This window comes from Tenrec ecaudatus, chromosome 2 (genome assembly GCF_050624435.1).
Source record: "Tenrec ecaudatus isolate mTenEca1 chromosome 2, mTenEca1.hap1, whole genome shotgun sequence".
NCBI lineage: Eukaryota > Metazoa > Chordata > Mammalia > Afrosoricida > Tenrecidae > Tenrec > Tenrec ecaudatus.
The window spans coordinates 11522774-11594862 of NC_134531.1; positions in this window are offsets into that span (position 1 = coordinate 11522774).

Consider the following 72089-nt stretch of genomic DNA (forward strand, 5'->3'; position numbering starts at 1 on the left):
ACCTTGCTTTGAAACATTGTGCAATGACCATATTTGTTACGGAAGGAAGAGAGGGAGGAAAAGAAGAACTGATTCCCTGCAACTTTTGTGTGTGACCTGTAAGAGTCCATGGCCATCTTGAAGTCTGGTCTCTTTCATTAAAGGATGAGAAAACTTGACCTAGATAAGTCAAATTACATGTCAAGAGATATAGTTAGTGAATGGTTGCATTGAAATGATATCCTTGGTATCTTAACTCCCTAGTCAATGCTTCGCACACCAACACAGGGTATTAGACGACTTTTTTTATTGTCTAATCCCGCAGGTGTAAAGGGTATTGCCTTATCAACACTTACACAATAGACTTCTTTCCACTGTGGAAATGCTTACTAAGTGGCTAAATCCCCTAGCGATTGCTTTGCTCTGAGGATAGAAAACGACCTCTTTACTTCCCCAGACTTCATGATCTTTTTTAAAAGGAAGAATCAATGTAAACCCTCTTCACAAAGAAAATGTCATCCAATTATATTTCATCATTTTAAATCCAATGGTTCTAGCAAACAAAGCAAAAGTAATGAAAATTCTGCCAAAATGTTAACCCCGTGCTTGCTTCACCTGCTATTCATGGGAATGCAAAATACTTTTTTAATAACAGTTACTACATCTCATTAGATCTGTATATCCAGATAAACAGGCAAGCTGGAAAGGTTACATCTTTATGATCATAAGAACATTTTGTTTTAAAGTAACATGAAAATGCTTCACAGAAAATTGAAAAGTGGAATTAAAAAGACAATGGAGTTTTTGTCATGAACAAATTGAAGTTTCCTAGTTTATTATGGCCTAATTTACTAACATTTAAAATCAGGTCAGCATACAATCTCAGAGTTAGACATGTTTAATTCTCATGATTTATTTTCAGAAAATTAATATCTGATTGGCCAAACTTTGCAAAAATAAATACATAAAATAAACCTATAAGACAGAGGCATTCCAAATACCATATATTTGTCAGCTCTAAATTTTACCCTGGTGATGCTGTGTGTTAAGTGTTGACCTGCAAACTGAGAGGTGAGCAGTTCCAATCCACCAATCATTCCATGGGAGAACCATAAGGCTGTGTGCTCCATGAGAGAGTTACAGCCTTGGAAACCCTAGACAGGGTTGATAGGAGTTGGAATACAATTAATAGGCATGAAGCATTTTAGTTGTTGATTATATAAGTTTATCTGGAATGCATCTTAAAATATGTATTCCATTATTAATTATTTAATTAGAATGAAAACAGCGTATGATATGTCCAGTTCTTTTAAGTCTCCTTGGCATTACCTGTCTCTCTAGCTCCTCTATTATACCATAATAACAGTGAGAGCGGGCAATCTGTAGTTTCTTAGAATACTCCCGATGCTTGCAACAATACTTAAGAATAATAAATATTCCATAAGCATATGTTAAGTAAATTAGTAAATAAATTAATGATTATGGAGAAGTATAAAGAGCCCCTTGTTAATAAGTGATATGTACAATTATACCCAATACAATCTTAAAAACCAATCTAACCAGGGCAACCTGAGAGACAGTTTTGAGGATATTTCCCTAACGCCACTTGTATCAGCTGTCTTTCAGTTTGCTGTACTATGGGAAATGTTGTGTTGCTAAATCTGGTAACTATACATGGGTATTTCAATATCAGCAGGGTCATACCTGTTGAACAGGTTAAGGTGGGACTTTTAGACTGAGACAGATTCAGAAAAAAAAAGACTTGGCACTGTACCCCTAAAATTAACCAATGAAACCTATGGATCACAACAAAACATAAATTGACTTACTTTCTTTGATGATGCCATTAGGAAACATCAATTGCTGAGAGGAAGACTTTCTGCTTGGTGAAGCCATGGGGGCCATCAAAAACAAAAGAGACCATTAGTGAAATATATTGGCATGATAATAAAAAGATAGACTCTAACATGCTGGTGATTCAGATGATATAGAACAAGACAATGCATAAGGTCAATATGAACCAATCCATCTCTAGCTATATATCATCTATCTATCTATCTATCTATCTATCTATCTATCTATCTATCTATCTATCTATCTATCTATCTGCCTGTCTATTTATCTGTCATCTAATCTATCTATCCAATGCTACTGCTATCCTCAAAACACTACAAATTTTCCTATTGGTTTCAGAATAAAAGAAGACTCAATCAGATTGTAGTTACCTAGTTGACCCTATATTCCTGTGTCCAATACTGCACCATCACACACTCTGATCCCTATTTTTTTTGAAACACAGACATGTTTTATTTAATGAATTATTGTTGCCTTTGTAGTTTCAAATAATGTGAATTGCATCATATTTGTGGGGTCAATAAGTGATGTAGAATGAGAATCGGTCCCAAATCATATCTCCTGGTCATTTAGGAGAAAGTAGAGCAAACGTGGACTTTGATTTCCCATTTACCTGGAGCATATTTGACACAGTAAAGTGCTTAGGACTTAAGAACCTGCCCCGCACTCCCCTTCCCGTTCTAACTTCAGTTTTCATTTACTATCTTTCTGACCTTGAAGCTTATTTTTATCAGTTATAAGGTAGTGATCATGTTACTTGGCTGGCCTATTTCATCGAGATGTTTAAAGGTCAATGTGACCATATTTGAGAACAACTTTAGAGATTTTAATATAAAATATAAATTACATAACTACATGAAAGCAAAGAGAAATAATATTGTAAAAAGTCAGTCTCTGGGTCAGATGAATTGTAATGGGACATGCATTGTAGTCACAGATACAATATTTTAAAGTGTTTATTGTTTTCTACTACAGAAGGCACACATAATTAGCATGTGAAAGATGTGTAGTGTGAGTGAGGCTGATATTGGAAATCTGGATAAGATAAAGATATTAATCAGGAGTAAATTTTGACTGGTGTATCCTAGCATTCATTTTCAAGATATACCGAAAGGAAGAAACTTGGACTAACAATATCTCAGATCCTATTTATGAACAATGGATTAATATACATGTCTTATCTTTTTATTATACTTAATTTTATTAGGGGCTTATACAACTCTTATCACAATCCATACATATACATACATCAATTGTATAAAAGCACTTCTGTACATTCTTTGCCCTAATCATTTTCAAAGCATTTGCTCTCCACTTAAGCCCTTTGCATCAGGTCCTCTTTTTTCCCCTCCCTCCCAGCTCCCCCTTCCCTCATGAGCCCTTGATAATTTATAAATTATTATTTTGTCATATCTTGCACTGTCAGGAGTCTCCCTTCACCCCCTTTTCTGTTGTCCGTCCCCCAGGGAGGAGGTCATATGTAGATCATTTTTATGTATAGTATCAAAAACTGAAAAGATAAAATATAACAAAACCAGGTGAAGGATAACATTTATATTGTGGTACTTTTGTGTTAAATAAAAGGGAATCAGAGCATATATTTATACTTGACTTTTATTCATAAAAGCTGTAGAAGAATATGTTAAAATGTCATAAAAGTAGTTACCTGCCTGTGCTGGATGTGGTAGAGAAGATGCCATATAAACACATAAATGATGTAGATTACTCCAAATAGCATTTAAATGAGCCACATTTGAAATTTGTGAATATCATGTCTATTCAAATAACAAAATCTTTTAAATTAAATCTTCAAGCAGACTGCATTTGGATTTGATTCAGTCTGTATATGCTTTTACAGTAAAACCTTAAGTTATCCTGCAGTATCCAGTGATTTCCCAAGTGTGTTAGTCTGGGTAGACTAGAGAAACAAAATTCATAGACACTCATAGTTTATAAGACAGAGTTTTATATGAAGGGTAAGTGTACATTAAGAAAGCATCCCAACCCAGTCCAGTCCAATAAGTCCGACATTAACCCATATGTCCGACACCAATCTACAAAGTCCTCGTCCATCTCACAAAGCCCACACAATGATGCCGGCTGCAGGAGAAAAGCCAAATCAGTGGCAGTGTAAGCATCTCAGCGTGGGCAGAGGTCTTCATGTGACTTCTCCAGCACCCAGGGCTCCATGTGGCTTCTTCTCAGGGATGTCTTGCAGGAAGTGAGCCTTGCCAGGTGAAACAGAGAACTAGCTAAGGCAGCTGCATACTTGTCCGACCATCAGAGAGCAAGAGACAAAGGTGAGGCTCACCAAGCCATTTATCTCTCCACCATTCCATTAATCTGGCTTCAATTCATCCAAGTGTTTATCAGACAGGTTGGTGCAATAAACCTACACATCACACTGAGCTATCGCCCACGAATGCTAGATGCCATCAACACATTTACATATCAAATCTGATTAAAAAAAATAAAACTTCACCTCTTTTAAGTTTGACCTACTAATGGCTTTCTTTATACTTACCATAAAGAGCTGTCATATCTGCCTACCTACACTCTAAGTCATTGTCGTCTCTTTGTTGGTTTTTTTTAATTAAGAGATAATTTTATTGGGGGTTCTTACAGCTCTTATAACAATCCATATATCAATTGTATCAAGCATATTTGCACATATTTTGCCATCATTTATCATTTTCTAAACAATTACTTTCTATTTGAACCCCTTGGTATCAGCTCCTCTTGCTCCACCCACTTCACCTCCCTCATGACCTGTTGATAAATAACTGAAAACCATAAACCAGACCATTTTCTATAGTGTTTGTTTCTACTCATCCTATCCTATATGTTTCAATGTAGAACTGCACATCCCAGTATTTTCAAAACTGGGACTTTTTGTAACGAGTCTTCCAGGTTGTCTTGCTGGAATAACAGACATTTTGTTATTGTTGACGTTAGAAGTAAAATGCTTAACCATCTGCATCACACAAAGACTGTTTTGACATGAAACCCCCAAAACCCACTGCCAAAGAGCCAATGCTGACTCATAGTGACCAGATCCAGAGCAGGGTAGATCTCCTCGGTAGCATTTCCAAAGTTGTAACTAAATAAAAGCATTTGCCCCAGCTTTCTCCTGTGGAGGGCAGTGCACTTCCTAGCCCACCACATCACCAGGATTTCTCCCTTCTGACACCGGAGTCCTGGATATTGAGTGTGATGGTCTATCAGACTAACAGAGGGAAGCAACTGCAGAGTTTATATCTTAGAAGATAGAATTTAACATCTTTTAAAAGCTCCCTGAAGTGCTGTGTGATAATTACCTTTTAGGACTTGAAATGGTACTTTCCCCTGAGAAACAAACAAACAAACAAAAAATTAAAGCAAAACAAAAACATTTCCTCAATTTGACATACCATCAGGTCAAAAGATACTTCAATTTAAAGCATAATTCAATTTAAAACACCTAATACTTAATCTTGCAGATTCCCCTTTAAGTTTATAGCCATCATGTGTGCATTAGGAAATCCCTCGGCTAAGGGAGCTGACTTGGAAATCTACACGAGTGCTGAATGAGCTGCTACTGATTTTTCCATCTAAATACACAACTATAATGATGACAATGAAAATAGCTTATTGCTCAGAACTGAATGTCTTTCCAATAACCACCTTTAACTGAGATTTGGCCTGTCCATTATTACTTTAAATACAAATTCTGTCCAGTGGAAAAAAGTAGCTAATTTGGGAGAAACTAGTATATTTTATTAAGATACAAATAAAAATTCATTTATTCTGCCTTCCATGAGACCTTGGTATCAAAGAATCACATTTAAAATTTAAATTTTGAAAAAAGGATGCTTTAAGTTGCTCTAATAATAGGACACTCATTTTTAAATAACCTATTCAGAAAAGTATCCTGCAACTAGACTACAGTAACAAAACCTTTAAAAAATCTCTATAAATCTTCATAGTCTTAGAAAACTTGAGTACCCAAAGAGCTTTTGTATATGTGGGGTATGTTTATTAATATACATCACATTATAAATAAAATATGAGAGACTAAAATATATAAACTTTTAAAAATGATTAATGCATTTCATAGTAACATATGTGATTGACAAAAGGCATTTGTGAGGAACAAGCCTTTGAGCTTGTAAAATTCTATCATGGAATCTCTAGCTTTGTCTCTGAAACTAAGACCATATTTTCTAACTGTGTTCTCTCCTCTGTTATAAATTGTTACATTCCCATAATTAGTCATTATCGATGTACCTTTATTTCATGTTTAATGAATTCAAAATGGAAGGTATTGGTAGAATTCTTGAATTTTAGTGGTTGATGCATAAATTTGAATAATAGTTGTATTGACTGAATTTCCTTGTATGTAGCTAGATATTACCCAGATAGAATACACAGAAATCAAATTGACTACATCTGTGGGAAGTGACAATGAGAAAACTCAATATCAGCAGACAAATGGAGGCCAGAGGCAGATTGTGGGATATACCTTAAATTGCTCATATATAAATTCAAGTTAAAAGTGAAGAAAAATTAAAACAATTGAACAAAAGCTAAACTACAACTTTGTGCATTTTAAGAACATTTAAATAACAAATTTTATTCACTGACCACTAACAACAGAAAATCTGATGAGCTGTGAGAGGCATCAAGAACATCATACATAGAAAATCAAAAGGTCATTAAAAATGCAGGGAAGAAAAAAGATCAACGTAGTTGTCACAGGAGGCTCTAAAGCTTGCTCTACTCTAGATATTAAGTAACTAAAACAAATGGAAGAAAATTAAAGCTAAAAATCTGAACTAAAAGCAAAAACTGAAGAACAGAAGATTTCAAATGGCAGCCCAATAAGACGAAGTAAAAGATTATACTGAAATAATCAATATGTAGCATTTTCACTTAAAAATTCCAAGATAATCTCATTTCAGATGTTGCCCTTCCTTGATAGGGAAGGTTTACATCATTGATATTGTCAAGAAAATGTCTTTCCAATACCCACCTTTAACTGATATTTTACCTGTCAGTTATTAAATAAAAGCCTGTGCGATCACGAGGTATCAAAGAGATTAGGTATCAAGCATCATCAGAACAAAAAATCTTATATTGAATGAGGGATGGAGTGCGGAGTGGAGACACAAAGCCCATCTGTAGGCCACTAGACAACCCCTTACAAGAGGATCTCGTGGGGGGGGAGAAGAACCAGTCAGGGTGTGATGTAGCAACGATGAAACATACAACTTTCCTCTAGTTCCTAAATGCTTTCTCGCCCCCCACCACTACCACTATCACGATCCCAATTCTACCTTGCAAGTCTGGCTAGACCAGAGGATGTACACTGGTACAGATAGGAATTGGAAACACAGGGAATTTAGGGCAGATGATGCCTTCAGGACAATTGGTGTGAGTGGCAATACTGGGAGGGTAGAGGGAGGGTGGGTTGGAAAGGGGGAACCAATTACAAGGATCTACATGTGACCTCCTTCCTGTGGGATGGACAACAGAAACGTGGGTGAAGGGAGATGTCAGACAGGGCAAGATATGACAAAATAATTATTTATAAATTATCAAGGGTTCATAAGGGAGGGGGTAGAGGGAGGAAGGGCAAAATGAGGAGTTGATGCTAGGTGTTTAGGTGGAGAGCAAATGTTTTGAGAAGGATGAGGGAAAATGTACAAATGTGCTTTATACAATTGATGTATGTATGGATTGTGATAAGACTTGTATGAGCCCCTAATAAAAGTTTTAAAAAATAGAAAAAGAGAATTAACATTTATGTCTTTAAAAAAACAAATTCTGTCCCATAAAAAAAGTAGCTAATTTGCCTCGCAATCCAAGCAATTTCCTAAATGCTTCTCTTCACAACCAACACCATGGTGCATACACAGTAGATGCAATTTGCATATCTTTTCCCATTTTGTTACATATAACACTGAAAAGATGTGCACCAAAGACACCCAAGTGTCGCTGTGCCTTCAGAATGGTAAAGAGAATACAGAGGATCCTCTGTGCTTTCTACAGTGGGTGTTACAGCTTACTGGGGGGCACTGGAATGGTCCACGGGGACTGCAAGATCAGAGGCTTAAACTTTATCCTGATGAAGGTACACAAAGTTTTCAGTTGCTAGCAGAGTCATGAATGTCACTGTCAAGTTGACAGTAGGGTAATTAAGTCTTGGAGCCTATTCTCTAACAAAAAAACGTTGCCAATGAGTTCATCACAATTCATAGCAACCCTTTAACCAAAATAGAAATAGAAGCTGTTAAAATACTAAGACAAAGAGGAAGATTTGATTCATGCCTCACTCTATTCCTTTATGTGCCATCATGATATTTTGGGGCAGAATTTAAAGCATACTACATTGCAAATTCCATATAAAAATATATTTAATGTACACATTTTATCAGCATTGGCGATTGGTTTTTGTGATTTTGCACAATATGATTAATGTAATTGGTATCACTGCACTGCATCTATAAAAGGTTGAATTAGCAAAGGTGGTATTTTATATATATTTCCAAATATTAAAAAGGCAAGAAATACTTTTTTTAATGAAAGTCATGAAATCATTTACCATACAGAGTTTGATTTCCAGACTACTACTTCCATAATTCTTGTTGATCCAAGTAAAACTAAATCTTTGACAATTTCAATTTTGAGCATATGGTAGCCCCAGGCATCTTTTGGGTTTCTTGGCTTGTAGCTACATCTTCACAGAGCATCTGCCCCCTGTGTGATGTTGTCTCCTTCTTCATTCTCTCCTTACTCTGATCTACTTCAATCTACTCAGATCAAACCTCACCAACTTAACTTATTCATGAATCAAGATGCAACTTAACTATAACATCTTCAAAAAAGGGTCCATGCATAGATACGGAGAATATAATATAATTTCATTATATCTTTTAGATGATATAATATAGTCCAAAGCAGGTAATGTGCTAGATTTATGAGTCTTTCACATTCTAATTCTATCTCCATATAATACATCACTTGATTCTTTTTTTCACTCAATATTTTTTGTAAGTGCATAGAGCTGCTTTTGTTTATCCCGAGTTAAGCTAAACAAAATAAATGTTTACAAGTAACCACAGGGTAATGGTCAAAATGATTAATAATCTATACCCCAAGGCAATAAATGTATTTAACTTTGATTTTTTTGTTTATTTTTAATACGTATTTATGTTATTCACTGATCACTGGTTCCGTTTGAGAAGATTCTTTAAATAATTGTTTAATTTTATCCCACAGCAAGGTAATTATAGATAATATAAGGTATGCGTTTCCCCAAATAGGAATAGATGTAGAGGAGAGATTAAAAATGTTTGTACGGTTTGATTTTGGAGTGAAAAAGAAGACAAAAAAGAAGAAAGAAATAAACAAACCATTGGTCCACATTAGGGTTAACAGAGACAAAGCAGGTGGGAAGAGTAAGAAATTGTGAGATAGGGATGCACCAGGTGACATTTTCCTTTCAATGACCCAAGCATATTTAAATTGAGAACACATTTCTTCGAAGGCATAGCACCAAGGACAAACAGCAATAGAGGTTATTTTAAGCTAATGGTCTTAAATCATTTATCACTTTACTGAACTGCTGTCTTGGGGGTTCATTTGGAGCAGACTTTTCCTGCATGTGTGTTGGGGAGGACCCCCGTGGATGAATTTAATAGAAGAGCATCTCAGTGGGAGGAAAATGACTTTATTCCCTGTCCGGCCAATCAGAACTCCTCTAACATTCTTCCCCAGGGGAGTGAGTGTGGCATATGCTAACCAGGAAGCAAAATAAGGTGGCTCTGAATGCTGGCACTTCTCTTCGAAGAGGTCATTATTCATAGACGCTACAAAAGTCAAAGTAATTAATAATCACAAATTATGATTCATTTGGATATGAGTAAATAACCAGACCAAGGGGTGAGAATTTGGATATGTTTACTAAGTGATCTTCAGCCAATATCCAGTCTGTGTTTGCCTGGGAATGTTTCTGGGCATATGTGTTTTCTGCGTCCTGTGATTCTCAGGAGACACCCAATGTCACAATAATTATATTTTTATTCCTTTGTCCTCGAAGTAGACTACTAGGATCTATAATTACCAAAAAGGTACTTAGACAACAACCCTCTCATAAAGTCTATTTAGTAAAGCTATAAACTGGCTATAAACTAGAAAAATCTTCTCTTCCAATCATTACTTTTAAAATTACTTTTAGAAATACTGTGCCTTTATCAAATGAAATGGATAGGAAATCAGAATTGAAAAATAAATCCAATGAACAACAACACAATAACATAACAGGGAGGCACATACATACCATGGATGTCCTAAAATTTAGCAAAGGTAGAATTTTCACTTTATTTCATAAAGTCTAGTTTCATTCTACCTAACATAAAAAGCCACAAACAGCATCAAGAAACAGAATTATTATGGAATCTTTCTATGTAAAAGTAATCATTTCAAGTGTGTATTTGTATGAGTAATAAAACTGCATTTTAAACCATAAAAACAATGTCCTCCCCTTATTGATGTGCAAATATCATCCATAGAACAATGTCTTATACTAACTTTTACCTTCAGTACAAGAATCTAGAAGTGTTCAGATGAAGGGCAATGCTCATTCAAATGCCAGTAAAATCTAGAGAATCCCCTAAATACTGAGGAACTCTGCCTTTGCCATTGACACAAGATAATTACAACACTTCCTATTACCCAAGGTCAGGTTTCATGACTCTTGAACAAAATGTAAAAAAGGGTCAATATGAACAATCGAACTGTATAAGTTATAGGCATTATTGATTTATGCAAATAGGTTGATTAAAATAACTTTTAATTTTCTAAGTTCATTGGTATACATGTATTTATATTTCCTCTACCACACATCAGGTATGGTATGAAACAAAGGTGGAGATTTCATGATGGAATTTTGGAAAACCAACACTTTCTTCATTGAGAATACATTTTGCAGCAACATAAATGCTGACTATAAAAATCAAGAGCCTCTCCAGAGTGAATGTACAGGAGTCAATTGATGGCAGCTAATGGGAAAGTTGATGGAGAAGCTCAATATCAGCAGTCATAACAAAGCCAGAAGTCAAGAATGAAATAGACCTTCAATTTCTCATATTCAAGTTCAAGCAGAAGCTGAAGAAAATCAAATCAAGTCATCAATAGTCAAAATGCAACCTTGAATTTACCTTATATGAATATGGCATTTAGGGGCCAATGTTGAGTAGGTTACCACTCAAAACAGCCCTCCAAAGCACCAAAGAAACATCCCCATGTAACAGGAGAGCTTCACAATTGCTGATCTGTTTGAGCCCATTATTGCAATTGCCATGTCAATCCATCTCTTCATCTTCTCTGTCAGTCCATTTTCGTCTTGTTCTCTAACTTTGTATTTTACTAAAAATCATGCCCTTTATTAGTGACTGGTCTCCAGTCATAACATACCCAAAGTAAGAGACAAGGAAGTCACCCTTGCCAGCCTTGCTATTAAGGAGCATTCTGGCTATCCTTCTTCCAAGACAAATGTGTTTGTTCTTCTGGAAGTACGCTCACCATCCCTCACCACTACCATAATTGAAATGCATTGCTCTTCTTCCATATTTCTTATTCAATGTCCAACTTTCATATGTATATGAGTTGGTTGAATATACTATGGTTTGAGTTAGTCAAACCTTCAAAGTGGCATCTTTTCCCATCAACACTTTAAAGATGTCTTCTGCAGCAGATGTGTCAAATACATCTTCTAATGTCTTGACTGCTGCTTCCAAGAGCATTGGTTATTGCTTCCTAGCAAAATAAAGTCAGCTTCAATCTTTTCTCTGTTTCTCATGGTCCTTTGTGAGGATTATAAATTTCTTTACGCTGAGTTGTAATCCTCACTAGAGGCTGCAAACCTGGGTCTTCAGTGAGTGCTTCAAGTCCTCCTCATTTTCAGCAAGCAAGTTTTTGTCATCTGCAGAGCTGAGGTTGGTAACCTTTTGTCTAATTTTGAGGCCCCATCTCCATCATATGGCTCAGTCTCTCAGACATTGGTGAAGGCACACAACTCTGATGCACTCACCTTTTGTGATTTCAAACCACACAATATTCACTGTTCTGTTTGAATATCTGCCTCTTGGTCTACGTACAAGTTGCTCATGAACCCAACAAAGTGTTCTGTAATTGCCATTCCTCTCATTATTATGCAGTTTATTATGATTCATACAGTCAAATGCCTTTTCACGGTCAATAAAAATCTAGTAAATATCTTTCTGTGGTCACTGCCCTCAGTCAAGATTCATATGATATCAGTCATGATATATATCAAACTACATCCTAGTCTGAAACTAGTTTGAATTTTTGGCAGTCCTTACTGTTGCAATAATTGTTCAAATATCTTCAGCAGAATTTCACTTGCATGCTGCAGTCAAACAGGGATGTTGGTGACCCTTCATTGTCTTCCCTGTTGCCATAGTCTGGTCTCAGCAGCCTCCACCATTCAAACAGACATCGTGAACTTGCTCTTTCAATGTCCTTGGGTTTTCTCTCCCCCGTTATTGCTTCAATGATAGCGCATCGACACAGCCAGGGAGGGTATAACAAAAACTAACCAATCCTCTCTGCTAGTGTTACATAATTTGCATAGGCCCATCCAATCTTTTGGTTGGAGTTACAGACAATTGGGCACAAGTAAGAGCCATGTTCAGAAATTTTTCTCCACCACCTATGTGATATTAATGTTACTGGTGTATAATTTCTACATTCTGTTGGGTCTTCTTTCTTTGTAGTCATCTGGATATCTTTCAGTCTATTGCCAAGGTAGCTAGCTGTCTCTCAAATTTCTTGGCATAAACAATTGTTTACTAAAGTGGGTAATATTAACCCTAGGGGACACTGGCAGATATCTACTTTTTGTCCTGGGTTATGGCTTGCAATACAAAGATCTTTAATTGCCAGGGGAGTGCTGAGTACATTTTTTTCTGACAAGGAGGCATTTAGTCATATAAGTTTGATAATCCATGGCATACCAGTTTTCATCAGCTTGTTGAAACATTTCAATTGACATTCTGCTAATTCCTGGAGCCTTGTTTTCTGCAAATGTCTTCACGGCCATTTGGACTTCTTTCAATAACACTGACTCTTCATCATAGGTTATCTCTTGAGATGTTTGAATGTTGTACGTTCTCTTTGGTACAATGACTCTGTAAATTTCTTTCAGCTAATTTGGATGCTTCCTGCATCTTTCAATTTTTGCCCATAGAATTTGAGTAATAGTTAATTTACATGGCCCTCATAGGGCTAATTCTTATGTGGTATAATTCTGTACTTCATACACTTCTAGCTATAGTACAATTTTGGAGGGCAAGTATAGTAATACTATATTAATGGTTAAGGTGGTATTAACACCTGACTTTAGTAGAAGATGTGAACGAAACCACATCCTTTGTTTCCCTGGGGGATCTTTTATTCTACATAAAACACACATGATTGGAATGGGAGACACACCCTTTGTTTTCCTGGGATACATACTGTTGTAACATATAGTTCAAACACACACCCTCTCACCTGGAAAATCATAACTCTATCTCCAGACTGAGCTTTTGTAGAAGCAAGAGGGTGTGCTCTGCCTTTTGGACATGTGTGACTTCTCACTCTGAACCCTGCATTTGAGTTGCCTCTGCATAACCTTCAGATTTTAAACTGAATAGCACCCACCACCACATGAGCCTTCTTCTCAGTTTCATGAGTTTCAGTGGGCTTTGCTGTGAGTTTATGAAACCACGGACATGATGGGATTTGTTCAAGGGAGGAGGGGATTTGGGGGTGGGAATGGATCAGAATGGCATCTTGGAAGAGTTAGACATTGTTGTCGTTAGGTTCAATCAAGGTGGCTCTTACCCATAGTGACACTATGCACAACAGAACGAAATCCTGCATGGTCCTGCGCCATACTTATAACTAACTGTTCTTAGGGCTGAGCCCATTGATGCAGACACTGTGTCAACCTATTGTGACATCTTTAATCAACTCTTCGGGACTAATCTGGAAATAATGCTTCATAGGACACTATTACCACAGCATTTTTCAATATTGCAGCTCAAAGAAGGGCTTTTTGTTCGATTATTTATGCTTGAGACATGCTGAAGTCATTCTTCCCTTTTTTATGGTTCTAACTCCATGTTAGAGTTAGCTGTATTTAACTATATATATAGACATTTAACTCAAATACTTTCATTTGTCATCTCAAGAAGCATTTTGAAATTGTCTATTTAACTCTTTTGCTTAACCCTTTCTTCCATTTGCTTTAGCTGCTCTATGTCCAATGACAGTTTGAGAGTCTCTTATGACATGCAGTTTGATCTTTCTTTTGTAATGAAAGATTAACCCATTCTGGATTTCATATATAGGAAAACATACAAATAAACCAGCAAATACAACAAGAACAACATAAGTGAGAGAAAAACTTCAATCAAAAAGAAAGCAGGAAATATTTAAAAATTGAACAAATATAAAAAGGGTTAGAATGGAGATTGTAGGCTTAGTAATGATCTTTTACTATCTTCCACCACCTACTTGTCAGAGTATCATACAGTGGAAGCTGGTGTGTTGGGGGAAAAAGGAAGGAACAGTAGTTTGGAACTATGGAATTCCTGATAGAAATGAAGCTGCAGACAGTATAATAGAATTTTACAAACCAATGACTTGTTCCTAGAAAATACATTTTTTCAACAACACAAAAAGCAACTACACATGGAATTCTCCAGATGCAATACACAGAAATACATCTGTGGGCAGAGACTCTTGGAAAGCTCAGTATCAGCAGCTCCACCCAGACCCGGGACCAGACTGAGGACTTTGGGTCAGGCATTAATCTCTCATATGTAAGTTTTGGCTGAAGTTGTTTTTCAGTAAATGAAACCTATAGATAAAGGAAACATAACAAGAGTTTGGGGGAGGTGTGATCTAAATGGGTGTGATTGATAAGAAGGTGACATCAAGAAGCTCAGGAAGGAAAAGTATGTTGGGAGACTGATGATGGAAGCAATTATGCAAATAGGTTTGACCCGAGTGAACTATGGAATGATATGACATATGCATTAATTCCCAAGTTACAGCGAATTTTAAAATATGACTAGATCCATTAATGAACTCTGGGCTCACATTGAATCCTAGCTCCAAATTAAGAAAAAATGAGTCATTACACCATGACCTGGCTCAATACTCACCTTCATGAAATGATCACTGAAGATAGGATGCTACAGCAAAGCATAGTGAAGACAGTAGATTGTGTCCAGCTGTGCTAGCTTGGGTTGACTATAAAGAGAAATCCAAAGAAACTCACATGAGTATAAGAAAGAGGTTTATATACAAGAGCAATTGAATATTGAGAAAACATACCAGCCAAGTTCACATCAAGTCCATAAGTCCAACATCAACCCATATGTGCGACACGAACCTATAAAGTCCTCTTCAGACGCACAAAATACATGCAATGGCATACATGCAATGACACTGAATGCAGGGAGATCACAGACCAGTGAGTTGGAAGTCTTATAGATCCAGTGGCATTGTAAGCATCTCAGTGCTGACAGGGCTTTCCAGAGGTCTGGCTCCATCAGCCTAACTCAGTTTGTCTTCTCCAAAGGCATATCTCGCAGGGAGAGAGTAAAGAGAGAGAAGTGTCTCTGCCTCCAAGAAGGAAAATACCAGGAATTCCTAGGAGAAGACCATGCCCACACAGAGGTCTCATTGGCTATGATCTGATTGACAGACTAGATTCCACCCATAACTCTTAATCCTCTCAAGTTCCAAATTGACACCAGATTATGTAACTTCCACACTGGCTATCAATTGGGGTTTTAAAGGTTTGTATTCAACTAAGCAGGCATCTAAGCAAGGAGTCAACTAAATCCACACAGAAAAAACACACCAATTTGTGTGATCCAGATATGTCAATTACAAAATTTGAATATGGTGAAGAGAAAAGTAGCAGAGCTAAAATTATGAACATGAAATTTGTAGAAGGCTGTGGAGGACAAGGGGAGCCCAAAACTCACCTGCAGAGTATAGTCAGATAGAGCTGCTGACAGATCCACTCTAGCCAAAGGCAAACGTTCTGAACACTCTTACTATCAGGCAGAGCCCGTTGAAACCTTGATTTTCCTGGCTTGAAGGCGACACTTTGCCAGTTGACCTCAGCGTAGACATGACCTGATTTTTCTCTAGGTGCAAGAATCTCTTAGATATTCCATGACCGAAATTTCTTCCCTGGCTTCTTGAATGTTGATGGGGGTCTGCTCCCTCTCACTTATTATTTGTATTTTTGCCTTTCTACTATTATAATGTTATTCTTATCACCTTAGTATGATTTGTTTTTCATTGACTTCTGTTGTATTTCCCAAATATTAAGCACAGGAGGAATGGAGGTATAATGATGATAACATACAAGGTGTTACAGGGAATGCAGGGGTAAGGGGGTGGGTGATAGGGAGGGGAAGGGGACTGGGGGAGTAAACAATGGGCGAGAGGGGAGGGAGCACTAGAACGGATCGTGATGGCACAACTCATTTTAAAGGCGATTTAACCTTGGGAGTGAGATGCACTAAGACAGAGGTGGTACAGATTTTATAATTCCCCTTGAAGTGTGTGAAAGATTGAAGTACTCTATTGTATGATAAGTAAATTGTGCCATTAAAATTTTGAAAAATACAGGAGAGTAAGAAAAGATTACAGTGGATATCAGAAGAGACTGTTAAAGTTGCCTTTAATCATAGAGGATCTAAAGAAACTATTTTTTTAAATATTATGAAGACAAATTCCAAAGAGCAGCAAGAGAAGACAAAGCCAAATATTGGAATGAAATGTGCAAGGACCTGGCATTAGAAACCCAACAGGGAAGAATAGGCCCAGCATATCTGAAACTGAAAGAACTCACGTCAGTTGCAACCTTGAAAGTTCATATGGACGAAATAGTGAACGACTCAGGAAGCATCGCCAAAAGAAGATGGAAAAAAATACACAGTCACTGAACTAAAGGGAACTAGTTGACCCCCAACCCTTCCTGGAGGCAGCCTATGAGCAAGAGCAAATAGTGCTGAAGGAAGCAGTTTAGTTTCACGGAGAGCATTAGACACAAACAAGGTTCCAGAATTGATGGAATACGAATCATAATGTTTCAACAAGTGGATGAAGCACTGGAGGCACTCACTTATCTATACCAGCTACTTGGCCAAAGGGTTGGAAGACAGCTACTTGGCCAAAGGATGAGAAGATATCCATATTAGTACCTGTTCTAAAGAATGGTGACTCAACAGAATGTGAAACTTATAGAACAATTGACTCATTATTGCATGTAATTAAATTTTGTCAAAAATTCTCCAACAACTATTGCAGCAGTACAGTGACAGGGAGCTTCCTGAGGTTCAGGTCAGATTCAGAAGGGGTCTTGGAACAATGTATTTCATGGCAGATAGATCTTGGCTGAAAGCAAAGAATTCCAGGAAGATGCTTAGTGTGGAGAAAATACACTTCAATTAAGCATCAATACCCTATGACCAAATATGCATAGCCTTTTTATCATACAGAATGCAATGGAAAGTGGATTGTACTTGGGCTAAAATCTAACACTTTATCTTTGGGCCTTCTTTTTGACCCATTTTAAATTTGTTCTAGTTTTTAATACTTCCTGATCTCTTTTTGATTGAGGATTTTCTCTGGTTTCTGTTCTTTTTGTTGTTGTATTTACTTGTTATTACTATGTTCTCCTGTATATAAAATCCAGGATGGGTAAATCTGCAGAAAGAGAACTGGATTAGTTAGTGGCTTATTGGGAGTGTGACAGGAAATATTGGAAGGAACTGGGAGCTAAGAACAATGATTACATGAAGTATGAAAATGTTCCAAAACTGAATGTAGTTATGATCACACCGTTTGTTTCATGTGAGTGAACTATTGAAGTGCATTTTTAAAAAGACATGAACAAAAGAAAAGATAAAAGTAGACGTCAGAAGAAACTCTGAAACTTGCTGTTCCTCATAGAGCAGCTAAGAAAAAAATGGAAGAAAGATGAAATCAATGAGTTGAAAATTTCATAGGTCAGATCAAGAAGACTAAGTGAAATATTATAATGAAAGGCAAAAGGACATAGAATTGGAAAACCAAAATGGAAAGACACACTTAGCACATCGCAACTGAAAGAACTTGCAAACAAGTCATGCCTCACATTACAATGTTCAAAGATTCTATAGGCAAAAGATTGAATGATGCAAGGAGTATCAAGAGAAGATGGGAAGAATCTCTAGAGTCAAAGTACTAAGAAGAACCAGTGGACATTCCACCAGTTCAAGAAGTAGAATAGGAGCAAGAACCAATGGTGCTGGAGGAAGAAGTGCAAATGCTACTGAAAGCACTAGGCAAAAACAAGACTCCGGGAATTGGTAGACCGCCAACTGAAATGATTCAAGAAGCTGAATAAGCATCGGGAGTACTCACTCATCACTGCTAAGACCTTTGGAAGACAGATAGTTGTCTAATTGCCTGGGAGAGATCTGTATTTGCACCCATTCCAAAGAGGGTAACCTCCAGAATGCTCACTTGATAGAACACTGTCATTGAGAACATGTGCAAGTAAATTATTTTAATACATCACCCGAGAAGAGTTACATCAGTGCATTGAAATGGAACTGCCAAAAGTTCAGTGTGGATTCAGAAGAGGACATGGGAGAAGGGATATCGTTGCTGATATTACATGGGCCATGGCTCAAAACACAGACATTCAACGGTGTAGTTCATAACAAACTATGGCTAACCTTGGGAAGACTGGGAATCCCAGAACACTACAATGTGCCATATGGAATCTGTCTGCACATTAATAGACAGTTCTGTAAACTGATCCGGTGAATACTGCACAGGTTAGGATTTTGAAAGGTATGATCCAGAGTTGTATCCTCACATTAAACTTATTCAATACTTATTGTTGTGCTAAGATAATAATCAGAGAGGCTAGACCATATGAAGAATAATATGGCACCAGGATAGGAGGAAGACTCATTAACAGCTTGGAATATGCAGATGAATAAAACTTTGCTTGTATTTGAGGAGGAATTGCATTTGCTGATGAAGATCAAGGATTCCAGACTTCAATATGGATTACAACTCAATGTAAGGGAAAAACAAATTCCTCATCCAGACCAACAGGAAACAAACACCCTGTTAGAAAAGATTGAAGTTGTCAAGTATTTCACCCTGTTTGGATCCATAATCAATACTCATGGAAGTAGATTTCTAGCATTCAAAGGACACATTGCACTAGGTAAATTTGTGGCACAAAATCTCTTTAAAGTGTTGAAAAGCAAGAATGTTACTTTGAGGACTAAGGTGTGTCTGAACCAAGTCATGGTATTTTCAATTGCTTTATATGCACATGAAAGTTGCTAACAAGACCAAAGTAAAATTGTTGGATTTGAACTGAGGTAGTAAGTTTATTGTGCCAATGAAGGGGTGAGAGATAAATGGTTCAGTGAGCCTTACCTTTCTTATCTCTTGCTCTTTGATCATCAGAGCAGTCTTAATTTGCAAGCTACATTACCTGTGGGTCATCTAACCCGTGGACTGTATCATTGTAATTTGAGGTTCCTTCAAGGCCTGCTTTGCCACACCACTGGAATTTACATCTCTTGAGCTGGGGACTGTTGAACCCTGTCATCTGGGTGACTGTTGGTGACCTGCCTTGATGTTTACTGCCTGTGCCCTGATAGCCTGAATTGCTCTACAGAGGACTACCCAGCGGCCCTCAAGCCTTGAAGGACTGCCATTGTCTCACAACTGTCTCACAGGAGTGAGTTGCACTGAGCCATTTGTACTGCTTTGTAATTTAATTAACTGTTTATTTCTTATGTTATACATCTATCTATCTATATATAATTATTAACATTCTGGTTTTGTTTCTCTAGAGAACCCTGTTTAACACAAGAACTATGGTTTGGTGAAGAATATTGAAAATTTCATGGACTACCAAAATAACAAATAGATCTTGTTTTGGAAGACATATAGTCAGAATGCTCCTTCAAGGCCAAGGTGAGAGACTCTGTTTAACATACTCTGAACATGTTGTGAGGAGAAACCCATCCCTGGAGAAGGCTGTCCTGCTTGGTAAGTGGAGGAGCAGTGGAAAAGAGCATGGCCCTCCAAGAGATGGATGGACACAGTGGTGACAACAGTGGGCTCAAACACGGCACAATTGTGAAGTCTGGATGCTATGAGTTGAGTTGAAATTGACTAGAGAGCACCTAACAACAACAACAACAACCACAACCCACATACAGCTTTTGTAAGTATTTGTGTGTATCTGCCCCTATCAGTGGAATCAGGATGGTACGTAAGTAAGCATGAAACATATCAGCAAAATCTTCAACCAAAGGATTTAATTGGATTTCCAAATGAAAGAAAATAGACCAATCCCTGGAGAAGGACATCATGTTAGGTAAAGTAGAGGGACAGCAAATGAGAGGAAACCCCTCAATGAGATGGATTGATATGGTGGGTGCAACAATTTGCTTACGCATAGAAACAATTGGGAGGATGGTTCAGGACCAGAAAGTGTTTCTTTCTCTTTGCCACAGGGTTGCCACGGGTGGAACTGGCTCTGTGGCACCTAACAGCAACCACCCCAAATAAAAGAGCAAGCCAATAAAAATGGGACTGACTTTCCACATGCACTACACATTTGTGTCACATACATCTCCCATTAAAATAAAGCCAAAAGCAAGTTTCCTAAGCCCACCCGTAGAACGCTGTACTTTCCTCTGACGGGACTGCTGTTCAGCAGAAAACCATTCAAAGACACAGTCCTACAGAGGCTCGTGAAGGCAGGCTTCAAATACAGCACTGTGCTTGTGATTCTTTTGCAGAGTTTCAATCTTACCTTAGCTGTGCTTGGAAATTAATTCTGTGATCCGCATTCCTCAAGCGCTGGACCGTATGTCCCCACACAGTACCCCGAGCTTGTCATCCGCATGTGTACAGTCTTTCCCAGAAAAGGATCTTAGCCCCAGGAGGAGAAGGAGGAATAATTTCACAGACCTCCCTGTACAGGGGTGACATAGAACACCCTCCTCCACAATTCATTTGGAGTTGAGGTCTGTAAAGCTCCTGGAGGGAGAAAACAAGATGTGGTGGTGATCAGAAAATGTTCACCCCATCTATCCTCCCTAAAGCACAGCCCACTGCAATGGCAACAGCAAACATGCAGTTCAGGGTTTGGGACTTGAGCTCATACATGCTCCCCAAATAATGGTCTATGGCACACGGAGGTAATGGATACTACATGGATCATGAAGCAGAGTAGAACTGGGGAAAGGAAAGTGAGGCAAAGAGTGTATGATCTACAATCACATTAAAATCACTTTTCATATCTTATAACCTACACCTGAGAATACGAGATGAAACCTTTTCTCTGTTTTTAGCATGAATGGGGGGTCTGTTCTTCAATGTAAACATGAGTGATCCGTCTCCCCTCAAGGATATTGTCTTCCAACTTTCATGAAAATTGTGCTTAATTTACTGCCTTTAAAGATGACACTCTCTAAGTAGAAACTTTGAAATGACTGAGTTTTCATGGACTTCCTTAAAATGCATCAGGTTGGATTTGTTTCTAGATAGGTTTCTGTATTTCTCCATTCTCCTTCCTATTTATTCCTGAGTCTTTTTGATTCTGATCTTTCAAGAACTTAACCTGATACCACCTAATACCTACGAACTACAGTTGATAAATCCAACAGAAAAATAAGCATTTCTTTTTCTTCTGTATACTGCTCCTTAGCCCATAACAGTTGGTATTGTCCTCTGCCTTTGCAAAGCAGAATTTCACAAATACCTCCCTTCCTATATCAACTTGCCCTTTATTTTTTGCTATTATTCATGATCCATACATTTATATAATAATTATTCACTTAAAATACTGTTTCTTACTGAGGGAGCTTTCTTGGTGCACTGGTTACCTGATGGCTGTTAACCGTGATGGCAGCCATTCAAAAACACCAGCCCCTCCTCAGCAGAAAGACAAGACTTTCTTCTGCAATGAGTTGCAGTCTCAGAAGCCCACAGGGGCATTCCCATACAGGAATCTTGACTTAGAATTGACTCGATGGCAGTGAGGTTTGTTTGTATGTTTTATTCCTTAATGCTTTTCTCTAGACAAGATCATAAATCAGAAAAACAAATGTTTATTAATATACAAGTTCTATCCAAATGCAAATCCAAAATGAAAATTTGTATTTCCTTTGATAATTTTTCTTTGGTGACCTCCAACTATAGAGATTAAGACTGAGTGCCTTTTGCATTTATTTGTTCTCAGCAGAAGCTTAATCACACAGATTTCAAACACCAGAGTGTTGACATAGTTTTTCTCTATGTAAATTATTTCTTTAGCAGTGATGTAATCTCTGTGTGCTAGGACTTGTATCATTCTTCCTTGGTACTCATTGAAGTGCCAAGAATACTACTCAGTAGGTATTAAAAATGTTGATAATTTTGATTTTCTACTGTCATAAAATGAAAATAAGAAAGATTATCTCATCTCTTCAAATATTTGATTTCTAGACCTGAATTAGATCACACATATAAATTATTCATCTGGAAACTCCTCGAAGTGGAAGAATATATGCTGTTAGCACAGGTTCCTTCAAATACCCATCATGATCGCTTCTGGGTTAGAAGCGAGGTCAATGAAGCCAGCAATTTAACTATTTTGTTAATGCCTGCAATCCCAGTGCTTCGTGTGTGATAGAAGCCCGGGGTAAATAAGCATTGCAAGAAAAAAACGAGTTGAGTAAGACAATTTCTGGGATATCAAATGGTTATTAGTATGTACCAACTGAGCCAGACTACGAGTCTCCGATTTGGCAGACATTTCAGGGCTCATTGTCACCTGTGACCAGTCAATAGGCTGAAAGAGCAGTCTCTTTGGGGAAGTGGTCTGTCTCCATTCTGTGAAAGGAAGTTCTCGTGAAGTTTGCTCTTTTTCTCAAGTCTGAACTCTTCATTTCCTGACCTTTGGCTCTGGGGATTTAAGATTGCAGAAGTCTGTCCTGCCACTTGATCTGAATTTTGGCTTGATCCATTTGCATAGCCACATGAACCAAGTTGATGGGACAATCTGAACTTGCCTCCAAAACTTTCCCTAATTCCTCAAGCTACCAAAGGCCTCCAGTCTGCTCTGGAGATTTGATATTGAAGATTTGATATTCATAAGCCCCTTAATCCTTTCATCTGATCCCAGAGATTTGGGATTTTCCACCCAGCACAAGTGTATAAGTTATTTACTTGAAGTATTTCTCCTTTTGTATATTTATATGTACTTTACTACTTTTGTTCCTCTAGAGAAGGCAGGCTAATAAACAATTCCAACCTATATTCCATGGTTTGAAGAAGTTCTCTTCTTGACTTAAAGTGAACTTCATAAACTGAGATTCCCTTTACATTTTTAGTACAATTCATTGAACACCTCATGCACACCTTAGCTGAGGTAGCTGGATGATGCCTGATTCTCACTGGACTGTTACTTAAGTGCACCAGAGCATCTTTCAGAAAACAATGCTTGTAGCTGAGCTGCATTACATGCGGCGATGCTGCTGGCATGACTTGAGGACCCATAGTAGCTGCTTGTTGATCCCGAGTATCCAGACGGAAGAGCTCATCTGGGGATGGAAGCAAGTCCTGCCAGTACCAAGAGGAGGAGAGTCAAGTGGCAAGCATGTGAAGACAAGCGGTTATGTCCCTATCTCCTGACTGTGACCCTGCTTCCAAGCCCTTGGAGAAAGTGTCACCTCCTATTGCTAAACACCTGTAGTAACTTTTGGACAATAATAAGCAAGCCTAAGGGTTTCCTGGTGTCACCAAAAATACTTTATGAAGTAAAAAATCATCCACAATATTGTGTAATATGACCGAATTGAAAAGACTATAAGAACCTATAGGGGCAGCAAGTAGAATAAAGGTTTCAGGAGGTGGGTACAGTGGTGGTGGGAGGGGCGGGGGAGCTACATAAAAGGGAGGCAATGGCTAGGAGTCCAGGAAGGAAAAGACTGTTTGGAAACTGATTATGGTAGAAATTATGCAACACTGTTTGATGTGATTGAACCATGGATCATATGATATATTTATTAATTTTGAATTAATTAAACATTTTAAAAATTGACAGAGAACTTGAACCCCAGTTACAGATCTCTCTTGGGTTACATGGCTAAGTATCACAAGTTTCTTTAAGCGTTTAAAGATGCTTCTATCTCTATTTCTAGTTATTTATTCATTCATTCATTCATTCATTTATGATCCAGATGAGCCTCTGTAGTGTGGTCAGGTACACTAACAGCTGTGAATCTCAAGTTCAGTGCTTCAAAACACCACTGTTCCCCAGAAAAAAATATGAGGCTGTCTGTTACCATAAAGATTTCCAAAGCCTTGAAAATCCTAGAGGGGATTTCTATGAGTCAGAATCAACTTTATAGACCTGAGTTTGGTATTTTGGTTACAATGAAAGTAGTCCCTGCTGGGTAATGGAAATATTTAACTGCCTACCAGCTAACTCAAAAGTTGGCAGTTCACACCACTTACAGACATCTCATAAGAAAAGTCTAGTGATCTATGTTTTTTTAAAACTTGGTCATTGAAAACCATACATCACACGGTTCTACTCTTGACATGCATAGATCATGAATCAGAATTGACGTTACAAAAACTAGTTACCTAGTCATGATGCCACTGGCTTCAATAAAAATGAAATCATGTTATTATCTAAATTTATTTATTTCTAAATACCTAGATACTTAATCACATGTGAAGGACATGTATAAATATTCTAAAACTGATTTAGTTTTTATCTAGATGTTTCAATTAAAATTGTTGTGCTCTTCAATCGAATCCTTTTCTTTCTTTTCTTTTTACTTTTAGCTTTTCACATTCACGCAGCACCAGATTATCTTTTTCTTATTCTGAGATCTTTCCAAATGACATTCATGAAATCAAATTTATGATTGACTAAACCTTTCTATTTCACGTTCATGGAACACCTGTCTTTTTATATCTACAGAAGGCTCTCTTTCATTAAAAATTTAGTATCAAAATGTTATGTTCTTTTTGAACTGATTATATAAAAGTAGTTTTTCAACAAAATTTACAAGACTTCCCAGGCATATGTAAATTTAGAAAACTTGGTATGAGGCCTTGATAGTTATCAGTATAGCCCTAAGAGAAAATAAGGTGAGTTTATTCTATAAAGGACCCAACTTTATTATCTCTTCCAATTTTAAATCTTGTAATAAACAGTTTCACACTCACTACTTCTGTTAGCTTAATAGATTAAATACAGTTGTTGAAGATCAGGGAGTGGTTGTGGGCGTGGTGTGCATTTTGAACTTTCAACTCTTTCTGAGGTTTTAATTCTTCTGTTAGGCACGGTGTGCCTTTATGAGACACAAAACCATTATTTATTCCAAAAATTGATTCAAATATTTTCTCACATCTTGGTTCAAAGTGAAACTTTTGATTATGCAGCTGTCTCTAATACAATCACACACTATGTTCCTCCCTAATGTCTCATGTTGCAAGGATGGCAAAGCTATTTATTGATCCTGAACTCACATCAAGAGCCAAACACTAGCCCAGTTACTTAATCTATAGCATGCTGCTGTAAACCATTCCTGTCACAAACAACTATTCATCTCTGCTCAAACATAAAGGCAGCGCAAGGGTCTATGCAGTCTGTTAGCTTACTTGAGCCAACACATCTGAGTACCCAGACTCATTCTAAAAGGCAAGACTCATTATGTAGGTGGATAGAAGGAGGGGTGTGGAAGGGGCTGGATGACATCATGGATAAAGAAGACAACACAGAGAGGTATTAAAATGTGGAATGAATGAAAACAACCAACATGTGCAAAGAGCAACAAATTGATTGATCTAGGTAGTATAAGAGATAGTAGTGGGGAATAAATTTAGATTGCACCAGATAGATCATTAATAATATTACAAGCCTATGGAGAAAAATACTCATATTTTCTTTAACAAGACAACAATAAAGAGTTTTGAGCAGAGAACTGATATAAATGGATAAAAACAAGAACAATTATAATGAATTGAATTTTTTTTCATATTCATCTACATCGGGATATCTATGTTGCTGGGGTGAAATTTATTGATATGTCTTTTCTATCCATGTCCCCTATATTTGGAATAGGTGCAAATATGAAACTCTTATAGTCAGTTGGACAGTCAATTAGCTGTCTTCCAAGTTTCTCATACTTCATCAGCTTGTTGAAACTTTTCACTTAGTATTCCATCAATTCCTGGAGTCTTGATTTTGGCTAATGCTTTCAGTTAGCTTGGACTTCTTCAATAAATACTATCTATCCGTGAACATATGCTAACTCTCGAATGGTTGAATGTATACTAGTTCTGTTTGAGACATTTATTTGTATCAAATAGATACATTTATTTGTGTATTCTTTCCATCTTCTTTTTAATATTTCTGCATCTCTCAATATTTTCACTATAGAATAGTTCAATGTTGCAACGAGTGGTCTGAATTTTTTTTGAGTTCTTTCATTTTAAAGTAGGCTGAGCATGTTCTTTCTTTTGGTTATCGAACTCCACATATTTTCACATTTCGTCATCGTGACTTTGTTTTCTTGAGCTGCATTTTCAAATGTTCTGATAAGCTCTTTGAATTTACCATCTCTTGAATTTGCCTTCACTAGTCTGTTATTCAGAACAAGTTTGACAGCCTTCTCTGACATCCATTTTATCAATATCAATGGGTGTCAGGGGCGGGCATAGAACAATTGAGGTCACTGCGGCTATTGGATGGAACGTGGCAGGAAGCAGAGAATACCAGGCAGATGTTTAGTTATTTTTTATTCACTATGAAAAGGCATGGGTGAAGAAACCCCATCTCATTTACTTTGGACATATGGTTAGTAGAGACCAGTCCATAGAGAATGACATAGAGCAATTAAGTCCATAGAGCATTTAAGCAATTTACCTCCCGGATGCCCAGTCCCGCAGCCGTTGGATGAAGCGGGTGGCAGAACCCATCTTCCGTCCGCACTTTTATTTTTTTTTCTTTCAAAAGTTTAGTTGGTATCAAGCATAGTGTTCCTTAGAAGCAAAGACGGTGAGATTCCATCTTACATACTTTGGACATGTTGTCAGGAGAGACCAGTCCCTGGACAAGGCCATGAGTGAGAACACTGACAGTGCCAAAGTTCAGTAGTGGTGAAAGAGGAAGGCCCTTAAGGAGCTCCATTGACCCAGTGTCTGCAACAGCAGGCTCAAGCAAAGGAACAATTGTGAGGATCCCACGGGCATGGACTGTGTTTATTTTGGGCAAAGGACTAATATGGTTCTAAACCCACCTAACAACAACAACAACAAAGCTCCTTGGAGCACTGGTGGGGTGGTGGTGACATTTTTGACACACGTTTCAATGTCAGCAGTTTGAAACCTCCAGCTGCTCATCTGGAGAAAGATAAGGCTTTCTACTCTTGTAGAGAGTTAGTCTTGGAAAGCAAACAGATCAGTATTACTCTGCCCCATAAGGTTGCACGAGTTATTGACCATATGATGCCAAGAGACTTCCTTAATTAAGAATCGTGTCTGTGAGTTCTGGGTGACCATGTCAAAGAGTAATTAAGGATAACATAAAAGTAGGTTGTGTTTTTATGCTTCCTCCTGCCCCACTCGCATGCTAACCCTACTTCTGCCTCTTAGTACTTCCAATGAGGAACGTAAAAGGAAACAAGATAAAATGATCTAGGATGCAAAGCTATGGATGGAAGTGTAAGCACAGGTGTGTTACATATGTAAATTGCTTAATTCATAAAAATAGAGGTCTTGGCCTATGTACATATATTTATCCACTGAAATAGTGGACAGCCTTTGGGCCTCTGCTCATCCCCTACCTCAACACAAAAACACTTTGTTCTAACAAATTGGGGTTCTGTAATGCTCCCTCTCTGGCAAAATGGGTGAATAAGCAAATATGCTGAAGAAAGTGGATGGTGCCCAGAAATTAAAAGATATAGCATCTGGGGTCTTAAAGTCTTGAAGTTAAATAAGTGGCCATGTAGCAGGGTGTTAGTTAGAGTATACTGGAGAAGCAAATTCATAGGCACTCATATGTGTATAAGAAAGAGCTTTACATAATAGAGTAGTTGTATATTAAGAAAACATCCTAACCCAGTCCAGATCAAGTCTATAAGTCTGATAATAGCCCAGATATTCAATACCAATCTATAAAGCCCTCTTCAGACTCACAAAACATATGCAGTGATGCTGAATACAGGAAGGTCATGGGTAAGTGGGTGGGAAGTTCTGTGGATCCCAGGGTAGTATAAGCATCTCAGCGCTGACATGGGTCTCTATGTGGCTCCTCCTGGTCCAGGGCTCTGGCTCCATCAGTGTGTCACCATGTGGTTTGTCAACAGGAATACCTCACAGGGAGTGAGTGTGTGTCCCTCCTCCAGTGATCTATTTATCTCCTTATAGGCTAGACGTCACCCCTTTACCCTTAAGTCTTAAAGTGACAGCAGATTATGTAACTGGCACAAGCAGAAAAGTGACAAACCCACAGAGAAGAAGCACATCAGCCAGTGCAATCATGCGGTATTGTCTGGAGCAGATAACAGGGATCAGAAGACCCATAACAAACGAATAAATAAACAGAAACCATATTGTTGAGAATGACGGGGATCAGAGCAGAGACCCAAAGCTCATCTATAGACAATGGGACATCCTCCCATGGAGGGGTCAAGGGAAGGGATGAGTCAATCAAGGTGCAGTAAAGCACTGATGAAGCATACAACAATCCTCTAGCTCTTGAGGCTTCCTCACCCCCCCCCCCATTATCATGACCCTAGTTCTGTCTTTCACTTCGGACGAGACCAGAGCATGACTGAGTCTATGGTTGAAAACACTGCATCAATCCTTCTTGTTGAGAGCCTTCATCTTTTTTGCCCCCACCCCTCCTTGGAAAGTATGCTATCCTTCCCCAGGGACTGGTCACCCCTGAAAACATGTTCAAAGTACCTGAGATGAAATCTCAACATCCAAGCCTACAAGGACCATTCTGGAAAAACTTCCTCCAAGTTGAACTTTGTTCTTTTTGTTGTCTATGCTATTTTTCAGTATTTTCCACCAGCGTCATAATTGAAATGCATTGATTCTTCTTCAGTCTTTCCTATTCAATGTCAAACTTACAAATGCATATGGGGTGACAGAGAATATCTTGGCTTGGTCAGGTACATCTTAGTCCTGAATGTTACCTTCCTGATTTTCAGCATACTAAGGAGTTCTTTCGGAACAGATGTACCCAATGAAAAAATGATCTTTGGCCTTTGACTTGTGCTTCTATGAGCATTGATTGTGGATCCAAATAAGATGAAAACCTTGAGAATTTTCATCTTTGCTCATTTATCATGATGCTACCTACTGATCCACTTGTGAGCACTTTGTTATTCTTTACATTGAATCATAATCCACAGTGAAGGCTGCAGTCCTTGATCTTCACAAGCAAGTCATTCAAGTTCTCCTCATTTTCAGCTAGCAATTTTGTGTCATCTACATATCACAAGTTGTAATAAGACTTCCACCAAACCTATGCTACATTCTTCTTCATATAGTTCAGTTGTTCTTATCATTTGATCAGCATGCAGATTGAATAAGTATGATGACAGGGTACAAACCTGATTGACACTTTTCCTGATTTAAAACCAGGCGGTATTCCCTTGTTTGGTCGTGCAACTCCTTTGAATGCATGTACACATCTGCGTGAGTAAAATGAAGTGTTCGAGAACTCCTGTTCCTATCAAGGCTATCCAGAGTTGATATGATCCACACAGTTGAAGGTCTTCGCATGGTCAATAAAACAGAAGTAAGCTTCTTTCTGGTATTCTCTGCGTTACACCCAGATCCATCTGACCTCAGTAATGATGTGACTTGTTCCAGGTCCTCTTCTGAATCTGGCTTAAACCTCAGGAAGCTCCCTGAATGTACTGGTGCAACTCTTATGGTATTATCTTTAGCAAAATTTTTCTTGCATGTTATATTAATGCTATTTTTCTATAATGTGATCATGTTGGGTGGAGTCACCTTTCTTTGGAATGGGCACAAATATGGATCTCTTCCAGGCAGTGGGGAAAGTAGGTGTCTCCCCAGAAGACTGGCAGAGACCAGTGAGTGCTTCCAGTGCTTCTTCAGCTTGTTGAACCATTTCAATTGATATTGAATAAACCTCTTGGGTCGAGTTTTTCACCAACGCTTTAAGTCTTGTCTTAATCTTCTACCTTCGGTGCCATTGGTTCTTGCTCACAGACTACGTCCTGAAATGTTGGAATGTTGACAAGTCCATTTGGGCGCAGCGATTCTCTGAACGATTTCCATCTTCTTTGGATGCTTCCTTCATCGATCCATATTTTATCTATAGAATCTTTCAATATTGCAACTTGAGGCTTGAATTTTATTCAGTTCTTTGAGTTTAAATTATGCTAACCATGTCCTCGTTGTTTTCTGACTCTAGGCCTGTGGCATTTCATTTTCATTTTACTTTGTTTTCTGGAGCTGCTTTTTGAAATTTTCTGTTCAGCTCCTTGTGATCATCATTTCTTGATTGTGCCTTAACTACTCCCTGGTTAAGAACAAGTTCCAGAGCCTCTTCTGATGTCCATTTTGATCCTTTCTCTTTTTCCTGTCTTGTTAATGAACTTTTGCTTTCTTCAGGAATGCTATTCTTGATGTTGTTCCACAACTCATCAGATATTTTGTCATTAGTGTTCAATGCAGCAAATCTTTTTTTTTTTTTTGAGATGTTCTTGAAATCAAAGTGGTATTGACTTATGTTGTATTTTGTCTCTCCTGGAAAGCTTAAAGGATCGATTGTTTTAATTTTCTTCAACTTAAACTTGAATTTACCTATGAGGAATTGATGGTTGGTTCCACTACAGGTACTGATCTTCTCCAGTGTCTTCCCACAGATAATTATCGATTTTGTTTCTGTGTATTTGATCTAGGGAAGTCAATGTTTATGTAAAGTACCCATTTGTGTTGGCGAAAAAATATATTTGCTATGAACAAGGGATGGGTTTAAAAAATTATCAAACATTCTCCAGTTCTATTTTCCATAATTTCCAACTACTCTTCTTTCTTCTTTGTTTCCAACTTTTTCATGCCATTCGCCAGTGATTTCTCAATTACACACTGAAGATGTTTGCATAATTCTTCAAAGACTTCTTCACTAACTTTTGTGTTGGTTTCCTAAATTTGAAGAATAATTGTATTGACTAAGATTTACTTGATACAATCCTATTAAAAACAGAATTGTATTTCAGAGTAAACTTTGCAATTTCCTTTTGGACTATGAATGTAAAGCAATTCTTTTGGACTGTGTCATTTCCAGCATTATAAACCATATGTTTCTCTGCTTCAGAATAGCCAATACTGATCCATTTCAGTTCACTAATTCCTAGGATATTGATCTTTATATGTTTCAGTTCATCCTTGAAAACTTTCAATTTTCCTAGATTAATATTATGTGCTTTCCAGATCCTAATGATTAATTGACATTTGCACCTATTACTTCTCACCTTGAGTTGTGACTCATCAGAAAATGAAGATCCCCAAGGCATTGCTCACATGAGCTGGACCTCATTCGCATCGTCTCCATGGTCAACTCTACTTTAGGAATGCTAGACCTCCTTAGTCATTTTTCCTGCCTTCATTCCTTCTTTGATGTTTGCTCTTATTCTGCCTCATGGCAACAAGGAAGTCAGAAGAAGTCAGCTATGGTCCCTGAGCCATTTAATGGAGTATATAATTCATAGGAAAGAAATATGAATAAAATATAGCCTCAGACTTCAAGAAGAAAAAGTGGGCATGTGTTAAAAATATAATAAATAAAATAAACCTATATTGTGGGATAGTTTTCTATAATAAATGAACAAAGTTCATTTGGGATCATATCAGCCTTATAAATAAATACTTTGCCTCTGTATTCTTTTCTTCCTAATCCATAACTCAATGCATTTCCGTCCTACCTCTAGTAAGAAAAATCAACTTTAACCCAGTTATTTTTCATATTTTGACCACACACAGTGTCAAGTCTACCCATGATGACCTTATGTTCAGCAGAGTGAAATGTGACACAGCCCTGCATCGTCCTTATAAGAACCATCCTGTTTTAGTCCATCAGTGTAGCTACTGTGCCAATCCATTTTACTACCAGGCCCTCCAAACCTCACCTGTAGACTAGAGAAACAAACCCAGGGAAACTCATATGTGTATAAGAAAGCACTTTATATAAAGAGTAATTGTACATTAAGAAAACATTACAGTCCAGATCAAGTCCATAAGTCCAATATTAGCCCATGCGTCTGATACCAATCTATAAAGTCCTCTTCAGCCTCATGAAACACGTGCAGTGATGCCAAAGGCAGGCAGATCACAGGGCAGTGGGTGGGAAATTTTGTGGATCCAGTGGGTTGTGCTGGCACGGGTCCCTCTGCATGGCTCCTCCAGCTCCAGGGCACAAGTATAGCTCCATGTGTCTTGTCAGCTGCATTGTCTCCCAGGGAGTAAATGTGTGTCCCAGCAAGCTATTTATCTCCTTAGCGCCTCCAACTGAGGTCATCAAGCTGCGACCTGATTGGCAGGTTAAACTCCACCCTTTCATCATAACTACCACACTTGCCAAACATGAGGTCCTCTTCCAGGAATTCATATCTCCAAGGACATGACCAAAGCAAAATTGGCAGGCAAACTCTTTCATGATCCATACATTTTCTGTTTGTTTGTTTGTTTTATTTTACAGTTTTTATTGGAATTACATAGGGATTACATATGCTTTGAATAGCTTAAACAAATGATCAGATCTCACACTGTTTCATCATGTTCCACCTCACCCCAGTCTTTTCTTTTTTTCCCCTTTCATTCCGATCTCTATCATTCGTCTGGCCCTCTGTCGTACTGCTGTGGCTTATGTGTTTCTGTGAGGCTGTACGTTTTGTCACTTGTATTTCAAATGCTAGCAGGGTCAGCCAAAGGGAACTGTTTTCCACTGAACTTCCAGACTAAGAACAGACAATAAAAAGGACTCTGCTCCCCACTTTGGAGGAAGAAGCCACTGTAAACCTTGTTCATGGCTTCAAAGCATTTTCAAAAATGGAAAGCCTAACCAAAGGAAACAGAACATTGTCAGAGATACTGCATGCACATGGGCCCTCCCAGTTTGAAGGCACTCAAAATGTGACCCAGGTTTCTTGGAGGGGAATCGACCATGATAATGGAGTCCCATAAAACCGGGAAGTAGACCTTTCAGAGTCTTCATTTGCAGATAGGGCACACATCAATGTAAAGAGAGAGGGAGGAAAACGGCTGTAAAAATCTTCTAAGAATTGAAGCTTGGAATATGTGAAGTATGAGTTTAGGAATATTTGAAGTAGTCAAAAATGAAATTGAACAAATGAAAATAAATAACCTAGGCATTAGTGAGCTGGAATGGAGTGGTACTGCCCATTTTGAATCAGATAATCATTTGACTTACAATGCCAAGTATAACACAAGAAAGAGGAATGAGATGGCATTCATTATCAGAAAGGAGATTGCTAAATCCACCATGAAGTGTCATACTATTAGTGATCAGATTATGTCTATTCACCTTCAAGGAAATCCGTTAAGAACAAATACTACTCAAATTTATACACCAACCACAAAAGCTAATGATGAAGAAATCGAAGCTTTCTACCAATGACTACAGTCAGAGTCTGATCAACAGAGCTATCACAATGCTTTGATAGTTATTGATGATTGAAATGCAAAAATTGAAGCAAAGAATAGAAATGGAGTTGGAAAAATGGACTGAAGCTGGAGATTGCATGATATAATTTTGCAAACCAACAACTTTCTCATAGCAAATAGCTTATGGACTTCCCCAGATGGAGCACACAGAAACCAATTGACTTCATCTGTGGGAGGATACAAAGGAGAAGCTCAATATCAGCAGCTAACACAAGACCAGGGTCCAACTATAGATCAGACCTTCAATTGCCCACTCATAAGTTCAGGATAAATATAAGAACAATTGAAACAAGTCCACAGGAGCCAAAATACTCCCTGGAGTTATCCTACCACAATTTCAAGAAGGTCTCATGTCTGAATACTAATGACAGAAGATTGACTGAAAGATTTCCATATTTATGCCCATTTCAAAGAAAACTGACCCTTCAGAATGCTGAAACTACAGAAGGCTACCATTGATATCATACACAAGGAAAATGTTGCTAAAGATCATCCAACAATGGTTATAGCAACATATTGACAGGGAACTTCCAGAAATCCAGGCCAGATTCAGAAGAGAACATGAAACAAGAGGTATCATTGCTACTGTCAGGTAGACCTTGACTCAAAACAGAGGATACCAGATAGAGGTTTACCTGTGTTTCATTGACTATGCAAAGCTATTAGACAATGTGGACCATAATAAACCGTGGATCACCTTGAGAAAAGGGGTGATTCGTGAACACTTCATTGTGCCCATTCGGAACTTGTACATGGATCAAAAGGCGGTTGTGTGAACAGACCAGGGGGATATCGCATGACTTAAATTCAGGAAAGGTGTGTGTCAGGATTGTATCATCTCACTATACTTGCTCAATCTATATGCTAAGCAAATAATCCGAGAGGCCACACTCCATGAGAAGGAGTGAGGCATCAGGATTGGAGGAAGACTTATTAACAATCTGTGGTATGCAAATGACACACCTTGCTTACTGAAAGTGAGGAGAACTTGAAGGACTTGCTAATAAAGATCAAGGATTTTAACCTTCAGTATGGATTGCAACTCAATGTAAAGAACACCAAAATCCTCACAATCAGATCTGTAATTAACATCATGACATATGGAAGGGACGCTGACCTTGTCAAGGATTTTTTTTTTTTACTTAGATCCACAATCAGTGCTCACAGTAGCTCACAGAAGCAGCAGTCAAGAGTTCAAAAAGTGTATTGCATTGGGTAAATCTGCTGCCCAGACCTCTCTAGAGTATTCAAGAAGAAGGGGTGAGCTTAACCCAAGCCTTGGCGTTCTCCATTGCCTGTGAAAGTTGGACGTTGAATAAGGAACATTTTAGAGAAAGCAATGCATTTAATTTGAGGGGTTAGAGAAAATTGTTGAAAGTACCCTTGGCTTCTAAAAGGACACATTTAGTCGTATTGGGAGAAGTAAGGCTAGAGCACTCCCTGGAGGCAAAGGTGGCAAGACTGCCATACATATTTCAGACGCATTGTCAGGAGAGGTCAGTTCCTGGAGGAGGACATCAGTTTGGTAAGATGGAGGCGCAGAGAAAAAGATGAAGAGTTAAGTAGACACAGTGGCTGCATCCATGGGCTCAGGCACAGGAACAACTGTGAGGAGGGTGCAGCAGTGGGCAGGGTTTCCTTCTGTTGTGCCTACTGCCTCTAGGGTCTGAGCTGACTCTATGGCGCCTAACAACAACATGTTTCCCTCCTTTGGAAAGCATGTGATGTCCCTTGGCTAATTTTTGGGATTAAATTTCTAAGTCTTCTTAATAATCTCCTTTAGTCTCAAAACTCCTCTGAAACCTAACAATGCTGGGTGGCTCTCTTGGTATTAAAAATAGTCATAGAGCAACATGGAAGTCACCATAGTTTGTCAGCTTGGAGGCCTGTAGTGGAACCTTATTCTCATAGAGCCGACGTGCCCCCCTTCCAAAAATCACCTTCATTTTTATGTCTAAAATAGTTAACATAAATTGAGCTTGTTATAGATATAAGTCATATGTCTCCCCATCTTACAAGCCTCACCTCAGTCAAATCATTCATTCCAAAGGCACTTTAGGAGATAACCTGAGTATGCTTGAAGTGCCTACCTATCAATTTAGATCATTTTTTAACAGTCTTCAAAATAGTCCAGTACCCTCATTTCCCTAGTGTATTGTTTCCTGAGAAAATGTTAGTGATTTAGGGATAGGGCTGAAAGAATTGTTAGCGTTTTATTCCTTCATTTTGATCCGATTCTCCTCCCCTCACTGGGTTCCATATTTGAGAACCAGCTGAGGTCAAGCTGCTGTTCAAGCCAACAGGGTGTTTCCTTGGGGTGGAAGTCCTCTGCCTCCTACTCTCTTGTTCTATTTTTCATGAGGATAGATTGAGCAGTGCTTGTTTTGTCTGCTTATATATTTTTCTTCCTTTGAGTATTATCCTCTGCAATTAGCATCAATGGAGTGCTTTGGGAACATGATTCTGAGATGTTATTTTCTATTTAGTTTCTTACGATGATTATTGGGTTCCCCTTTGCAACTTATGAATAAGTACTATCATTGAATTATCCTATGAAAGAGCTCTAAGTGGTTTGTGAAAAATTCAGTCAAGTTTTATTTCCAGTTTCCTTGAACTTTCTGGAGAAGTTTCATGTTTCTGGATCCTTTCATCCACGTTGCCCTCAGGGAATACCACATCTCCTACTACCAATACGTTTAATCCTCTTTAACATGTCTTCCTTATCTAATCTTGTAGTGGAGCCCTCGTGATGGTGCTCGACCTGCGGATCCTGGCCCACACATGCTCTTCCAGCTCCTGGTGGAACGTGTTGCCAGGTTCTGAAGTCCTCAATGGACACCACCTTTCCTCTCCTTTGAGGCCCCAAAGTCCACTAGTCCTTACCTGAGCCTGCGTATTAGTTTTGAGAAGTGGCTTCAACAACGGGCTTAAACATAGCAAGAGTAGGAGGGTGTTGCACAGGGTGGATGTTGTACATAGAGTCACTATGAGTCGTTCTGTTGTACATAGGGTCGTTACCAAGTGAAGATGACTTTTATGCACTAACACAACACTGGTTGGCTGACCAGCAAGGGAGGCGAAATGTGATCTCAAATGCGATTATAATTGTGCCACCCAATACGACCCAAAGTAACAAAAGAATGGTTGAATCATAGGTAAAGGAGTTACGATTCACAACACAAATTATGGAGGACACAAAACACATCAAGTTGTAACTAGGTTCATGTGGGTTAACAGAAAAGAAACTTCTATCATACACTGGCAAAAATGAAGAGGCATTCACAGAGAAGAGTGGGTTAATTCTGCAGAGCCAGGGGCTTCAGACACATCTGCTCAAGGTAGTAATGACAGCAATCCAGATGCCCCCAATCCAAGCATCAGGTTCTTGCTCTTCACAATTGGGACCCAGAACAACCGTGTCCAGGTTAAAGATTCAAGCACCTCCGGAGCTCTTTCATTTTCCGAAATAAGACTCAACCCATCTGCTCTAGTTGAAATCTCCTTATAGGCTGTCACGGTGGTTTTCTGGGTTATGTTTTTTTGTCTACCAAACATAAAGTCAGCAATTCAAAATTATTGGCCACTGCACAAGACAAAGCTAAATTTTTCTACACCTGTGATGAAATTGTACAAACTCAGAAATCCATTTGGGACATTCTACTATATCCCATGGGGTCACTATAGGTTCACGGAGAGTCAGATTCGACTAAATGGCATTAAATGTGTTGGTTTGTTTGCTTGTGTTTATATTAGCTGTATTCAGATTCATTCAGTCTTTGGCTAGCTTTCTTCATGGCATTGATGACTGTCAAATACAGCCATCTTATGATAGATGAATCACCATCTCTTCCAAAGTCATCAAATACCCGATGTAAAGCACACGCCAGAAGATGCACGATCACAGGCATTGCAACCAGTGAAAGCTGAATGTTTGTTCCACAATCACTTGTCACGACTATCAGTGTCCCTCCTTCTACAAGTAGGGAAGTTTTACCTGTGTGATGGTTAGATTTTTATGTCAATGAGATACACCTGGGTGAAGGTAGAACACAGCTTACCACTCCTTGGGGATGCTGAGACTCAGAAAGTTTCATACACGAGTTTTACTCAAGAGCAAAGGGTGAGCCTTGTGGTTTGGGCTGGTGAAGAGCATGCGTGAGAGAGGACGTTGATGGATCTAAAAAGCCTTCTCTCAACCGAGCAGAGAAATAGTACCTTCTATGAGTCTTTGAATTCAGGCTGCCCCCCCAAGCTGGCATCCACCTCTCTAAGGCAGTGTCCTTCTCAATGCAGCTCCTCTGGAAGCACTCACCTGTGAGCAATCTGGAGGTACCCAGGCACTGTGACAATGAGAGCCTTCTTCTTGAAAAGAAATATGGTTGATGCGTCAAAACAGGATCGAAGAAACACCCATGTAAACCAAGAAGGAAAATTTCTTGGCAGGAAGACCTTTTAAAACAAGTTGCTTTGGATTTTTATCTCTCACTTTTATATTGGTCAGTTATTTTGTCATGCCGGAGCTCAATCCTCCCATTTAAATACTCTTGTACTTAACCCATAAAGAAAAATGATTGCCATCAAGTAGATTTCAACAAAATGGTTGTTGTTAGGTGCCAACAAGTCAGTTCTGACTCATTGCCACCCTATGTTCAACAGAGGAAGCACTGCGTGGTCCTGCACCATCCGCACCATTGTTCTATGTTTGAGCCCACTCTTGCAGACACTGTGTCAATACATCCGATGAAAGGCCTTCCTCTTTCTTGCTGCCTCTCCACTTTACCGTGGATGATGCCCTTCTCCAGGGACTGGTCACTCCTGACAACAAGTCCAAAGTATGTGAGATGAAGTCTGACACATCCTTGCCTCTAAGGAGCATTCTGGTTGTACTTTTTCCAATATGGATTTGTTGGTTCTTTCAGCAACCACAAGCAGCGCTGTGCTACTGTGGGTTTACAATGGCTTGTTTCAAATGTAGATTTCCAGACCTTTCTTCTGAAGCCCTTCTGGTTTAACTGGAACTTCATCCCTGCTGTTCACACATAAGAGCCTATACCAATCCACGATATCATAGGCCTCATAGAAATAAATAAATAAAACAGCCTCATGGCCATGGAATCAATTATGATGCATGACAACCCTGCGGATGGAATAGAACTGTCTCTTTGGGTTTTGGTTTTTTATTATTAAAACAATTTAAAATATATGTAAATTATCAAGGGGACATGGGGGAGGGAGGAGGGTAATGAACTGATGCCTAGGGCTCAAGTAGAAAATGTTTTGGAAAAGATGATGACAATGTATGTACAGATGTCTTTGACACAATGAATATATGAATGGACTGTAATAAGAGCTGTAAGAGCCCCCAAAAAATAATAGTTTAAAAAAAATTTTAAAGGACAAACTGATTAGTATTGGAAGAAGGAAGGTGAAAGTACTCCTTAGAAGCAAGGATGGCAAGACTTGGTCTTACATACTTTGGACATGCTGTCAGAGAGGCCAGTCCCTGGAGCAGGATACCCTGTGTGGTGGACTGGAGGGGGTCCCAACAAAGAGGAAGGGCCTCGAGGAGATGGATTTCAGCAGTTGCTGCTTTGATGAGCTCAGGTATAGAAACCATTGTGAGGATGGCACAGGACCGTGCAGTGTATCGCTCTCTTGTGTATAAGATCATTATGGGTTGGAGCCGTGTGGGTTTCTAAAGTTATAAATCTTTACGGAAGCAGAAAGCCTCATCTTTGTCTGGAGGAGCAGCTGGTTGGCTTGAACTGCTAACACTGTGGTTAGCAGCACAATATGTAACTCACTACTTCACCAGGACTCCATATGGCCCATACCAGGCCAAATGATCCTGAAACAAACAGACAAACAGTGAAATAGAGCTAGTTTCTGGTTCACCCCAACCTCTCTTGAGCTAAATTGAACAAATATAAAATGAATAGAAACTGCAACTTCTATGCACATCTATTTTAAGACATGAACTGATTTCAAACTTAAGGAGTTCCTTGCTGTTTTACATTTTAAAGAGAATGTCATGAAATCTTCTGATCCAAGTTAAATCTCATGGTAGGCAAGATACAAACTGTTTTGCTCAAAATCATAAGACATAGTGGCCCTTCATTTGTGAGATCAGATCTCAGTAAATGTTTCCAACTGAAGCTTAGGAAAGAAATTCTGATTATTTCCCATGCTTCATAGGGCACAGAGGGATGGCAAAGACCAGAGGATGATACGAACCTTATCTCATTATATACATATGTACACACACACACACACACACACACACACACACATATATATATATATATATATATATATATATATATATATATATGACAAACTCAGATTCATACATCAAACTTTGTTGTCTCTGTTCAAATGCCAGGCAGTGTCTAGACAGTTCATGTGATCCAGAAATAAACAAAACTGACTTCTGAGTTCAAGTTGACAATTAATTGGGGTATGGCCAAAAGAACTATACACCTGACTATGCTAAATGAGGCCTGGTACCAGCCAGAATAAAATATGTGCAAGAGAAATATTGCATAAGGTTGGAGGGAATCAAGTTGATCTTAACTTGAAGTTCTTGTGACCTAACTTCATAACTGTTATCAGCACCAATCTGAGAAATTCCTAGGCAACACTTCCAGAAATAGAATCTCACAAAGAATTAGAGGATTATAGGCAAGCAGGTTGTGGTAGCTGTCATCAATAGAGAAATTAAAGTAAATATGCCTGGAAAAGAAATCCAATAGGAGATAATGGGAAAAGAATGCATCCTTTTAAGTGAAAGGAAACTATTGTCTGTCATATCCCTGAGTCTATTTGTTTGTTTCATCTGTACTGAAAAATGCATGGCAGTTTTCAAATGGGTAGAGATTCCAACCATCTGAAATGTAGGTCACTGACAATAGGTGAACCAGACAATCAGTGTGCTGCATCCAAGCCACTATTGATTTGTTTAACAAAAGGGAAAAGCACGATTCAGCCCACAGCTGAATCAAATAGATGAACATGAGCCTATACCTCTAAGTGCGCAATGCATGAGAGTTCAGACTATGACCAGAGGAGTCTCAGGCAACGGAAACACTTAGAAATTCAGATGCAGGAAATGGTAAAGAGTGAATTAAATTGTATTTTTTTGGGTTATTGGCTAAGTGTTACCTCCGTATCCATAGATATGGATTCTATGGCTGGGTATAGATTACACGTTTCTCTGCACTCTGCACTCTCTCCCTCATTCATATGGTAAGATTTTTTTGTTCTGATTATGCCTGATACCAGATTCCTTCGACACCTCATGATCACACCGCTGATGTGCTTCTTCCTTTTGGGTTTTGTTGCTTCTGAGCTAGATGCCGCTTGCTTACCTTCAAACCTTTGAGACCCCAGACACTATATCTTTTGATAGCCGGCACCAGCAGCTTTCTTTGCCACATTTGCTTATGCACCCATTTGCCTTCAGTGATCCTATCAGGGAGGTGAGCACACAGTGATTATATGTGTCACTAATAAAGTGTGAATTATGGAGGGCAAGTACATATTTCTGGGGGGAAATCACACATTCCTGACACACCTCAAATGTTCCCTAGGTAAGAAAGGAAGGAAGTACACAGTGCACTGTTGCAATGAAAAAGGTGGAGGTAGTAGACCCCTCCCTTCCAGGGCATCTTTATCTGCTGTTTTCCATCATATTTGTGCAAACTGGCATAGATGAATGCATTTTTCTATATTCTGATTCCTACTTTCTAAAGATGATGCCGGAGTCCGCAGGGTTTCTTACTGTTATACATAGGACCACCAGGTCTTGATGGTGCCTAACAACAATGACATTTCAAACACGATTTTTTAATGACTGTTTTATTCAAAGTTATTTTGAGGGCAGCATAAATTCATACTAAAATCATGAAACTTCAAAAGCAATAAACTAAAAGCAATAATATCCCACTGTGGCAGTTACATAATCTCCTGTCAACTTGAGCCAAGGGGTGGAGTCTAGCCTGTCTATCAGATCATAGCCAATGATGCCTCTGTGTGGGCATAGCATTCTCTTGGGGATTCTGGGAACTCCTGCCTTCCTCTCTGGAGGCAGGACACACACTCTCTCTCTGCTTAACATTCCCAACGACAAGTCACATGGAGCCAGGCTGATGACAGCTAGAGCCCAGGAGCTGCAGGAGCCCCATGGAGAGCCACGCCACTGCTGTGATGTTCCACAAGACTTTTCACTCACTGGTCTGTGATTTTCCTGCTTTGGGCATCATTGCATGTGTTGCATGAGTCTGTAGAAAAATTGTATGGACTTGTATCGGACATATGGATGAATATTGAACTTATAGACTTAATCTGGACTGGGCTGGGATGTTTTCTTTTTTCTTTTTTTAAATCATTTTATTGGTGGCTGATACAACTCATCATAATTCATACATACATAAATTGTATAAAACGCATTTGTATATTTGTTGCCCTCATTATTCTCAAAATATCTGCTCTCCACTTAAGCCCATGGCATCTGTTCCTCATTTTCCCGCCTCTATCCCATTCCTCTACTCCATCATGAATCCTTGATAACCTATAAATTATTACTTTGCCATATCTTACACTGTCTGATGTATCCCTTCATACACTTTTTTCTTGTCCGTCCCCCAGGGAGGAGATTTTATTAGATCCTTGTAATCAGTTCCCCTTCTCTACCCCACCCTCCCTTCACCCTCTGGATATAGCCACTCTCATCACTGGTCCTGAAGGGATCATCCATCCTGGATTCCCTGTTTCCAGTTCCTATCTGTACCAGTGTATATCCTCTGGTCTAGCCAGATTTGAAAGGTAGAATTGTGATCATGATAGTGGGTGGAGAGGGAGCATTTAGGAACTAGAGGAAAGTTGTATGTTTCATCGTTGCTACACTGCACCCTTATTGGCTAGTCTCCTCCAGGCGACCTTTCTGTCAGGGTATGTACAGTTGCCTACAGATAGGCTTTGGGTCTCCACTCTGCACTCCCCCTTGTTCACAATTGTATGATTTTTTTGTTCTGATGTTGCCTTATACCTGATCCCTTCGACACCTCATGATCGCACAGGATGGTGTGCTTCTTCCATGTGGGCTTTGTTGTTTCTGAGCTAGATGGCTGCTTGTTTACCTTCAAACTTTTAAGACCCAAGATGCTATATCTTTTGATAGCTGGGCACCATCAGCTTTCTTGACCACATTTGCTTATGCACACATTTGTCTTCAGTGATCATATCAGGAAGGTGAGCACACAATTATATGATTTTTTGTTCTTTGATGTCTGATATCTGATCCCTTTGGCACCTAGTGATCACACAGGCTGGTGTGCTTCTTCCATGTGGGGGGAATGTTTTCTTAATATACAACTACTGTAGGATATGAAACTCTCTTTTACACACATATGTGTGTCTCTGGATTTGTTTCTCTAGTCAACCCAGACTAGCACCTCCATGTACTGCTCATTTGTCTCTTTACCTATGATTAATGTCACTGAATTGCACAATTGAGAGCTGTGACAGCAGCAACACTTCGACCCCTTGAAAAAAGAGAGAGGGAAGATGAAGGTGCATTTGGATGCTCAGTAGCATTTAAATGGTTAAAATCAACGGGTGGGGTCTTTGCATAAATAGATGAAAAAACCTTCAAGCTTTCTTATGTTTTTACCTTCCTTTTCTCTGTCTGCAGTCCTCCAAACACTGTAAAACCATCTGCTCTTATTTGCCGAAGCATCATTCTTTCCTTCTCCCCAGTTCCCTGAAGGCATGGCTCCTGTGTGTGATACTTTTATCGCATTGAATTTCAATTGCTGGAATAATACAATGATGGTGACAGGTTCTAAATAGATCAGATCATTTGAGATGATCTGAAATCTGAAAGGTTTTCTTTGGTGGCTGACCCTAAGGTCAAGATTGTAAATAAATGATAGCTGTCAACCTTGGCTATTGTTCTGAGGGAGGGCAGAAGGAAAAGCCTGGGAAAGAGACAATCTACCTTCATTTCCTAACAAATACAAGTAGGAACCTAGGAAGCAATATTGTGCCATGAAAAAAACAAAAAACATGCAAAGGATCCTCACTTCCCTGGAGCCTATCTTAATTCAGAGCATCAGGGAGGGCTGGCTACTCCAAAGCACTTCTGCAATTAGGTAACGCCTCCTGCCATGGGGCCTTGGTGTCTCTTGTTGAACATAAACAATTTCATAAATGATCAGTATCAGACCACACCCCTCTTTAACAAGAGGTAAGGAATGTTCACTTTGTTAAACAAAACCAAGGGGTTTATATGGAGGGCAATACAATTCACCAATTGGGGGAATACAGGTCAGGGGAGAACTAAGTTCTTCTACTTAAGAACATGAAGGAGCAGGTGTGCTTTCATAGTAAGACTGGGAAGAAGAGTGTGGAATGGTCACTGGTCACAAAGTGAACTCCCCATCAGCTACTCCATGCACAGCCACCTTCTTTCTGAAATACCTAGAGCAAAGTCATTTTTTACAATCACATTCCTGATCCAACTCCATTCAGGAAGAGTGGCCAAATGCCATTCCTCACCCTAATCCTTATTTACTACAAGTGGCTTGGGGCAAGAACCAGGACTGTAAACAAGATGATTGATATGATGTTTCCTACATTTACATTAAGGTTTTTTAAGATGTCCAATGATAACACTGCCCTGGCTTCCTGCCAGTACCTAATCTATTGCAAGGACCTATTACTTCACCTCTTCTTCCAAACGATCCAATATAAATTCACATCCTTTTAAATGCTTTGTTTATATATCCCACAAGTCCCATCAAATGTGTTCTTCCAGTCAATGAGTTTTATACAAGAATTGTTCAATGACAGTTATGTTACTTTTCATCTCTGTGTGTGAGGTATTGACATGTATCATGGCTTTACTGTTTTCCCATTTTCCACCTCTTTGTATTCTAAGTACAGGTTGCTACATGGAATGTAAAAATGACAACAAAAAAGTCACATTTCTTCACATGAAAATATGAATACACATTTACTCCTTGAACACATAGAATCAGTATAACCAAGAGGTGAAAGAAAAATATAAAGCTAGAAAATATCCGAAAGAGAAATGTCTATCTTCATCTCCATTACTTCAAATACAGATCGAAACGAAGGCATATCCATCCCCATTCATCATGATCATTGCCTTGTAGGATTTTATTTTCATTGTGCCTGGTGGATTTTTAAAAAATCAATTATAATTTTAGTCCCTGAAAAATGATTCCATGTCAGAGAGCCTTTATTGTCATGGTTGTGAAATATATATATATATATATATATATATATATATATATATATATATATATATATATATATATATATATATATATATATATAATTTGTTATTTTTCCTTGTGAGAAGAAGAAATCATTGTATGTTCTTAAATAGAGAATGATTTATCTTTTCAATTAACTAACCAAAATAATTTTGGACTGAAAGAATTCTGCATAGTGCTGTTATCAGCCTCAAGTTATTCATCTCATTATTTTATGGTGAGCTAATTATAGGTTTGTGTATTTTTCCTTTCATAATTTCATTTGATTTTGAATTTACAGTTACAATGTCTAACTTGATTCATTACCCATATTTTAAATTTTGTCACTCCATGTCCTGGATATTGAGTAAGATGCAGAGACTGAGAACAATACTGTTTCTCATGGCTTAGAGTTCACTTAGCTTTCTGCATGTTCAGAGGCTCTCAATAAGAATTTTGGCAGAAAACAAAAGAAAAAAATTCAAACACATTGCCATCGGTTGAACTTAATGTTACCTCATTGAATTCTTAACATATGTTGAAATAGTATCCTAAGTTAGCAATCATGTGTTAAATTACTGTTTTACCTATACTACTGCTTATATTATATATATTCATGTATATATTATCACATCAGCAAATTAGTCACTAATTGGTAATTGAAGCTAATCCTTAGAACATGTAATATTCATTATTAATATTCTGCTGCCTATTGCAACTTGACACTATCCACAATAGAACTATAGGCTGCAGAATATTAATAATGAATATTCAAAATAGCCAAACATAAAATAGTAAAAATCACTCATCATTTCAGGTAGTATTAGTATCTAAGGATTATTTTAATTTATTGAATGGTTTCTCATTTATATGACATTATTGCAGCCACTGTTTCAATAATTTTCTTTAATCTTCCTCTTCTCTGTGCTTCTATTTTGCCAATTGCAGTGTCTTTTTCTAGGAACTAGTCTCTCCTGCCACCATTTGTCTTTCAGTTTGTCACACTGGTGGCATTGTGTTGCTGGGCTACTGGAAGCTGTGTCACTGGTATTTCAAATGTCAGCAGGGTCACCCAAGGTGAACAGGATTTAGCACAGCTTCCAGACTCAGAACAACGAAACAGGAAGAGGCAGCCTAGCTCAGAGGAATTAGCCACTGAAAACCTTATGGCTAGAAACACATTTTAGAATCATCTTAATAGATACCTAGTGGTACATCACTAATTATTACTGACATTGACATTATTTATATGTGTAAAATTATATATTATTTGGTGAAATGCCATTTTACATTGTATCTATCTTAATTTATTTTTTTAATTAGGGGCTCATACAACTCTTATCACAGTCCATACGTATGTCAATTGTGTAAAGCACATTTGTACATTCATTGCCCTCATCATTCTCAAAACATTTGCTCTCCATGTATGCCCCTGGCATCAGGTTCTCATTTTCCCCTCTCTCCCCACTCTCCTCATAAACCTTTGATAATTTATAAATTATTTTGTCATATCTTGCACTGTCCGATATCTCCCTTCATCCACTTTTCTGTTGTCCATCCCCCAGGGAGGAGGTCACATGCAGATCCTTGTAACTGGTTGCCCCTTCCAACCCACCCTCCCACTCCCCTCCCAGTATTGCCATTCACACCACTGGTCCTGAAGGAATCATATGTGCTGAATTCTCTGTGTTTCCATTTTCTATCTGTATCAGTGTACATGGTGGGTGGTGGGGGTTGGAAGCATTTAGGAACTAGAGGAAAGTTGTCTTTTTCCTCATTGCTACATCGCACCCTGACTGGCTCATCTCCTCCCTGATACCCTTCTGGATTTTTATCCTTTTAAACAGTTTTATTGACATAATACACATGTCATAAAATTCAATGTTTTAAATAATTAAAAAGAGCTGTGCAATTATCAACAAAATCCATTTTAAAATATTTTCTTCTTTTTTATGTTGAACATTATTAGCTCCCTCCACTTGTCCCCAACCTCCTCTCCCACAACCCTAAGAAGCTATTAAGCCAGCTGCTGTCTCTACAGATTTCTCTATCTGGATCTTAAATATAGAAAACTGAAACAACACAAAGAATATCCAACAACATAACAAAATAAAACAGGAAAACACCAATAGGAAAATAAATCAGAAAATATTAAAAGCTAGAACAAATTTTAAATGCTTCAAAGTCGAGAACAATGAGGTGTTAAACAGTAACACACTTAGAGCTCTGTAAGTCTACTTTCCTCTGCACTCGGTCTGATGTCAAGACTGGTCACACTCCTGGATTACGGGCAGAGGAGATGCACTGACGCTTAATCCTTGTGGGGACCCCACACATGGGTCTAGGTCAGGCATTATCATCCATAGTCTCCAGACTTTTTTGTTCTAACAGCCTAGTTAGATCCCATCTGATTTCTTCACCACACTTTGATATAATACTCATGTTTTCCACAAGTACAGGAAGAGCCATGTATCTAAGAGAGCCATGTCATAAGAACTAATTATTTTTAGATTAGACCTAAGACTGTAAACTCCGAATCTAGCCATATGGTTTATTTTTCTCCCGGGTCCAATATAGAGACAATTTTTATCATTTTATTGGGAACATTATACATATTTCCATGGGGCATATGGTCGTTCTATTGACACTATCATTAATTTGGGTTGAGTGTGGCTGGGATGCTGGAAGTTTTGTCATTGGTATTTCAAATGCCAGCAGGGTCGCCCCTTGTCATTTGAACAGGTTACAGACTAAATACCCACCAAGTAGAAGGACTGGAAACCCATTGAGGGGAAGTAGTCACTGAAAACGTTATGGCTACTTTGGACAGAGTGTTAGATAAGGAAGATCTAATGAAGGGAAGCAGAAAACTGACAAAGACAGTGCCAGAGAGGATGGGCCTCACAGGTCAGAGAAATACAACAGGAGTGGAGCTATTATCTCAGAGTAGAAGTGACCATGGTAACTAGAATGGAATGTAGCCTGTGAGAGTAGAGCTTTCAGTATTTTCATTTGCATTAAGACACATATCAGAAGTTCAAGTTGGATTCAAAAGAAGATACCTCCTGGTGGTGTTTAGGTGCCATCCAGGTGGCTCCAATCGATAGTAACCCACGCATAACAGAACTAAACAGCGCCCGGTCCTGTGCCAGTCTCACAGTCATTCCTATGGCTGAGGCCACGGATGCAGCCACTGAGCCATCTTATTGAGGGCTTTCCTCTTTTTCACCACCCCTCCACTTTCCCAAACATGATGTCCTTCTCCATGGACTGGCCTCTCCTGACAATATGTTCGAAGTATGAAGACAAGACCTTGCCATCCTTGACTCCAGGGAGCACTCTGGTCTTCCCTCTTGCAAACACATCTGTTTGCCCTTCAGCTGTCCATGCACTTTGAGGATTCTTCTCCAGCAACACAGCTCCAAGGAAGATATAGCACATGGGTTGTCATTGCCAACATAGACAGATTTTGTTAAAAGTATAGAACCCCAGAAGGATATTGATTTGCTGTATTTACTATGAAAAGGCTTTTGACTATGTGTATAATCTGTGGCCATTTCCCGAAGAACAGGAATTTCAGGACATTCCATTGTGCTTGGACATACGGCCCTGTTCAAAATCAGTAAGGTAGGTGTCACTATAGACTGAAACTGATGTAAAGAACCAAAATCTCTCACAGCCGGGCCAATAGGTAACATCATCGTGCACTGAGAAACTATTGGCGTCGTCAAGAATTTCACCTGGTGTGAATCAACAAACTCTGCTCATTGAATTGTAGTAAAGAGATCAAAAGACAGTGCATTGGGGCATGGTATTTTTAAATGACTGTATATGAATATGAAAGCCTGACCATGAATGAGAAAGACTGAAAAAGAATCTACAAATATGAATTATGGCACGGGACAGAAATAATGACAGAACTATGATGCACTAAAAAATAAACAGGTCTGTCTTAGAAGTACAGCCAGAATATACCTTAGAAGAGAGGATGGTGAGACTTTGTCTTACATACTTAGGACATGTTATCAGGAGAGACCAGCCTTTGGAAAAGGGCATCATGCTTGATAGTGTAGAAGGGCAGGAAAAAAGAGAGAGAAGATGAGAGGGATTCACACAACTGCAGCAGTGGGCCCAAGCCAACAACGGTGAAGCTGGCAGAAGAGAGATCACTATTTCCTTGTGTTGTACATAGGATTGTGACAAGTTGACACTGACTTATTGAAACTTGAAAACAGGGACTGCCTTTCTTCTGATTATTTTCTACTGATCATTCAGGTATTTTCTTATATAATAACATATATATATTTTTCTAAATGAAAGTCCTGGTGGCTGGTAAGAGATATATGAATAACTACACTAAAAGGAAAGGCCCATCTGGTCAGTCTCCGCCGAGATGTACATTCAAAGAAAAGATATTCTATTTTTAAAGTTGAGGATACTACTTCTGGTGTGAATTTTTCTAAAAAGATTGTATGAAGACTACTGACCATTTTACCAAAGAAAAGTATTTCCAGAATTCTTTATACACCAATGCAATTCCTCTTATGAAGACATAGACATATGTTACATTTAAATTAGCATATAAAAAGAAAGAGGTCAGAAGCCACACAGTTTTTTAGAAGGGGCACAGGTGACCCCTGAAGATTTTTTCCTCGGGACCAGTTTTCCATGTGTCCTGATTTCACTGTCTGCCCTTGTGCGTCAGGTCTTATTCATGTATCCTTATGAACACAATTCTCTAACTTTGAAGGAATCATGTATTTTATCATGATTCATTTGAGAAAATGACTCAGAATGGAGCCAAATATTCAGTAGCTCAAGAGGCAAAAGAAAGTGAGGAACTTTGGTAAAGCTGGGGCCGTGGTTTTGCGCTGCTATGAAGGAACCCGTAGCAAAACCATGAGAGATCATGACGATGGCATGGAGCTAAGTACTCATGAAACCATGGGGCATGGAGCCTTGGTCATGCAAGGAGGGAGGTACTTGTGGTAACAGGAGACACTCATAATGGAAGCAGTAGATTCTCTGAATGGTTGCATAGAGATGTGAAGAGAAGGCTACGTTATGAGAGTGTTCATGTTCTCTACGAATTATGATATGAAGGAAGCGACAAAAGGTATAGAATTAATGGAATTAATGAAAATGAATACACCTGTCATAGTAAAAAGTGAATTAGTTAGATTAATTGGATATTTGAATCGTATTTGGTATTCTGGTTGCTAGGTGTGTTCAAATAGGTTCCAACTCATAACAACTCCTATACACAGAGAAGGAAATATTACCTGGTCTTGCATTGTACTCATAATTATGTTGTTATGATTAAGCTTATTATTCTTGCCACTGCATCAGTCCATATTGTTGAAGGTCTTCTTGTTTTGGGCTGCTCTTCTACTTTACCAGGCATGATGTCTTTCTACCGGCCCAGCTCTCTACTGTTAACATGGCCAAAGGATGTGACACTAAGTCTTGCCATCTTGTTTTCAAAACAGCATTCTGGTTGTACTGCTTCCAAGAATGATTTGTTTGTGCCTCTGGTAGCCCATGGTGCTGTCAATATTCTTGACTACACCATAATTCAAATGCACGAATGTTTTTGGAGTCTTTCTTATTCATGAACCAGTTCCCACATGCACATAAAACAATTAAACATACTCGGATTGGGGGTCCACTGAAGCTTAGTCCACAAAGTAAAATATTTTCTCTTGAGTGGAGGCCCAATGTCCTTCTGCTACCTAAATATTAAGCCTATAAATATATGCACTTAGATCTATTTCCCTATGCTCATATATATAAATATATTTACATATGTATATGCCTTTATTTGGACCTCTATAAATGACCTTTGCCTCCTAGCTCTTTCCTCTATTTCCGTTGACTTTCCTCTTGTTCCACTTTCATGCTCAATCTTCATTTGAGTTTCAGTAATTCCTCTTGTTACATTACCCTTGCTCACACCATACCAGGCCACCTACACCCTCCTCACCACTGATTTGGATCACATGTTTTTTCGTTGTCCTTGGGTTTGTTAACACCACTACCTTTCCCCCTACTTCTCCCTTTCTCATGCCCCCCTAGAACTAGTTTTTTTTCTTCTCCAGATTGTTCATCCAGTCTATTTTATTTACACAGACCTGCAGAGATAATAACATTCACATGAAAAAGACAAAGCAAAACCAAACAACAATATACAACAAAAAAATGACCAAAAAAAACCAAGAAAACAAAACACAAGAAAGAAAAGCTTATAGTTAGTTCAAGGACTTTGTTGACCTTTAGGAGTGTTTTCCAGTCCAGTCTGTTGGGGCACCACACCCTGGCGTCAAAGTCCTTCTTCAGCATTCCCTGGGGTCCTCGATGCCCCGTTCCCTTGCTGTTCTATTGCACTCCCTTAGTGTTTTGCCTCGGAGTGGCGGGATCATATCGGGTGCAATTCCTACACTGTGTCTCTGGTGTTTTCCCCTGTAGGCCTATGGGTCAGTGAGGGATAACATGTCTCATAGTGGGGCCAGCCATGTGATCCTCTCTGTGGACTGGCTGCTCTAATCAGGAACATCTTCCTCCAGGCCTGGTGGGACAGGATGACCTCCACTCTCTCCTCCTCTCCCTTTCATCTGCTCCTGTGTGCTCTGATCAGATATGTCCATCTCCCAGAACTGTGGATTCAGTGCTGTCCTTTGAAACAAATTTTTCTGGAGTGAGGGGCAGGTGTCCACGTAGTAGTTGCGATTGGGGCCATTCCCCCCAAACCTTTCCACTGGTTCCCTACTCCCTCAATGCAAGAATACTTTCTTCTATTAAATTGTCAGTATATGATGCTCACCTTCCCAACACAACCGCTGAAGACAAAGCTGGTAAATAAGCAATTTTGGTGAAAAATGCTGATGGTGTCCAGCTATCAAAAGATACAGCATCTGGGGTCTTAAAGGTTTGAAGGTAAACAAGCAGCCATCTAGCTCAGAAGTAACAAAACCCACATGGAAGAAGAACACCAGCCTGCATGATCATGAGGTGCCGAAGGGATCAATTATCAGACATCAAAGAACAAAAAGATCATATCATTGTGTGCTCACCTCTCTGACAAAATTGCTGAAGACAAATGGGTGCGTAAGCAAATGTGGTCAAGAAAGCTGATGGTGCCTGGCTATCAAAAGATATAGCATCTGGGGTCTTAAAGGCTTGAAGGTAAACAAGCAGCCATCTAGCTCAGAAGCAACAAAGCCCACATAGAAGATGCACACCAGCCTGTGTGACCACAAGGTGTGGAAGGGATCAGGCATCATCGGAACATAAATTCATATCATAGTGAATAAGAGGGTGGAGTTCAGAGTGGAGACCCAAAGCTCATGTGTAGGCCACTGGACATCCCCTGACAGAAGGGTCGCTGGAGGAGACAAGCCAGTCAGGGGACGATGCAGCAACGATGAAACATACAACTTTCCTCTAGTTCCTACATGCTTCCTCCTCCCCCACTATCATAATCCCATTTTACAAATCTGTCTAGACCAGAGGGTATACACTGGTATAGATAGGAACTGGAAACGCAGGGAATCCAGGGCAGATGATCCCTTCAGGACCAGAGGTGTGAGTGGCAATACTGGGAGGGTAGAGGGAGGGTGGGTTGGAAAGGGGGAACCTATTACAAGGATCTACATATAACCTCCTCCCTGGGGGACGGACAACAGAACAGTGGGTGAAGGGAGACATTGGACAGGGCAAGATATGACAAAATGATAATTTATAAATTATGAAGGTTTCATGAGGGAGGGGAGAACAGGAAGGGAGGGGAAAAATGAGGAGCTGATGCCAGGGGCTTAGGTGGAGAGTAAATGTTTTGAGAACGATGAGGGCAATGAATGTACAGATGTGCTTTACACAATTGATGTATGTATGGATTGTGATAAGAGTTGTATAAGCCCCTAATAAAATGATTCATATAAAAATAAATAAATACATTGGCAAAAAGAATTCTCTTAACAAGCTCAAAGCAATAACACAAGTGATTTCTTGTCTGATTGCTGCTTTCATGAGTGTTGATTGTGGAAGAAAGTAAAAAATAAACTTCTTGACAATTTCAATCTGTTTTGTTCATTATGATGGTATATATTGATCAAGCTGTGAAAATTGCATTTTTTAACTTGAATCGTAATATATACTGAAAGCTGAAATTAAAAATTTTTTTGTTAACACATCATTGTATTAGGGACTCTTACATTTCTTACCACAATCCATATGTCAATTGTATCAAGCATATTTGTACATATGTTGCCATCATTATTTTATAGAAATTTACTTTCTGTTGAGCCCTTGGTATAAGCTGCCCCACCCTCATGATACCTTGATAAATTATAAATTATCATTATTTTCATATCTTACCTGAACAGCTGTCTCCCTTTCCCCACAGTTTCTGTTGCTCATCCCCCTGGAGGGGTGTGTATGTATGATTATGTGTTCATCACTGTATTCCTCCCCTCTTCTCTTCACCTTCTCCATACACTTCTGGTATCACTACTCCCACTCCTGTTCCTGGATTCTGTGTATTGTGAGCTCTTATCTCTACCTGTGCACATGTTCCAGCCTAACCTGCAGTGAAATGCAATACTGGGGTCATGATAGGTGGGGTGATGGTGGTGGTGAGCAAGCCTCCTTCGAGGAACCAGAAGAATATTGTGTGTTTCATTGGTGCCTTACTGCCCCTGGTTGACTCATCCCTTCCCTGTGAGCCCTCTCTGAGGGGTTGTCCCATTGTCTATAGATGGGCTTTGGGTCTCTGCCCTGACTCACCCTCGTTCCAACAATGTGAGTTTTTCTCACCCTACCGGCGTAGTCACTGAAGACACAATGGGTACATAAACAAATGTGGTGAAGAAAGTGGATGGTGCCCAGCTATCAGAAGATATAGTATCTGGGGTCTTAGAGGATTAAAATTAAACAAGCAGCCATCTAGAAGAGGAGTAACAAGCCCACATGGTAGAAGCACACCAGCCTGTGTGATCATGATGTGTTGCTGGGACCGGGGAACAGGCATCAGAAGACCCAAAACAAAGAAACAAGGCTGCACCTTTTTTATCTTTATCAGTTGGTGCTTCAAGTTCTCTTGGGTTTCAGTAAACAAGATAAGTCATCTGCTTAATCCTGGTTGTTAGTAAGCCTTATTCAAATCCTAATGCCATATCCTTCTTCATAGTGTCCAATTTCTTGGATTATTTGCAAAATATACAGATTGAATAAGTATGGTGATAGAATACAATCCTGACACATACCTATAATGGTGTTAAACCATACAGATCCCCTCTTTCTGCTCTTGTTACTACCTATTGATCTATGTATGTGTTCTGCATAGCACAATGAAAGTTCTATAATTTTCATACTTCCCCAAATTATCCATAGTTTAGCATGATTTGCTTAGCTATATTATTTTTCATAATCAGTAGCACACCTTTCGGTACTCTCTACTTTTATGCAAGATACATTAGATGTCATCAATTGTATCGTAGGTTCCAAGTTCTCTTCTGTATCCAGCTTGAATTTCTATCAGCTCCCTTTCAATTAATTTACTCTTGCAACATTTTTAAAATAACTTTAAGTGAATGTTTACTTGCATGTGATATTGTGTTATTCTCCTTTGACTAGAGAAACAAATTAATAGACACTCATATGTGTATGAGAAAGAGGTTTATATAAAGAGTGATTGTATATTGAGAAAACATCCCAGTGCCGCCCAAAACAAGTCCATAAGTCTGATATTAGCCCATATCAGATACCAGTCTTTAAATTCCTTTACAGATTCCTGCAACACATACAATGTCACCAAGTATAGCAAGAGCACAGGCCAGTGGGTGGAAAGTCTTGTGGATCCAGTGACAGTGGAAGCTTCTCATGGCTTCCCAAATCTCCCCATGGCTCTTCCAGCTCCAGGGCTCCAGCTCTATCAGTGAAGCTGCATGTTGGCCTGTCAACAGGAATGTGTAGCAGGGAGAGTGTGTGTCCTGCCCCCAGGGAGGAAGACAGGAGTTTCCGGAATCCTGAGAAGTCCATGCCCACTCAGAGGCTGCCTTGACTGTGACCTGATTGACAGGTTAGATTCCACCCCTTCACTCAAGTTGACAGTAGATTATGTAACTGTCATAGATGTTAATGATATTTTCCCATAATTTCCAGTTATGTTGGGTCACCTTTCTTTGACATGACCATAAATATGTATCTCTTCCAGTTGGTCAGGTAGTTGTCTTTTTTTTTTTTATCATACACTAATGAGTGTTCTCAGTGATGCCTGTGCTTTTTGAAACATTTCAATCGCTATTGTCAGTTCCTGGAGACTTGTTTTCACTAAGGCTTTCAGGAGAGCATTTTTCTACAACTTTATTGGTTCTTTATCATATACTACCTCTGGAAATATTTGAAGTTTAGTTTCTACAATTTTCAATATAAAAATAAGTATACATTTGGGCAGGAGGAAGGTAAAAGAAATATATTCCTTCATATTTATGATATTGTTGAAGGAAAGAAGTGAAAAAAAATAAGTTTCTTTGTTAAAGCTCCCTTATAATTAGTCAACAGAATAAAAAAATCAATATCTCCAGGCATTAAGTCATTGTTTCTGTGGAGTTGCTAGAACAAATTAGAGGTATTTATATTGATCAAAATGGAGTTTCAAGTATACATCCAGGGACTTCATTTATTTCCTTAACTATTAAATCTTTTCCATGGGAGAAAGACAGAGTTTTCTCTTTCTATGAAGAATTATAGTCTCAGAAATCCACAACTACAATTTTCCTCTGTCTTCTAGGTTTGCTATGAGTCAGAAATGACTCCATGGCAGGGTTTCTTGAGTTTAATTACTAATAGCATTTCACTTTGATCTAATCACGTTGAAATCTGGCCTGGGAGTTTGAGTCAAACATTTTAAAGCTTATTTAGTCTCCTTTTCATTTTTTTTCTGTCCTGTATATTCTATATATAAAGGAGCAAAAGTTAATCACTTTGCTGAAAACTTTAAGATAGTGTTTCAACATGAAGAAGCGCACTAACATTGGTGACCGAAGGATTATAAATCATATAATCTGAAGCCAAAGGAGGGGGAATTGTGAGATTCTGAATGCCTCAGTTTGATTTGTGATATTCTGGTTTGAAGAAGGCTATTGAAGAGAGTGGGTGCTGAAGATACATCTGTAAGATTGACACAGGAAATAAGCCTTGGGTAATGTGGTAGTTACATAACCTGGTGTCAACTTGTAAAGGGGTGGAGTCTAGCCTGTGAATCAGGTCGCAGTTTGATGACCCCATTTGGATGCACCATGAAGGTAAATAGCTCACTGCAGGCCAGATAGATACACACACACACACACACACACACACACAGGGAGACATTGACAAATATCCAGATGGAGCTACGCTGGTGTAGGCAGAGCCCTCGACCTACAGGAGCCACGGGGAGACCCATGCCAGCGCTGAGATGCTTACATCACCACTGGGTGCACAAGACTTTCCACCCACTGGCCTGTGATGATCCTACATTCGGTGTCATTGTATGTGTTTTGTGAGTTTGAAGAGGACTTTATAGATTGATATCAGACATATGGACTCACATTGGACTTATGGACTTGATATGGACTGGGCTAGGATGTTTTCTCAATATTTAATGTCTCTTCTCTATAAAACTCTTTCTTAGACATATATGAGTGTTTATTAATTTGTTTCTCTAGTCACCCCTGACTAACACAGATAATTTCCCTTTATAAATAATGGAGAAATGGAAATAAACCATTTAACAAATATCAGACAGATGAAGTTGACAAACCTGACTTTTACGGTAAAACCTTTCCAGTTGATCATCTTCCTGATACACATTGGACGTGATTGGTTTTCAATATTTTCTGTTATGTTTGTTTGTTTTTCATATTGGGGTTTATCCCACATATATTTTGTCATTGGGATAGCACACTTAGATTTTTGTTATATATTTTTTTTCTGTTTTTAAGTATATAAAACCCAGGATTCATGAATCTGTAGATACAGCAAGTGAAATAAAGTTTACTGATGGGTGTAGACAGGGAGGGTAGGGGGATAGAGGAGCAGATATCAAGGAGTTCAAGAAGAAAGAGGAGGTTCTAAAACTGATTGTTATAATAATTATACAGTATCGCCTGATGTGATTGTAATATAGAATGATTTGATATCTCTATTAGCTCTCAATAAAATGGTTTTCAAAAAAAGTGGCTCAAAAGTATAGCTATTAATATTACAGTCTTGGAAGCCATATGGAGCAGTTGTGTGTTATCCTATAGGCTTATTACTAAGAGCTAGAATCAAACTAATGACAATAGGTTGTATTTTCTTTGGAGAGCACAATGGAACGGGCTCATAACTGCATGCACAGAATTCACTCCAATAAATTCTAAATGGAATAATTTAATAAGAGATTTTAAAAACTCACAGAATCAATTCACAGTTGGCAGAAACTATTCTAGGCTGAACTTCCAGGAAGTGGTATGAAAATAATCCTAGGGCACTAGTAAAGAGTGCCATCTTACAACACCACGACGAATCAGTATCTGCCACTTTCTGTGCCTTCCACAGGGGGTTACAGCCACCAAATCTGTTCAGGAAGTTGGATGTGCGTCTTTATTCTAGCAGTACTTTTCTACCGAAATTTCACTGTTTGAGTAGAGTCCGTTCATTTGATTGGTGGAAACTCAGCCATATGTTTATCCTTGTCAAAAACAAATCCATAATCAGATAAGTACTGACTATTCAGAAGGAATACTGCAAGAGGGAGACAGCTATAATCGAAAGACCTGCAAGCCGTGCCCAAACAAAGAGAAATGGACTTTTCTTGAACAGGGATGGATCAGCAAGGCTAGTAGAAACCTCAGGGGGAATTGAACTAACAGGGGGAAGAGAGCATGATTGACATGGTGTGACGGGAAACGGTTTTGTTCTGTGTGTATTGAATTCTCAGGATGTACTGAAAAAGAACATGAACTTTATTTTACATCTACCCCACAAATGGGACAAGCCACATTTCAGGGGCTCTTGGGAAAATGAGAAAGCTGACTGAAGTTTAGTCATGTCAACACCAAAGTAACAAATTTTGTCAATTGGGAACTAATGTCATTTTCTACAGGCATGAGATGATGTGCATGATGATGCTTTGTGATGAACGTGGGAAGCCACCAAAAGAGGTGGCAGGAGGTCAAAGGATTTGTAATACAATTTGAAGTGCTCACGGCAAAACCCTGGGTCATGTCTACGACTTTTTCAATACTTTTAGATAGCAAAGGTCTTGGTCCAATGTTTTCCTTTTATTGCACATCACATATACTTATCCAGTACAAATGCAAGGTGCCCAATCAATGACCAGGGAAGATGCATCAAGAAATAAAATGGTGAATCACAACGCGTAAATATGCTAGAAAAACTTATTTAAAATGTTACTGAGAAACAAACATGTCACCCTGAGGATCAAGGTGCAACTGAAGCCTTGGCATTTTAATCATCTAATTTGTGCAAAAGTCTGACAAAAAGTAAGAAAGAACAAAGAAGAATTGCTGTCTCTGAATGATGGTGTTGGTGGAGAATATTGTCTATAAAAAGAGCTACCAGAGAACTAACTAATCTTCCTTGGACCAAGAACAGCCACTATGCTTCTTAGAATTGCGGATGGTGACACTTTGCCTCATGCACACTGAGTATGTATCAGGAGAGACTTCTCCCATGAAGAGAACATCATGCTTGGTGCATCAGAGGTTTAGGAAAAATTAATATAACCTCAGTGCTATGGATTAATGCAGAGTCTGCAACAATGGGCTCACGATGAAATGGTGAGGATGACGTGAGACCAGGTAGTGTCTGGAACTTTTGTACGTGTGGTCTCTAAGAGTTGGAATTGACTCAATGGAATAAACTCAAGGGCACATAATAATAACCACACAAATGCAAAGATGCATTTAGTAATGATGGGGTTACAAAAAGATTGGTTTTTGTTACTCTGATACATGCTTACAGAAACTAGATAAGTGGATCTTTTATAAAGTCACTATTTTACCAGAAAATGCTCTAAAGATTGTTTTATAAATGTTACATGCCCACTTATCTAACAAAGTCAATAGTTTAAAATATTTCAGATAGAAAAAAGTATAAGTGCCATAGTATGTTTGTTTGGCTTTACTGGGCTCTAGAAAAGTTGATATTAAATTAGAAAACCAACCTGATGGAGAGTTTAGAGTTTCCATTTTTAAATTCAGGGCAACAGATGAAAGAGCACTTTGGGGCTTTTATATCTTATAAATGATTATTTTTGTCTCACTTGCCAAATGCCTCACGTGAGTGCAGATTTTCTTAGACTTATGTTTCTTCATAATTACCCTATTTCTGGATCACAATTTTACTGTATAACTGTTAAGGTACTACTAAAGAAAAGTTGAAGAAACACTTCTGGTAAAATTTCTTCACACAAGACAGAGAAACCCTATAATTTTCAACAAGATAATTACATAAAGGCCTACCTATAATTTTACTTAATGGTACCTTTTTATTGCATTTTTCCAAGCTACCTCTATTTTTCTTTTACCCTTGTCTGAAAAGGAAGACACTGAAACTATCTTCTAAATGAAGTGTTCATGGATATTTACATACCTAATTATTCTCAATTTGAGTCTAAATCTGCAGCATTTCCAATGATTTTAGGAGTTCAGACTCATCATAAAAATTACCTGCCAAAGAGATCAGACACAATTTTCAAGCATTGACCAGAACTCAGTGGCATTGAGTTACAATTAGTAAGCAAAGTTGTATACAAAGATCAGAAATGGTAACAAATACATCTAAGAACTTACAGAATACTATTAGCACATGTAAGTGATCAACAGTAATAATGGACTGCATGTTTTACAACTCTATTAAGAAATACTTCATTATTGTTTCTAAATAGAGGAAGTGTAATGGTGAGGAAACTGAGTGTTGGTGGAAGACTTTTGGGGATCACACCTAATTTTGCCAAATTTAGCTAAGGAATATTGTAATTTAACCTCTACAGTTTCTATTTACTCAGGTTTTATTTTGCCTTTCATGAACTTGTTTTAATTTTCCTCAGCATCAACATAAACTTGCTGTGTTAGTCTAAATGGACTAGAGACACAAATCCAGGGAAATTCACATCTATATAGGAAAGGGATTTATATACAAGAAAAATTGAATATTGAGAAAACATCCCAGCCCAGTGAAGATCAAGTCCATAAATCTGGTATCACCCCATATTTTTAATACCAACCTATAAAGTCCTCTTCAGACTCATCTAACACATGCAATGATGCCAAATGCAGGAAGACCATAGGCCAGTGGGTGGGAAGTCTTTTGGATCCAGCGGTGGTAGAAGCATCAGCGTTGGCAGGGGTCTCCACATGGCTCCTCCAGTTCCCAGGGCACAGGGTCTATTAGCGTACTGCTATGTATCTAGTCAGTGGAGCATCTCTCAGGGAGTGAGCTGAGAGAGCGTCAGATTGTCTCCTGACTCCAAGGAGGAAATCCAGGAGTTCTCAGAATTCTCTGGAGAAGGCCATTCCCACACAGAGGCCTCATTACCTATACAGCAATTGACAGTCTAGACTCTAACCCTCCAACTCCAGTCATTTTAATCCTTAAATTGACAGCAGCTTATGTAACTACCCCGCTTGCATATGGACAAATTTCTGTTCCACTGTAGCTCCCTGGTCTTATTTTGCTGATGATAGTGTGTTTCTTCCTGAAAGCAAGGAGGATTTGAGCCACTTGCTGATGAAGATAAACCACACCCTTCAATATGGATTCAAACTTAAAGTCACAAAAATAAAAATCCTCACAATTGGACCGACAGGTAATATTATGATAAACAGAAGAAATATTGGTGTTGTCAAAGATTTCATCTGGCAGCAATTTACAATAAATGCACATTAAAGCAACAGTCAAGAAATCAAATGACATGCTGAATTGGGTAAATCAACAGTGTACTGCACAATAATGCGTTAAAGGGCTGAAGAGCAAGGTTGTCACATTGAGGACTGAGGTGCCCCTGATCCAAGCCATGGTATTTCTAGTCACCTCATATGCAGGTGAAAGTTGAGCATTGACTAAGGCATAATGAATAAGAAATAATGCATTTGAATGATGTGCTGGAGAATATTGGAAGTACCCAGTGCACTAGCAAAAGAACAAGGATGTCTGTCCTGGAAGATGGACAGCCAGAATGCCCCTTTGGGAGTGAGGATGGTGAGATGGTGGCTCACTTCATTTGGATACATTTTCAGGAGTAACCAGTCCCTGGAAAAGGACATTATGTTTGATGAAGTAGAGGGTCACTGAGAAAGAAGAAGACCCTCTAAGAAACGGATTGATACAGTGGCTGCAACAATGGTCTCACACATAACAATTGTGATGATGGTACAGGGGCAGGGAGTACTTTACATATGCTTGCCATTAATCTTTTTTTTTTTGCTTGCTATGAATCTTAACTAACTCCATAGCACATTAGCAACAGCATTGAGCTTCTTCATCATCTCTCACCATACGTGTAATCAATTTGCTCCTATGTATTCCACGTGTACAGTCACTGTCACTATAGTTGCTTTAGAGTCCACTGTGAACCATAGTCTTCTATGCACAACAGAATGAAACCTTGCAGGGCCCTGTGCCATCCTGACAATTGTCCCTATACCTGCGCCCATTGTGACATCCGCGGTGTCAATCCATCTCATAGAACACCTTCCTGTTTTTCGCTACCCCTTCACTTTTCCAAACATGATGTCCATGTGCAGGGACTGGTCTCTCATGACAACAGGAGAGCATTCAAGGGAGGTAAGACAGTCTTGCCATCCTTGCTTCTAAAGACCACTCCGGCCTTACTTCTGTCCATGCAGTTCAGTTTGCCCTTTTCGCAACCCATGGTATTTTCCATATTGTTCTCCAGCACCACAATTCAAATGCATCCTTTCTTCTACACTATTCCTTATTCTGTGTCCAACTTTCACATGCATAAGAGGGAATGGAAAATACCATGGCTTGAGTCAGACGCACCTTAGCCCTCACAGTAAAGTCCTGGCTCTTCCACATTCTCAAGGGGTCTTGTGTAGTAGATTTACCTAATGCAATACATCTTTTGATCTCTTGAGGGGTGAACTGCTGGCAGTATCTCTGACAAGGTTCCACTTTCTTTCCTTAGCCTTTCAATATTTGAAAATGCCTTGAAGCTATGCATAAAGTTTTTAGTGATTTCTTCCTCTGAAGTAGCCATTTCTATTGCTTTTACTTAGTCTGGCAGCTCCCCTGAAACCTGTTCACTTTTGGGGACCCTGCTGACATTTGAAATACCAGTGACAAAGATTCCAGCATCACAGCAAAACACAAACCACCACAATAAGACAAACATCATGACAGACCAATGGTAGAGACAAGAGACCACTTGACAATACATACACAAATGTATTGCCTGTCTCTAGTCACTGTCACTGTTGGAAAAAATGTATATTTGGTGAGAAATTAATTGATTTTGGAAAACTATTATCAAGAAATCTCCAACACCATGGTTATATTTCTTTAAACTACTGATCCTTCTTTGCTTCTAATTTTTGCATTCTAATCACCGATCAGCATCAGTGCACCTTGATAGTATATGTATTCAATTCTTGACTGAAGAAGTTAGACTTTTCCATTTTCTGCATCACTGGCTTTATGGCTGGTGAGTAAATTTGAATAGTAGTTGTCTTGGTGGGTTTTTCTGGTAGGTGTGTTATTCTACCATAACAGCATCATACTTGAACACAAACCTTGAAATGTTCTTTTTACAACGAGTGTGATGCCATTTCCCTAATGTGCTTTCCCTAATATTGTATATCAGATACTGGTTTGACTCAAAATGGCCTGTACCGATGTATTTCAGCTCACTAACATCTAGGATATCATTCTGAAATCACTCTGTTTTAGTTTTGATGGCCTGACATAGTCCTAGATGTATACACCTTAGACAGCAAAAAGAGCATCCATATTCAAAGTTGACAAAAACACAGGGTGTAATGTGTGGAGTAAAGTGTTGGGTCTAGGTCACTGAAGAGACTGTTGATATTAATGGAGGAAGAAAACCTCCAGGAAAGATAAGAAGGCCAGCAAGAGAAGGGTTGCACAACCCAAATGATGGAACCGATGTCATTGGGATGTGTAGAGAGAAACTATCAAATGAGTGTATGCTCTGCTGTATGTATGCATTCCCAACAACAGAAAACAAATACTTCACAAAGGACTATCAATGATGGGGGTTTGCTCTTCCAATTTGCAGTTGTGTGATATGAACCACTTTTCTCTTCCTAGAATAACATTATTATAAGGATAAAACGATCAGGTGCTTCTCAATGTTGAACACAAAGAAGCTACTTGAATATTTTATTTTTTTCTTTCTTTGATCTAATCATAAAAGTCCCTTTAACCTGTTTATGTGCTGAATTTGTAATTACTTTGTAATATAATGTTTATACATCATGTGAAACATGAATCAAAATTGTCAGTAGAATAGCAATTAAAAAAATGAATGAAATTCGTAAAGTCCACTCTAAAGAAAAAATTTCCACCATAGCACTTACCCAAAAATAATCAACAAAATAAAACAGATTATTACTTCAGTATAACTGTGAGTCCAGTATATTAAATAAGAGTCAGTCAGCCATAGAGAACTTAATTATCCAAGAAGTCTACTACATTTATAGAAAATTCAGGTTTTACATTGTTTTTGTTTCCATTAATTCTTTGTGGTACTTACATTATCTGGTGTCAATTTGGGACTTAAGAGGATTAAGAGTGAAGGGGTGGAGTCTAGTCTATCAATCAGGTCATAGTCAATGAGGCCTCTGTGTGGGCATGGCCTTCTCCTGAGGATTCTGGGAACTCTGGTATTTTCCTCCTTAAAGAAAGGAGTCATTCTGACTCTCTCTGCTCACTCCCTGAGAGACGCTCTACTGACAAGACACATGGCACTATGCTGTTAGACCCTGTGCCCTGGGAACTGGAGGAGCCACGTGGAGACCCCTGACAAGGCTGAGATGCTTCTACCACCACTGAATCCACAGAACTTCCCACCCCCTGACCTGTGGTCTTCTTGCATTTGACATCATTGCATGTGTTAGATGAGTCTGAAGAGTATTTTATAGATTGGTATCACACATATGAACTAATATTGGACTTGTGGACTTGATCTGCACTGGACTGGGATGTTTGCTCAATATCCAACTGCTCTTGTATATGAAGATCTTTCCTATACACATATGTGTGTCTATGAATTTGTTTCTCTAGTCTACTCAGACTAACGCATTCTTGATATATATATTCACTCACACTTATGATTTGGACATACTCGGTTGCTAGTGTATACTTATATCTATCAGATAACATGAGGTTGGTCTTCATGAAAAATAAACAAACATAAATTACTCCAAATTTTAGTGGATATGAATACACATACAATAATATTAATGATATTAATTAAACAGATATATTCATTTAAAATAAATTGGATCTATACATTAGTGCTAATGTTAAACACTGAGAAGGATATTAAATGTTTTACAGTATGTAAATGTAATTGTAAAGTATAAACTATTGTAATTGGACAATTAGAGTGTCATTTCAAAGGACCATAACATGAATGACAATAGACATCTGAATTTTATGTCATACTGTTATATAGATTACCTCAGACATATGTAGGTCATTTGACTACACTTCTTATATTTAAACACACCTTGAACCTGAAGTTACAGTTGAAAATGCTCTCATAATTTTTTACTGTCCTAGGGAATCTCTGTTTCTAGCTCAATTAATCTCAAAATTCTGGAACAATTTTCTTTAAGGAAGTGCTTTAGTGAATTTATTCTAATTGAAAACAAATTGAGTATTGCTATACGATCAAACAAATGTTTACCAAATTCAACAGATCGATTAAATTGGAAAAAACATCATAGTCATTTGGTTGAATACTTGGTTGGACAGATAATTGGGTTAATAATAAGCATGCTAATAATTGAAGGGATAATTTTAATAGATATATTGGCACTAGGCATATTGTTGTTAATTGTTAGGCACCATCAAGTGAATTCCAACCCATAGCAACCTTATGCACATCAGAAAAAAAACACTGCCCTCTCCTGCGCCATCCTCATAATTGCTCCATGCCTGAGCCCATTGTTGCACCCACTGTGTCAATCCATCTCCTTGAGGGCCTCCCTCTCCTTTGATGGCCCTCTGCTTGACCTAATAATGATGTCCCTCTCCAGGGACTGGTCCCTCCTGAAAACATGTCTAAAGTATGTAGCACAAAGTCTCAACATCATGGCCTCTGAGGAGCCCGGTGACCATACATCTTTGAAGACAGCTTGGTTTGTCCTTTCAGCAGTCCATGGTGCTTTCAATATTGTTCTCTAGCACCACAATTCAAAGGTGTCTATTCTTCATCTTCTTTATTCAATGTCCATCTTTCACATGTATATGAGACAATTGAAAGGATCAATGCTTGGGTGAGGTGCACTTTAGGCTTCAAAGTAACATCTTTGCTCGTTAATACCCTAACGTGGTCCTGTGTAGGAGATTCACCTAATGCAACTCATCTTTTGATCTTTTGAGTGCTGCTTCCATGAACCTTGCTTATGGACACAAGCAAGACAACACCCTTTGCAACTTCAACCTTTTCTCCATTGACCATGATGTTCCCTACTAGACCAGCTCTGAGAATTTGGGTCTTCTTTACATTGAATCATATTTGGTATGCATACCTACCTTAATTAGAGGTGTGGATAATAATTCCAAAATTCACAATCCAGTTGGACTGTTTCCAGAATAAACTATTTAAATAATAGCATGTCGTAATGACCTTCTTAAACTTACAATTGCTTTTGAGCCATACTTTTCTCGAATGTATTGATACACACCACTCTGATATTTTTGAAGGAAATTATCTTTGTTTACAAACAGCACCATCAGCAGTTTTAAATTTGGCCCCTCCTATTAAAGTGTACACTGTTCTGTCAAAATGAGCAAAATTTATTTAAATTACACTTCAGGTCAGGGTGTTTACTCACTTCACTTGTTCTGAGTGCCTGCGCAGGGCTCCATGTGCAATCCTTAGTACTGCCGCTTTTCATAAAATGTGCCAAAATGTCAAAAAGAAACCCAAGTAAATATTAACAGATCATCATCATATCTCCTTTATTCTCTCCTCACCCAATTGGTGCCGCATGCTCACGAAACCACTAATACACATACTGTGGAAACGACCGAGGTTGCCATATTTGGGGCACATTTATGCTTTAAAAAAAAAGCATTTGTTGTTTATCTGAAGAGTCAATTTAACTGAGTACCCTGAATTTTATCTGACAACTCTAGCGACAACAGTGTTCCGTGAAATATCACAGTGGTCAAGTTAAATAACTGTTAATGTTTCTTCTGTTTTCTCTGCCTTGGTTGAATAATTCAATTGTGCTGAGCAGTGTGCAAAAATAATAAAGCCAAATCCACATGTTTTGTGACACTCCTGACAAACTGCTGTGACGCTAAGAATGAAGCGTGCATCCCACAGTGCTCAACTGCGTGGCTCTCATCCCTGTTATTGAGGCATTTCAATCAACTTTGCAATCATCTCCAAGTTGGAAGATATTAAGCATATTTTTTATCTGTCCTGAAGTAGCATTTATTTTGAGAGTGAGATTTTTTTTCTTCTGTTTTTCCTTTTTCTGTTGTTGTTACTGTTGCAGATAATGGTCAGACTAGCCACTTGGGTTATAAATTAGGTTTTCCATGGCTAATGTACTTCACATCAGCACGTATTATACAAGCAACAGTTATGTCATCACAAGACTCTGGTACAACATGAAGGGAGTGTAAATGTCAGGATTGATGATGATGGCCCTGAGCCAGCTCATTAAAGGCAATGGTGTGAATAATATAACTGTGTTGCTTTTGAAAGAACTGAATATTTATTAGCCACCTATCAGTGCTCCAAAGCAACATCATAAACATAGATCTCTAACTGCAGCCTATTTAAATGATGAAAGGGTATATATTAATCCATGAAATAGATTTTACCCAGGGGGAAAAATTGTTCTATTTATGAAAGTTAAAACAGTCAGTGTGCGTAGAAGCACTTATCAGATGAACGTCCATGTATGCAGACGCATTTTACTAACACTCTTACTAAGATAGATACACTCTGGTCATAAAAGATACAATTATCATTTGCTAGAAACAAAAGAACTCAAAAGAGCAAGATGGTTGCAGCTTTAAAAAAATTTATTAAAAAAGCTCAAAAACAAATTCTGTAATTTTTAAGATCTCAATGTTTAATATATTTAATTCAAAAGTCATTGATGAAACATGGCATAATTGCATGTAACCAACCCCCCCGCCCCCATACACACACACGCACACAAGTAATTGAACAAGCCTTTTAATGTATTTAGTGCTCCCTGGAGGTAAATGTTATAAACTTCTGAAAATGTTTGCATCTTTCAGCCCACATTTTTTTTTACCTTCATAGGACCCTAAGCAAAGGTATTTCAGTTTTAAAAATTATTTAAATGGTCCCCAATTATTTGAATGAATACAAATCCTTGAGAAATTCCAGTTATAAGTGTGTGTGATTGTATGTTTGTTGTCCCCCTAATAGCCTCTTACAGATATTTTTGGTTCAACACCTACCTATTGATAATGATGTTTTGAATTCCTGTAAGAGGGACAAACACATTTTATTTCATAGTTTGAAAAATTAAATAAAAACAGCTTGTATTTCTGTAAGAAGGAGCAACCTTAAATATTTTCACATATAATGTGAATGATAACAAGTTCAGTGTGCTTAATCACATTTTTTTATGGTTGAGACAGACACTGAAGAGACAGAAGTATATGTGTGTGCCTGTGGCCCCAGAACTGAAAGTGGCTGAGAAGACATGTGAGTCTAGACACTCTGTGGGAACCACTGCTGACCTACAAAGTGGGAGGAGGACAAGAAAGCTAGGATATTGTGACATGCCCAGCCAACTAAGCCCAACTCCAAGTTACATAATCTTCCTCCTAAAATAACCAGGACCCCTATTTTCCCCAATCATTGGATCATACTACCAATGCAGGATATTGAATGGCTCAGAAAGCATCAAAAGAAGATGCAAATAATAAACAGTCAGTGTACCATAAATAAATATTCAACATTCAACTATTTAAACAGTAGCAAATGAGCAAGAGCCAGTCAAGCTACACTGAGAGCGTGAACCAAAGACTCCAGGGATTGATGGGAAAACCATTAAAATATGTCGATAAACTTCCCAAACATTGGAAGCTCTTAGCTCTCTGTGCCATGAAATTTGGAAGACAGTTATCTGGTCAACTGACTGAAGGAGATCTGTATTTGTTTCCATTCCAAAGAATGGAGACCCAACAGAGTGGTCTAATTAAAGAAAAGTATTGTTAAAATCATATGCAAGTAAACTTTTGTTCAAGAAGATCCAACAATGGTTGCAGCAGTACACTGACAGGGAGATGCCGGGGCTTCAGACTGGATTTTGAAGAGGAGGTGTAGCCAAGGATATCATTGCTGACATTTGATGAATTATGGTTGAAATCAGAGAACACCAGAAGGATATTTCCATGTGACTTCGAGGCTGTGTGAAGGCCTCCAACACATAACAAACTGTGGCTGGTCTTCAGAAGAAGGGGAATTCCGGAAGACTCCCTGTTACTAGTGAAGAATCTGAGCATGAATCAAGAGGAAGTTGTGTGAATAAAAGAATTCCACATGCTTTAAAATGAATAAATGTCTTCTTTTATCAACATTTATCAAATGTATCCTTTTATCAACATTTTCAATCAATATTCTGAGAAAATAATCAGAGAACATGTATTCTATGAAGAAGAGTGAGGCATCAGGGTTGGAGGGAGGATTATTAACAAGCTGGTATACGCAGACAGAGCAACCTTGCTTACTGAACATGAGGAGGTCTTCACGCACTGGCTGCTGCTGATCAAATATTACAGGCTTAATTGTAGGTTACAACTCAAAGCCAATAAACCAAAATTCTGAAAAACTGGGTAAAAGAGTGAAGCAGTCAAGGATTTAATCTTGCTTAGATCCTCAATCAATGCCCATGGAAGTGCCAGTCAAGACATCAAATGAGGCATTGCGAGGATGTTACTTTGATGACTAAGGTTTGCCTGACTCAAGCCATGGTATTTTCAATCGCCTCCTATGCATGTGAAAATTGGACATTGAATAAGGGGAACGGAAGACAAATCAATGCATTTGAATTATGGTGGTGGCGCAGAATATTGAAAGTACCACAGACTACCCAAAGAACCAGCAAATCTGCCTTGAAAGAAGTAAGACTGGAATGCCTCGTAGAAGCAAGGATGGCGAGACCCATATCCTGTTCTTTGGTCATGTTATTAGGAGATATCAGTTCTTGGAAAAGGGCACCGTGCTTGTTAAAATAGCTGTTAGGTGCTGTTGAGTCAATTCAGACTCCTGGTGACACTATGCACAACAGAAAGCAACACTTCCTGTTCCTGCGCCATCCTCTCAACTGTTCTTATGTGTGAGCCCATTCTTGCAGCCACTGTACAAAGCAGAGGAGTACTGAAAAATGGGAAGATCCTGGACAAGGTAGATTGACACAGTGCCCGGAACAAATGGGCTCACATGTAACAACAATTTCAAGGACAGTGAAGGACTGGGCAATCTTTTTTTCTGTTGTACATAAGTTAGCGATGACTTGAACTGACTCAATGACACCGCCACCACCAATGGATCAAAGGAGTACTTTAAAAGCAAATTACTCCCTACTTCTTAAAACATTTCATTAACTTTATCATCTTGAAAGTAAAGACCATATCCCTGAATTATGGTATACAAGCCTCAGCCCTTGCTACAACTTTTGTAATTTAATCTCTCGAAGAGTATTTTCTTTCACCAAAATGTTATCAAACGCTCTTCATTTCTTCAAAGGCACCATATTCAAATATACCATTTCTTCAAATGTACCACTTTCTTAAAAAATTATTGTACATTAGGAGAAGATTTACAGAGCAAGTCAATAGTTTTACATTCAACAATTCATACACATTTCCATCCAACTCATTCATAGCAATACCTTAAATGTAGCATCCTTTATCTCACTTTCTCCCTGTGTTTCATGTTTCAATTTCTCAATCTTTTAAAATTCTCTTCTCTCTGAGCATATTTAAATGATGCCTTCTTGATCTCCAGTGATTGATTACTCTAACAGCAGGATGAGTTAGTTCCAGTCCTGAAGGGTATCTAAAATCAATCATATTGGAAGTCCTATCAGTCTCTATTCAATCAGTGTGGTAGTTACATAATCTGGTGTCAATTTGGAACTTGAGAGGATTAAGAGTGAAGAGGTAGAGTCTACTCTGTCAATCAGGTCATAGCCAATGAGGCCTCTGTGTGCCCATGACCTTCTAAGGATTCTGTGATCTTCTGTATTTCCTGCTGGAAGGTGGGGGACACTCTGCTCGCTCCCTGAGAGACTATCTACTGACAAGACACATGAAACTACGCTAGTGTCCCGAGTTGGAGAAGCCAGGTGGACACATCTGCCAGCACTATATGCTTACAATGTCACTGGATCCACAAGATTTCCAACCCACTGGACTGTGATCTTCCTGAATCCAGTGTCATTGAATGTGTTTTGTGAGTTTGAAGAGGACTTTATAGATTGGTATATGGACTAATATTGGACTTACAGAATTGATCCAGAGTGAGCTGAGCTGTTTTCTCGATATTCAATTTCTCTTGTATATAAAGCTCTTTCTTACATACATATGAGTGTCCACTAGTTTGTTTCTCTAGTCAACCCAGACTAACAAAACCAGTAAGTCTGTTTTATTTTGTGACTTTGAGCTTTGGTCCACACTTTTCTCCAACGCTATCAAGAACCTACTACTATGATCCTTTGCAGAGCAATGTGTAGGGGTATCTTGGCACTACCCGGTTTTAGGGCTATAGAGACTGATGCTTGTGTGATCTATTAGTCTATCATACTAATTGTTGTCTTTTTCAATTTTCATCATTCTTTTTTTCTCCAGACCAGTAGTTGCACCTTAGATGGCTGCTCATGAGCTTTGAGACTCCAATTGAATCATACCTTCTTTTCTTAGCGTTTACTTGGATTTCACATGCTGGTTTAAATGATAAGAACCATTTTATTTCCTCTGTTGTTCTTGTTGTTAGGTGCCATCAAGTTAGTTCCAAATTATAGCAAACATATGCACAACAGAACACTGCCCAGTTATGCACCATTTAAAAATTTGTTACTATGTTTGAGCCCATTATTGCAGCCACTTTGTCAATCCCTCTATTTGAGAGCATTTGTCCTTTTAGCTGTCCATCTACTCTACCAAGCATGCTGACTTTGTGTAGGGAAGAGTCTCTCCTGCCAACATGTCCAAAGTATATGAGACAAAGACTTGCCATCCTTGCCTCTCAGGAGCACTCTGGCAATACTACTTCCAACAAAGAGTTGCTTATCTTTTGGGAGTCCATGATACTTTCAGTTTTCATCACCAGCACCACAATCAAAACACATGGGTTCTCCTTTGTTCTTTCTATTTCTGTGTCCAACTTTCAAATGCAAATGAGGAGACTGAAAATACCATGGTTTGGGTCAGTCACACTTTAGTCCTCAAAGTCACCCCCCTGCTTTTCAACACTCTACAGAAATCCTGTGATACCAAGGGTTTAAATGGAGAGCAAATGTTTTGAGAATGTTGAGGGCAATGAATGTACAGATGTACTTTACACAATTGATGTATGTATAGATTGTGATAAGAGTTGTATGAGCCCCTAATAAAATGATTAGAAAAAAATCAACAAAAAATAAATATCTATTTATTAAATGCAAAAAATTAAATTAGAATTAAAAGAAAATACAATTTTCAACAACAAAAAAGAAAAGAAATCCTATGTAGTACAATTTCCCAATGAATTGTGCTGTATGAGCTCTTGACTTGCTTCCATGAGCATTCATTATAGATCTAAGCAAAACAAAATCTGACAATTTCAATATTTTCTCAACTTACCGTGATATTACATATTGTATAGTTGTGAGGATTTGGGTCTTCTTGACA